Here is a 71,933-nt window from a genome sequence, read left to right as displayed (position 1 = left end):
GTTTTGCAAATTATGTTGTACCCCTCCCAAAAAGTTGCGTGGTTGCTACATCATTTCCCTTGCAATGTTCATGTTTCTCATGTACTGTTTTTCCTCCATCTCCACCACATCGATCATTACCTCTCTCAAGATGAAGCTGCAAGAACCCACAAGACGCCTGTATGCTTCTCTTACAGCTGTGATCCTGCTCGTGTTAGGTGGGTCTTGCTTTATTTTATTATAATGAAACCTATGGGGGCTGCTTATGGGTGCAGAGAGATGGTTGACATATCTGAGACTAAGTAAGAGACCTTCAGAAATGAACAGACTAAAGGGTCTTGCCCTTGCCGCACTACTGAGCAATGTGCCCCTTCCACTTAACACAGAAGTCCTTATCTCCAACTTACACTGATGGGACGTATCCCATCATCTATAATACATGGTTGGGGCTGGTGGGTCAATGTGTGAGACATTATTTGGGCTTCACAAGGTCTTTTATTTGAAAGTGTTGGGCTATGAACTCTGATTTTGGCTGATCTATAATAATTTGAGGTCTATCAATATTTTTAGAATGTAAAATATTGTCCTATCTGGACAATCCCTACCCACATGCCTCATTAGGATTCAAAGACATCATTAAGGGGGAAAGTCTTGGCTTCTTGGCTGCAGACGCTCCCCAACCCTTCTCTGCTCTTGATTAATGGCTCGGTGGTATCCTACTAGTTAAGACATAGTATTATGCAGGAGACCACTGGAGCGGTCCATCAAGAGCAAAAGGGAAGGGTTAGCAGTCAAGGATTCAGGAGGACACTTTATTGGTTTATGTAGTGCCCTAGAGCAGGGAGTACTTTGACATTTGGACGTTTGTGGACATTTGCCTATATCTCTTGAAAGGGTTAACTTATACTGTTTAATACTGTGTTCCTGCATTTTTTATGTTGTGATATACACTCACCTAAAGAATTATTAGGAACACCTGTTCTATTTCTCATTAATGCGATTATCTAGTCAACCAATCACATGGCAGTTGCTTCAATGCATGTAGGGTTGTGGTCCTGGTCAAGACAATCTCCTGAACTCCAAACTGAATGTCAGAATGGGAAAGAAAGTGGGCTACAACAGCAGAAGACCCCACCGGGTACCACTCATCTCCACTACAAATAGGAAAAAGAGGCTACAATTTGCACGAGCTCACCAAAATTGGACTGTTGAAGACTGGAAAAATGTTGCCTGGTCTGATGAGTCTCGATTTCTGCTGAGATATTCAAATGGTAGAGTCCGAATTTGGCGTAAACAGAATGAGAACATGTATCCATCATGCCTTGTTACCACAATCTCCTGAACTCCAACCTGAATGTCAGAATGGGAAAGAAAGGTGATTTAAGCAATGTTGAGAGTGGCATGGTTGTTGGTGCCAGACGGGCCGGTCTGAGTATTTTTACAATCTGCTCAGTTACTGGGATTTTCATGCACAACCATTTCTAGGGTTTACAAAGAATGGTGTGAAAAGGGAAAAACATCCAGTATGTGTCAGTCCTGTGGCCGAAAATGCCTTGTTGATGCTTGAGGTCAGAGGAGAATGGTCCGACTGATTCAAGCTGATAGAAGAGCAACGTTGACTGAAATAACCACTCGTTACAACCGAGGTATGCAGCAAAGCATTTGTGAAGCCACAACACACACAACCTTGAGGTGGATGGGCTACAACAGCAGAAGACCCCACCGGGTACAACTCATCTCCACTACAAATAAGAAAAAGAGGCTACAATTTGCACGAGCTCGCCAAAATTGGACTGTTGAAGACTGGAAAAATGGTTTCTTGAACATGGCAATGAGTTCACTGCACTAAAATGGCCCCACAGTCCCCAGATCTCAACCCAATAGAGCATGTTTGGGATGTGGTGGAACGGGAGCTTCGTGCCCTGGATGTGCATCCCTCAAATCTCCATCAACTGCAAGATGCTATCCTATCAATATGGGCCAACATTTCTAAAGAATGCTATCAGCGCCTTGTGGAATCAATGCCACGTAGAATTAAGGCAGTTCTGAAGGCAAAAGGGGGTCCAACACCGTATTAGTATGGTGTTCCTAATAATTCTTTAGGTGAGTGTATATCCTGTTTCATTATAACTGTATTTACATGGCTCTGTGGAAAGGGTTAATGAATACTGAGAGACTGTTAGGCCTCTTTCACACGGATGAGTTTTCTGCGCGGGTGCAATGCGTGAGGTGAACGCATTGCACCCGCACTGAATTCGGACCCATTCATTTCTATGGGGCTGTGCACATGAGCGGTGATTTTCACGCATCACTTGTGCGTTGCGTGAAAATCGCAGCATGATCTATATTGTGCGTTTTTCACGCAACGCAGGCCCCATAGAAGTGAATAGGGCAAGCAAGTGCGGATGCGGTGCGATTTTCACGCATGGTTGCTAGGAGACGATCGGGATGTGGACCAGATCATTATTATTTTCCCTTATAACATGGTTATAAGGGAAAATAATAGCATTCTGAATACAGACTGCATAGTAAATTAGGAATGGAGGGGTTAGATAAAAAAATAATTAAACTTACCATGGTGACGGACCATGTGATGAGCGCAGTGACGTCACCAAAGGTCCTTTTCCTCCCAGGTCATCAAAGAAGAAGAAAGAAGACAAGCCGGACTGTGCGAACAAGTGGATGAGGTAAGTTTAATAAATGTATTTATTTTTTTAGCCCCTCGATCTCTAATTTACTTAGCATTCTGTATTAATAATGCTATTATTTTCCCTAATAACCATGTTTATTTTCCCACGCACATAGCTCTGCTAGGCTTACTTTATTAGTGCCACAATGTGGGGGTACATATCTTTTATTGATTAACCTTTAATTCAATTTAATTTTTTTATTTTTTTGCAAGGGGGAAAGAAAATCAGAAATAGTTTTTTATCTTTTTAATGATATGTACTGTGCAGTATAAATAACTACCATATTTTTCGCCCTATAAGACACACCTAGGTTTTAGAGGAGGAAAATAAGCAAAAAATATTTTGAGCCAAAAGGTGTGCTTTGGTTGGGTTTTGAACTAATGGTGGTCTGTGGATGGCACTGTTATGGGGGATCTGGGGAGGACACACTGTTATAGGGGATCTGTGGAGGACAAACTGTTATGGGGGATCTGTGGAGGACACACTGTTATGGGGGATCTGTGGAGGACACACTGTTATGGGGGGATCTGTGGAGGACACACTGTTATGGGGGGATCTGTGGAGGACACACTGTTATGGGGGATCTGTGGAGGACACACTGTTATGGGGGATCTGTGGAGGACACACTGTTATGGGGGATCTGTGGAGGACACACTGTTATGGGGGATCTGTGGAGGACACACTGTTATGGGGGATCTGTGGAGGACACACTGTTATGGGGGATCTGTGGAGGACACACTGTTATGGGGGGATCTGTGGAGGACACACTGTTATGGGGGATCTGTGGAGGACACACTGTTATGGGGGATCTGTGGAGGACACACTGTTATGGGGGATCTGTGGAGGACACACTGTTATGGGGGATCTGTGGAGGACACACTGTTATGGGGGATCTGTGGAGGACACACTGTTATGGGGGATCTGTGGAGGACACACTGTTATGGGGGATCTGTGGAGGACACACTGTTATGGGGGATCTGTGGAGGACACTGTTATGGGGGATCTGTGGAGGACACTTATGGGGGATCTGTGGAGGACACTTATGGGGGATCTGTGGAGGACACACTGTTATAGGGGATCTGTGGAGGACACACTGTTATGGGGGATCTGTGGAGGACACACTGTTATGGGGGATCTGTGGAGGACACACTGTTATGGGGGATCTGTGGAGGACACACTGTTATGGTGGATCTGTGGAGGACACACTGTTATGGGGGATCTGTGGATGGCACACTGTTATGGGGGATCTGTGGATGGCACACTGTTATGGGGGATCTGTGGATGGCACACTGTTATGGGGGATCTGTGGTTGGCACACTGTTATGGGGGATCTGTAGATGACACACTGTTATGGGGGATCTGTGGATGACACACTGTTATGGGGGGATCTGTGGAGGACACACTGTTATGGGGGATCTGTGGAGGATACACTGTTATGGGGGATCTGTGGAGGATACACTGTTATGGGGGATCTGTGGAGGATACACTGTTAAACGGGATCTGTGGATGACACTGTTATGGGGGATCTGTGGAGGATACACTGTTATGGGGGATCTGTGGAGGATACACTGTTATACGGGATCTGGGGAGGACACACTGTTATGGGGGATCTGTGGAGGACACACTGTTATGGGGGATCTGTGGAGGACACTGTTATGGGGGATCTGTGGAGGACACACTGTTATGGGGGGGATTTGTGGAGGACACACTGTTATGGGGGATCTGTGGAGGACACTGTTATGGGGGATCTGTGGAGGACACTGTTATGGGGGATCTGTGGAGGACACTGTTATGGGGGATCTGTGGAGGACACACTGTTATGGGGAGATTTGTGGAGGACACACTGTTATGGGGGATCTGCGGATGACACTGTTAGGCCCCTTTCACATGAGCGAGTATTCCGCGCGGGTGCGATGCGTGAGTTGAACGCATTGCACCCGCACTGAATCCTGACCCATTTATTTCTATGGGGCTGTTCACATGAGCGGTGATTTTCACGCATCACTTGTGCGTTGCGTGAAAATCGCAGCATGCTCCTCTTTGTGCGTTGCGGTGCGATAATCCACGCAACGCAGGCCCCATAGAAGTGAATGGGGTTGCGTGAAAATCGCAAGCATCCGCAAGCAAGTGCGGATGCGGTGCGATTTTCACGCATGGATTCTAGTTGACAGTCTATTCACTGTATTATTTTCCCTTATAACATGGCTATAAGGGAAAATAATAGCATTCTGACTACAGAATACATAGTATAATAGTGCTGGAAGGGTTAAAAAAATAAAAAAGTTAACTCACCTTATCCTCTTGTTCGCGTAGTTCGTTCCCGGTCTGTTCTTTGCTAGCTGTGGGCTTGGGCTAAAGGACCTTTGATGACATCAGATCAAATGCTCCATCACCACGGTGATGGACCATGTGATTGGAGCATGTGATCTGACGTCATCAAAGGTCCTTTAGCCCAAGCCCACAGCTAGCAAAGAACAGACCGGGAACGAACTACGCGAACAAGAGGATAAGGTGAGTTAACTTTTTTATTTTTTTAACCCTTCCAGCACTATTATACTATGTATTCTGTAGTCAGAATGCTATTATTTTCCCTTATAACCATGTTATAAGGGAAAATAATACAATCTTCAGAACATCAATCCCAAGCCTGAACTTCTGTGAAGAAGTTCGGGTTTGGGTACCAAACATGCGCGATTTTTCTCACGTGAGTGCAAAACGCATGACAATGTTTTGCACTCGCGCGGAAAAATTGCGCATTTTCCCGCAACGCACCAGGCTCTTATCCGGGCAAAAAACATGACGCCCGTGTGAAAGAGGCCTTATACGGGATCTGTGGATGACACCGTTATGGGGGATCTGTGGATGGCACTGTTATGGGGGGATCTGTGGATGACACTGTTATGGGGGGATCTGTGGATGGCACTGTTATGGGGGGATCTGTGGATGACATATATATAGCATTTTATATATACAGATCCCCCCCCCCATAACAGTGTCCTTGGGTAAAATGGTGAATGACCTCCAATACAGGGGGTGGGGGTCGGCATCTTGTTTCGTAATGGCAGCCGGGCCCGGTGCAGTCACTGTATTCTATTACACCGGGCCCCGCTCACTGTAGCAAAACCCCTGACGAAGCTGACTGGCGAAACCTAGGTCGGGTGCTACACTAGGAACTACCATTTGGTTTCCTGCTTTTATAATTCACTCTCTTGCGAGTATAATAAAAATCCTTGGGAATTTTATCCTCGTGGAACTTCACTATTTTGCGCCAAATTTTCATTTCAGCGGTTTGGATGTCCTCCGGTGCATCGACCCCTGAATTTTATTGTGTGGATGCATTGTGAAGAGCTTGGAAATCCGAGTGGACGTGCCTCCATGTACTGGGCAGCGCGACCACCATTACCTATTCATTTCTGCCAGAAAGCAGACGAATTCCAGTAGGATCCCATAAAAATATTTTAGGATTTACACTTTCTGCTCCGCAAAGGGGTTATTCACACGACTGTATGTATTTTGCAGTCCGCAAAAAATACGGATGACGTCCGTGTGCATTCCGTATTTTGCGGAACGGAACAGCCGGCCCCTAATAGAACAGTCCTATCCTTGTCCGTAATGCGGAGAATAATAGGACAAGACTCAAAATGTTGCGGAACGGAAATACGGACATACGGAATCGGAATGCTCATGGAGTACATTCCGTATTTTTTTGTGGACCCATTAAAATGACGTTCTGCATACGGCCCGCCCCAAAAAAAAAAAAGGAACAGAAACTGAAAAATATATGGTTGTGTGAATGACCCCTAACTCAAATCACTGAGCCGAAACCTCATCCGCCACTGATCGCCCTAACTGACAGACCTTCATGACACTGGCAGAAGAAGAATCGCGCAGTCCAGGGACAGAAAGGTGTGTACGTATAACATGTCTGCTTACCACGGTAGGGACGCCTCTGCCTTTTCTTGACCACGGCTCCTCTTGTGCTGCCACCACCATCTCACGCTGGGGCTGAACTCCGCTATATAATTATTCTTATTATACGATCATTCATTCTTAGGATAAAGTCAGACAACCCCAGTAAATGTGACGGTTTCTCCTGTGTCTGCAGGAGGTGAAGCCAACATCCAGGTCCACAAGAACGTTCTACTGCACGGATCACTCAGGATGTCCTATTCTCCTTCCCAGAAGAACGGAGCAATTAGATCAATTACCTGGAAGTTTGATAAGATCAATGAACAAGTCACCATACTGGACACCACTGAGAAACCATATTATGTATATGCCTCTAAGTTCAGGGATCGGCTACAACCGTCTGAGAACCTACACACATTGACCATCGTGGATCTGACCATCGAAGATGGTGGGATGTACACCATTGATGTTTTAGATGTAAAAGGAGTACGAGAATCTTATTCATTTAATGTCACCGTCTATGGTACGTATATTCACGTTGACTTTATAGTATCCCAGGATCAACCCTATTAAACCAGCCCTATCACCTGGTAGTACTGATCCTGCTGATTTAAATGATACTCGTCTTGTGAAAATCAGCTCTGCCGTTCCTCAGAAATAAAAAGATTAAATTTTTTATGTAAATGAAGGATTCGGTGCACTGAGGGTGTGTCCTAGCCTCTCTGTGCACCTCAGTTCCTAAGTGCTGGCCACGCCCCTCAGGGCACCGAAGCCCTAATTTGCATAAAGAATAAAAGGCTTTTATGCTGGGGAACAGCAGATTTTCACAAGACAGGTATGGGTTCTGATCAGCAGGATCAACCCTACCAGTGGGTTCTCTTTAACTAGGTAGCTCCTGGATTGGGATCATTTAGTAAACTGAAAATGGCTCCATGCAGATGTTATTGAAGAAAGACCTCAAGGACATCCAGATCTTAACTAGAACGGGAACCAGAAAAATGTCTCCATACCGCTACCAAACAATGGTGCAGATGCAGGTGACAGAGGTGAAGAGGTCTGCAGTGACCACCAGGGGGAGCCAACTACATGTGAAATGACATTGCTGCCTGCCACTGAAATGCAGGAAACCAGAAACCATCAGCTGTCCTAAGAGATTGTCCTCTAATCAGCAGTGATGTGACACCGTACTATGTGCTATAATATGTGTGCAGTATGGCAGTACACTTGTAGCAACACTGATTGGATTACAGCTCCATATAGCATCCTCCGACCTATTGCATCTTCCCTTTATTTTACTAACTAGACATTGTATGGATGATCTTTACCACCACTTAAAGGGATTTTTTTAATCTTGGACAAACAAAACCCAAAACATAGCTTTACATTCATACATAACATTACCCTGTACTGATCCTGAGTTACATCCTTTATTATACTCCAGAGCTGCACTCACTATTCTGCTGGTGCAGTCACTGTGTACATACATTACTTATCCTGTACTGATCCTGAGTTACATCCTGTATTATACTCCAGAGCTGCACTCACTATTCTGCTGGTGCAGTCACTGTGTACATACATTACTTATCCTGTACTGATCCTGAGTTACATCCTTTATTATACTCCAGAGCTGTACTCACTATTCTGCTGGTGGAGTCACTGTGTACATACTTTACTTATCCTGTACTGATCCTGAGTTATATCCTGTATTATACTCCAGAGCTGCACTCACTATTCTGCTGGTGCAGTCACTGTGTACATACATTACTTATCCTGTACTGATCCTCAGTTACATCCTGTATTATACTCCAGAGCTGCACTCACTATTCTGCTGGTGCAGTCACTGTGTACATACATTACTTATCCTGTACTGATCCTGAGTTACATCCTGTATTATACTCCAGAGCTGCACTCACTATTCTGCTGGTGCAGTCACTGTGTACATACATTACTTATCCTGTACTGATCCTGAGTTACATCCTTTATTATACTCCAGAGCTGCACTCACTATTCTGCTGGTGGAGTCACTGTGTACATACATTACTTATCCTGTACTGATCCTGAGTTACATCCTGTATTATACTCCAGAGCTGCACTCACTATTCTGCTGGTGCAGTCACTGTGTACATACATTACTTATCCTGTACTGATCCTCAGTTACATCCTGTATTATACTCCAGAGCTGCACTCACTATTCTGCTGGTGCAGTCACTGTGTACATACATTACTTATCCTGTACTGATCCTGAGTTACATCCTGTATTATACTCCAGAGCTGCACTCACTATTCTGCTGGTGCAGTCACTATGTACATACATTACTTATCCTGTACTGATCCTGAGTTACATCCTGCATTATACTCCAGAGCTGCACTCACTATTCTGCTAGTGGAGTCACTTTGTACATAAATTACTTATCCTGTACTGATCCTGAGTTACATCCTGTATTATACTCCAGAGCTGCACTCACTATTCTGCTGGTGCAGTCACTGTGTACATACATTACTTATCCTGTACTGATCCTGAGTTACATCCTGTATTATACTCCAGAGCTGCACTCACTATTCTGCTGGTGGAGTCACGGTGTACATACATTACATTACATATCCTTCTAAGTTCAGGGATCGGCTACAAATGTCTGAGGATCTATGTACATTGACTGCAATTGATCTGACTGTGGAGGACGGTGGTATTTACACCACTGATGTTATAGATGAAAATGAAATGCAAAAGTATATCAATCTATTTACATTGACTTTACAGTATCTCAGGTTATTTAAAGAGCAACTGTCAGAAGGATCAACCTTATAAAACCAGGCATACCGCTTGGTAGGATTGATCCTGATTTAATGTCACCATCTGTGGTGCATCAAACTATTTTAAGTTTATTATGTAATCCTAATTCAGGAATTCAGCAATTGGGGGCATTTAAAGGGCATCTATCAGCAGAAACAACTCTGTTAAACCAGCCACAATGCCTGGTAAGGTTGATTCTGCTGATTAAAATGACATCTGTCTTGTGAAAATCGGTTGTGATGTTCCCGAGAAAAAACGCTTTTGCTCTTCATACAAATGAGGGCTTCCGTGCACAGAGGGGTGGGGCCTGGCTTCTCAGTGCTGGCCACGCCCCTCAGTGCACTGAAGACTTCATTTATATAATATAACAAAAGTCTTTTTTCTCAGGAACGCCACCACCGATGTTCACAAAACAAGTATCATTTTAATCAGCAGGATCAACCCTTTACACAGCCTGATATGTTCTCTCATTACAGAGCCTGTTCCACTTCCAAGTATAAGGACTGTGGTGAAAGAGAACGCCATAGACAGATGCAGTGTTACTCTTCATTGCTCTGTCCCATCAAACCCATTAGATTTCTCCTATAGCTGGCAATGCGGAGATAGGAAATCTGATTGTCAGCAGTATAATAAAGGAAGAACAGTCCAGATATCCCTGAAGAACGACGCCAAGGACATGGAGATCCTGTGCATAGTCCAGAACCCTGTGGACAAGAAGAATGTCTCTTTCCACGTACAAGAAACGTGTATGTTTACAGGTGAGAGATTCTCTTCAGAATGGCTGGATTATTAAGGTTAGGTTAAGCTCACAGATGGGCAATGTATAGAAACACATAGATATAATCCATATAGACGCACATCCAGAGTGTCCATGTATAAGTACCTCCTAGACATACATCGTTCCTAGAAGGTAAAGAGAGATGGCTTCCATGTACAGTATGTAGAATGTGTACTCACCAGACCAGCATATGAGGCAGTTCATACTCCATGAAGAAGTGCCTGCAGTTTGGTGGAGAGAGCAGGAGGTGGCCTGTAACCTGCACAGGAACGGGAGCGCATACACCGAGCCAAACCTGTAGCTGGCATGTGGGATCCTGGGAGGGAAGGCGTAGGTCGCTGGCTCTCCCGATTGTCAGCTCTGCTGTTCAGTGATGTATCAGCACTTAACTACTGTTCTGTTCATACACAAAGTGAGCCTAGTGCTTATAGACTGAGCACATCAGGACACGTAGACCTTGTTGTGAGGGATGAGAATCCATTTTGTATGAGTATTTCTTCCATCTTGTGCATATGTGGAAAATGAATGAGCCAGCTGGCAGGATGTAGGGAGTCTCTGTGTATATAGATGAAATGTTCCTGGCTGCAAGGCCAAGGTAAGCAGCTCCCTCGCTCCCTTATCAGAGTTATGTTCCTTCTGAGTTTACGGATGTACTGCTGAAGAATGTCAACTTTGAGATAAGATGCTGCAGAAACTTTTTCATTATTAGATTTCTGTTAGTATAGTGCGGAAGTATTGCCTTTTATGAATAACGAATCAAATTATTAGTTTCGATTTTCACCCCAATGGTGGTGGGCCAGATTTGGCTATGATTATCTGTAGTGTTATAGAGAATCTGATTCAGCAGTGTGTCTGTGTCAGCTCTCTGAGCGCTCATAAGGACACTTTAATTGGGACCCCGACAATTATAGAAGAAGGGGGTTTTGCTCCAACAACCTCTCCTGCTCCAAATGAAAAATAGTTTTTTCGTCCACGGTTCAGTTGAAAAGTTACAGGGCTGACCCTACTGATTAAAATGATACCCGTCTTGTGAAAATCGGTTGTGGCGTTCCTGAGAAAAATGACATGTTTTCTTTACAGTGAGGTCTTCAATACAGTGAGGGGCGTGGCCAACACTGGATAGCTGAGGAGCGCTAATGAGCTAGGCCCTGCCCCTTAATGCGCTGAAGCCTTCCTTTGTATAAAAAAAGTATTTTTTCTCAGGAACGCCACCACCGATTTTCACAAGAGAGGTATCAGTTTAATCAGCAGGATCATTCCTACCAGGCAGTGTGACTTTTTATGGGGCCGGTGCTCCTGAGTGGGGTAATCTTTAAGCAGGACAGTTTTTGCTTTTTAATGACAACCCATCTCAATGATGTCTCTGTTCTTGTTTACAGACAGGTCATCCACTTTGAGATCGATTTCTCTTTGTTATCTTCTGATCAGCAAGCCAGCGCAATGTGTACTGTTCCTGGTGCCGTTAATTATATATCTTGCTATAATAAGGGAAGAAAAGGTAGGTAAGTAGTGTCCTACCACTTTCTGCATAAGGGGCACTTTGATCTCATCTCGTGACCACTGTGGTGACACTCCATATCACTGTGGTTGGCTTCTATTGGCCACTGCAGTCACATGATAAGTCCTTGATGTGTACGAGACGTCATCATGTCCCCATATATACAGACAGCGAATGGTTGCTTCCGGGACTCTCCATTGATTCCTATGTCAAGAGGGTGTAGCTTATGCTAATTTTCAGAATGGAGCATTACTACTATTTTGTAGGCCCTCCAATATAAAAAAGGAGGTGGGGCTTAACATGTAACGATACTCGAATACTTATTTGCTCCCCTAAAAAAGCTCTTTATATGGGGATAAAGGTACCTACACTGAATTGTGTTTCTTTTTAGTCTCTTGGCATGCTCTTCTTATGGAAGTGATTCTTAAAATGTAAGAAAGGTAGAAATAACTAGGTTCCTCTTGTACTGCCTTACTCTGGTCATGTGACCAGGAGCCTAGCTGTAGTTGGTGTAGTGGTAAAGGACCTCCCCTGAGGGCCGGTGTTTGAATTACAGTTGGAATAATTGGGAGACATTTGGCGATTGGTGTCAGTGGGTACGGCAGAAAGTATGGCCGTGTCTGAATTACAGTTGCTGCCATTGGGACATGTCCTAGAAAGTGCAGTTATGAATATAGAATAAATTGCTAAGTTTTAATTTTTCTTTCTACTTTTTTTTCACAGCTTAACACACTGTGGACATAGAGAAATGACTCTGCAGCCAACATCCCCTACGCCAGTATTACACGACAGCACATAGACATTTATAGAAAATAATGCCTCTACAGGCAACATAGTGTAAATCTTTCATCTGCCTGTCGGGGAAACTACAGCTCCCAGTATGCCCGGACAGCTGCAGGCAACAGCCAGAGAGCCACAAGATGGGATGTAAAAAATAAATTTTTGGGACGAAAAGTGAAAAAAAGAAACGAAAAAAAACAAACAATGCTCTTATACAATGGTTTGTTGGAGAAAAATAAAAAAGAATAAAAAAACATACAAAATTGGCATGGCTCCATCCATAACGACCTGTACTATAAAATTAATACATTAATCTGTCCTGAATGGTGAACACGGTCAAAAAAGCTCCCCTAAAACAATGACCGTCTCCTGCTGCTACAATAGCTGCTTTTTGTTCATCCTCCCTCACAAAAACTAGGAATCGAAAAAATTGTAGGTACGGTACCGATGAGAATACAGGTCAACCTGACCAAAAAAAGTCCTCAGACAACTCCATTGATACAAAAATAAAGAGGTTATGGTGTCTGGAAAGTGGAGGTTGACAAAGCAAAAAACTGCATTCTTATAATGTATCTTTATGGGTTAATTCTTAAAATACATAATCCTAAGGCGGTTCCTAGCAGAAGTCAGAGGAGTCCTTGCCCTCCGTCCACTCCATGTCCTAGTTTCTTGTGTTGAATCCTGGACGTGTCTCTGCATGTGTGCAAAGAAAAGAATACAACATACTGTACATCAGCTCCCAAGGGGTTGAAAGTAGACTGCCCCTGTAATGACCAATCTTGAAGCTCTTGGGCGCTAAATGCAAAATCTGTACCATGGTCTCCACCTATTATGTACCATTTATAAAACTGGTGTCATCCTATGTACCTAAAGTGACACTGTGGGCTCCAGGGTTTCAGTATAGTCTGAGGTTCCTTGAGTCCATCAGAAGAAGTGATCCTACTTTAGGACACCACAGAAGGTCTAATATCCAAGTCGCGTGACCACTACGAATCCTAATATTAATTTTATAGCTGTTTTAATTATTTTTTTAATGTCCAAAAAAATGGGAAATATAATGGTGAAGTTTGAAGAATATGTGATCAGAAGAACTCCAGGGTCATCTTAGGCTTTGGAAAAGTATAAAGAAAAGATTTGCACATCTCATGTTTGGATCCAATGTTCTGATTAAGTTCTCACAAATGTTTCCATCTTCTGTCATTAATGTATCACACCACCGAAATGGGAGCTACATGGTGGCAGAATAACTACAGGCACCATAGAGAGTTTCATGAAGGAAACCATCTCGTCTCATATGTTTGATCTGGGTGTGGTTATAGTGCCCTATGGGTGATGACCTAGTTTTGTTGGGCAATTAACATCAAAACATGTGTCAACATAAAACACTACCATAACACAAGAGTTATGAAACATGTTATATACACATCACTTATTAAAGCAGAAGAGAACCCCTTCAACTGTGTACAGAAAGATCTCAATGGGAAAGTACATGCATTATAAGAAGTAGAGACATCTTGAGAAGATATAACTTCTGTGTAAGACAAAGTATTATATATATATATATATATATATATATATATACACATATACACATACACACACACACACACACACACACACACACATATATATATATATACACACCATCCACACAGTGAGCCAGCTGTGGTCCAGTAGGAGATAACATGCTAGGCAAGTGTCAATTAGATTTGAAGTCTCTCATCTGTCTGACATACCTGACAATACCTGAAATGGTTGCCCTTCTACATCACAGGATCATACATGAAATGGTTACCCTTCGAGACCAGTGATGGCTTCTCATGCAGACCAAGGACCATACCTTATGTTGTTGACGTCTTAACGCAGATGCCATAACTGAGATGGCTACTCTACCACACCAAGAGCCGTACCCAACATGGTTATCCCTCCACATCAGGGAGCTATAACTGAGATGGTTATAGAACCACACTAGGGGTATTACCTGAGATAGTTACATCTTCCTGTCAGGGATCATATCTGAGATGGTGACCTTTCCATACCAGAAGGCATGGCTTATTGAGTTGATCTTCCATCCCAGATTTTTTATTTTTTAATGAAAGCCCGAGGTACATACTTTCTACACCCGTGCATCAAAACCATGCAGTGTGCCAGACAAAAACGTGCACTAGGTCACGGTCCATTACAGGCCCTCTCCATAAGAGAAGGGCCCCCCATAAACCAATTCCAGATGCCATACCTGAGGTGCTTACCCCTCCACACAACAGACCATAGCTGTTATAGATACATCTCCACACCAGAAACAATATCTGAACTTATTAACACCTCTACACCTGGGACCTTATCTGATGGTTATTCCTCCAAACCAGGAGATCATTTTGAGACATTTATTCCTCCACACCAAAAACCTTATCTGAGAGGGTTACCCCTTTAAATCCATGGATAATAACTGAGACGGGGATCATCAGGAACTATCTGTTGATGGTTATCCCTCCACATTAGGATACATAATTGAGATTCTTAAGCCTCCAGGTTTGGTACATGATATATCATATTTACTGATCGGGAATCTGATGGGTACAGTCAGAAAATGTTCTCCAGCTCCTGGCTACATGTGACTAGACCTTGAATTTGATACCCCTGATAAATGATTGGCTGAAGATAATTACTCCAAGACCTGTACACAAAACTAGTTAGTGTATACACACCCATTGATATGTCACACAGAAAATAAGAAGTAATAGGATAGTAGTACATGGTCTAAAGAGCTCCTCTAAAATGTAGAGAGCCTCAGACAGTGCCCGTGCAATCAGAAGCAGGGCAACAAAGAAAGCTGTGGTCTCTGTAATATAATCTTGTAGTATACCCCCAATAACCCTGATTGTATGATTTGTATCTTACCAAAGAATCTGGGGGAAGATGGGGAACCTTTAATTGCCCAATTGGTATGGCATACTTAGGAACTAATACTACACAGGTTAAAAAAATCTATATTTCAAAAATTAAAAAAGGCAAAATCAATAAAAAAAACACACACATTTGTATAAAAATAAACTTTATTAACTATAAGTCCATAGACATAAAAAACTATAAGTCCATAGACATAAAAAAAAATACATATTTGTATCATCCCATCTGTAAAACCCGTACAAAAGCTCTTGGCATCATTTATGATGACTGGAGTATAGCATAAAGGAAGAGTGCAAAAAACAGCTGTAGAATTGCTTTTTTGTGCATTTTTGTCAAAATAGAAGTGTGTATATATATATTACAAATTCATTAAGCACAAAAACATGGCACCAACTAAAATACAACTCAAGATGCAAAATGCATAAAGCCTCATGCAGCTACAGACTGTGAGAATATGAAGAGGAAGAATAAAAATAAAAACAAATGCTCAAAAAGCCAAAATTGGCCTGGTCCTCAAAGGACACACTCCAGCAAAATGCATACACTGTGGAATGACTAGTGTAGGTTCCGAGGGGGCGGAGCATAAGACTGAGATTCTCTCTTTAGTGATCTTCGAATCCATATATTATGCTCCACCCCCTCGGAACTCACACTAGGCATAACAGTGTATATGTTTTGCCTTGAACATTCCTTTAAGAAGCATATTTTCAACTGTAACTGTTCCTGACCCTCCTGGTGTTCTCCTACACCAAGGGGAAAGTGTCTGTTCCTTAAATGGGTGGTAACAATGTCAGAGTCACTCCAGGTAATGCTGCACCCAATGGAAGAGGTGGGATTTTTATATAACCACCTACTACTCAGATGGAGGCAGTTCCTAGAGAACATCATGCTACTTTACCATCGTTTTTACGTGGGTGGGTGCACCACTGCGCTATATATGACTGCTTCACAGTCTTCATCCTTATGTTCAATCCTCTAATGAAAGAAAACCAAAAAAGTAATATATCTTTACAGGAGTTACCGAGCTTCCTGCTATTACCACTACAGGGAGCTAAATGGTTTTGGACTTTGAGGTAGACATTCGCTTCAGTGCCAGCCATCTATAACTTTACAGTCTTCAAAATGTGGTCTGAGGTCTATATTAGACTCGGGGTCTGAGGTCTGGCTTAATTTTGGGGGCTCTACTTTGTGATGCAAGAGCATAGCCTTGGAGGCATGGTATGAGGGGTGTGGCCAATATAAAGGAGCAGCGCATAAAAAAATTAAGCGGTAACTGATTTTTACATCACTTGTCTAAAAATAGGACAACGTTGTCCACAACCGTATCTTACCTGATTAATATAGCTTTTAGGAGCAAAATCGGTGTAATGTATTTCTTCCATTTCTTTTGATTCTATTTAAAAAAAAAAAATAATGTTATATTGTTTGGATGAGAAAAAAAATTACTTTCATTCAAAAACAGCGCCACACCAGTCCACAGGTTTTGTGCGGTATTGCAGCTCAGCCCCTTTCACTTGAATGGAACAGAGCTGGCATGCCAAGAACAAGCCATGGACTGGCGTGGTATATCATACTAGTGCTTTCTTATGTGGCAGAGGGGCCTATAGGCACCGTGGCCTGGGCGTGACTTCTGTCTCTGCTACCTATGGCTACCATTTCAGCGTTTCCTACAAGTTTCTCTCCAGTAGGGAATTATTGAAGCAGGCCAACACAGTGGATGGTTGTGCATGATCGTGAGAGGAAGCAGTCGTCAGCGAGACCTCTCCACTACAGATGCCCCTACAGGGGAAATGTATTAGTAAATATCTGCCATTTAGATGAATGGACGTCTTCGTAAAAAACATAGATGGGTTAGGTCTTCCAAAATGAATTTGCTGGGTGCTACGATGGTGTCCAGTCTACCAGAACATTTACACCATAGCGTAAGGTCTACCAGGAGGAGAAGTGGTTGCACCAACCTGCTGGAGAAGCTATATTCCCTATCCCAGGACTACCTCCACCTCTTTTTGGGTTGAAGAAACCAGCCTCAGATATGGAGGGAGCAGGGTCTGAACAGGAGGTGGAAGAAGCCTGGAAGGTAGGCGTGGTACCAACCAGTTCTGAGGAGTGCTTCCATAACTAGGTGCACTAGATATGTAAGTAGGGTAGACATTCCACGTAGGGTGTAGTGCATGATATTAGCAGTTACACCATATTACCTAATATAGGGCGCCCGTACATGTAGCATTTGAGCTGTGTGTCTGGTAACTGGGACACTACTGGTGCAGTTTATAGCCATCCTATGCAGGCCAGGGTGGCACATTGATTATCCACAAGATAGAGGAGAACAAACTGACCAGTGGGGTCCCCTATCAATCGCAAGAATAGGGTTCTAGTTCCCCCCATCTTAACGAGGTTGCTGATTGAACTTGCGCGCTACCACACTATTTGTTTTCTCTGGGGAAATTTTATGGTGGAAGGGCCGGCCTTAGGGGTGTGCAACCTGTCTGACTGTACAAGGAGCATCAACCTTTCCTGTTGAAGGGGGCACCATAAGGAATTCTAATGAACGGCTGACGTGATGACATCATCAAGGGCCGTGCCAGATTTCGAGCTAGATCTTTAAGCAAGATGGCGGCGGCGCGTCGCGAGCAAATAGATAAGGTAAGTATGACTTTAAAAAAAATATTTTTTTACAATGTGTTATAACTGTCAGATGCCACGATCAGCGGGTTCAATGACGATGGGTGGCGCAATCGCAGTTCCCTGTCGTTGCACCAATTACTTACAAAGAAGTAATCTTTGTGATGAAGTAGTTCGTCACAAAGAGAATTGTTTTGTAAAATTTTGTGAATTTTTTAATACTTCTCTAATACAAAGAATACACAATTTAAAAAGACAATTCATCTAAAAATTACCTTTTCTCCTTTTATTATTTCTTTTAAGAAGAAGAAAATATCCGAGAACCATTCCCAGGATGGGTAAAATCGCTAAGTAGAATAAGTAATAATGACGCCCTTCACCTGTAATGGGTAAAAAAAGATTGAGTACATATTACGAATGCATGCAGTATACTCAATCATGACATAGTATGCAGTAAGCCCATGAGCTCCCTCTAGTGGAGGTGGAAGGCAATCAGAATTTTACCATTTAACGCTATGGTTATGCAGGAGATTTGGATCTCTGCGTCAGGAAAAAAAAGAGCTACCCCTATAAAGATATATTAAGATTTTAAACAACACAGAACACTGGACCTAAAGATAGGAAGGGGTTTAGAGATGGACCTTCACTATAGACGTGTAACTTAAAGGGAACCTGTCACCAGTTTTATGGTGTCCTAACTAAGGGCAAGATAAATAAGTGACTGATTCTCTTAGCAAAATGCTGGGTCACTTTCTTTAATTGACCCAGTCAATCTACCAACATCTTGTATTGAAAAGCTCCAGCTGATAATGATGAGTCCTGAATATTCATGAGCTCCTGACTCTCCCCGCCCACCTGCTGCTGAATGACAGTTATTTTCCATAGGAATCAGCAGCAGGTGGGCAGGGGAGTGGCTATAGCTCTGAATTAAATATACGCTGGACTCACTGACATCACGCTGGACTCAAATCAGCTCATTAGCATGCGGCATCTTTGTGTGTATATTATGAGGTAACCATCTGTCACACCAGTAAGTGAATACATCTAAGGCACTTTTTAGTAGTTAATGATTGTATATAATTAGTTACATTATAATCAAATATCCACGTGACAGGTTCCCTTTAACATGTGTTTTGTCTTAAGGCATGGTCTAATATGATTTTGTCAGGCCAATGGCCATAGTAACTCACTGGCAGGCTAGGGCTGCCAATGGTGGGACAAAGTGAGTGCCTCGAGTCCCACGGTCACTATTTAGAGGTCCCAGCTATACAGCAAGTATTTAAAGGGTATATAAATTAACTCTTTCCTCGCACCTTTGCTTTGGTGAAAATAGAGGTTATTGAAACAGATGCTTGGTACATTAAAGGAGATGGTCTTCTGGTCGGCTGGGTTGCGGACTATACATGTGACTTCCACGTCCTGGTGGTCCAGTGGTAGTGATATCCAGATGGAGCTTGCATTGCTTTTTATATCCTGGTACTCAGAGTCCCGGCGTGTGCACTTCCAAGTATATAAGAAATCTGATGTATTTGATGGGACAGCACAATGGAGAGTCACATTACATTGTTCTGGGTTATCATCCGTCACTTCAGACCATATAGCTGGGAAGGGAACGGGCTCTGTAATTGGAAAATAGGACATTTTCTGTTTGATTTATTAAGCCTCCAATACATAGTGTTAATCACAATTCCCTTGGTTCGTTGTCACCCAAATCCAGTGTCACCCAAACCCATTACCTTGCCGATTTTCGCGTAAAAAAAAGAATTTAGAATATAACGAATTCGAGAATATATGACGAATATTCTACAAAATAGTGACCTCCTGCCGCTCATTACTAGTCATAGTTTGTTGGCTGCAGGTTCTGCATCATTTGCAGTCTGGAGGGTGTATATTTAGTTAGGTAATCACCGGCAGGGCTTACTGAGATCGCAGCCCGCAGCTGTCTGAGCTATCCCAGGTGATATGTATTGTCTTTGGGGAGCAGTCAGCTTATAGTGGTCCAAATGTGCACATCCCACGTGTACAAAACTCAACATAAGGCAAACATGGAGTCTTTCTCCTAAAAATAGTTCAGCCTGGTTACTAAGGGAAGAATTAGGATGTGTGGGAGCGGGCAAACCTTTAAGGGCACTTTTAATGGTATGACTTTAGGCATCTGCTTATTCTGTTATAAATGAATCCAGAAAAAAGGAGATATATCTATTTACCATCTGCACTCAGTTTCCTTAGTATACATAGATGAATGCCATCTAGGCCAGGGGCTTTATCAGCATTTTGTAATTTGCATTTGTAGAACCCCAGACCTGGGGGGAGGGGTGTACTAAGAATTGTATATAGTTGTGCATTATGTAATTTTACTGTTTGTTGGCAGGCACAGGGTGGTTAACCACTCGTCTCTTGGTGGATGTGGGTTGGTTCTGCTCCCTGTCAAGGGAGTTGCTAAGAAGCTACAGAGTGAATAGGGACCTACTTGCAATGCTCCTGTTACCTAAATCTTCAGAGGGAACCATTCCAAAACAGTCCTCAAGTGAAGCTTTGAGAGTCCAGACAGCAGAAGTGCCACTTCTGCATCTACAGACACTGCTGTAAAGTGAGGGACTACAGCCAAACCACCCATCACCAAACAACTACTAGGTCAGCATCACCTAAGTGCTGAATTATCACCAACCAACCTACCTCAATATCCTTGCTGCTGCCAGAGAAGTATTGCACTAAAGCCTGATCTTACTCTATATGTTTTAGGTTCTACATAAAAAGGACTTTGTTACATTTAATTTTAGACACATTCTTCAGAACTATAATTCCACTGCACCGATCCCCAGGAAGCGAGGCCTAAGGGAGTATACCGTGAAACACTTCATCAAGGCCATTACCACTCCTATCCCCTACCATGGCACCTCATGGGATTCCTTAACATTCATTTTCCTACACATTTTCCCCTGCTTCTTGCGACTTACTTTATTTCACTTTAAAAGGGTTAACTTGAATTGACTCATACTGTTATTGCGTAACTGCATATTATATGTTTGTTGTGACATACAGACGTGGACAAAATTGTTGGTACCCTTTGGTCAATGAAAGAAAAAGTCACAATGGTCACAGAAATAACTTTAATCTGACAAAAGTAATAATAAATTAAAATTCTATAAATGTTAACCAATGAAAGTCAGACATTGTTTTTCAACCATGCTTCAACAGAATTATGTAAAAAAATAAACTCATGAAACAGGCATGGACAAAAATGATGGTACCCCTAACTTAATATTTTGTTGCGCAACCTTTTGAGGCAATCACTGCAATCAAACGCTTCCTGTAACTGTCAATGAGACATCTGCACCTCTCAGCAGGTATTTTGGCCCACTCCTCATGAGCAAACTGCTCCAGTTGTGTCCGGTTTGAAGGGTGCCTTTTCCAGACTGCATGTTTCAGCTCCTTCCAAAGATGCTCAATAGGATTGAGGTCAGGGCTCATAGAAGGCCACTTTAGAATAGTCCAATTTTTTCCTCTTAGCCATTCTTGGGTGTTTTTAGCGGTGTGTTTTGGGTCATTGTCCTGTTGCAAGACCCATGACCTGCGACTGAGACCAAGCTTTCTGACACTGGCTAGTACATTTCTCTCTAGAATTCCTTGATAGTCTTGAGATTTCATTGTACCCTGCACAGATTCAAGACACCCTGTGCCAGACGCAGCAAAGCAGCCCCAGAACATAACAGAGCCTCCTCCATGTTTCACAGTAGGGACAGTGTTCTTTTCTTGATATGCTTCATTTTTTCGTCTGTGAACATACAGCTGATGTGCCTTGGCAAAAACTTCGATTTTTGTCTCATCTGTCCACAGGACATTCTCCCAGAAGCTTTGTGGCTTGTCAACATGTAGTTTGGCATATTCCAGTCTTGCTTTTTTATGATTCGTTTTCAACAATGGTGTCCTCCTTGGTCGTCTCCCATGTAGTCCACTTTGGCTCAAACAACGACGGATGGTGCGATCTGACACTGATGTTCCTTGAGCATGAAGTTCACCTTGAATCTCTTTAGAAGTCTTTCTAGGCTCTTTTGTTACCATTCGGATTATCCGTCTCTTAGATTTGTCATCAATTTTCCTCCTGCGGCCACGTCCAGGGAGGTTGGCTACAGTCCCATGGATCTTAAACTTATGAATAATATGTGCAACTGTACTCACAGGAACATCTAGTTGCTTGGAGATGGTCTTATAGCCTTTACCTTTAACATGCTTGTCTATAATTTTCTTTCTGATCTCTTGAGACAGCTCTTTCCTTTGCTTCCTCTGGTCCATGTCGAGTGTGGTACACACCATATCACCAAACAACACAGTGATTACCTGGAGCCATATATATAGGCCCAATGGCTGATTACAAGGTTGTAGACACCTGTGATGCTAATTAGTGGACACACCTTGAATTAACATGTCCCTTTGGTCACATTATGTTCTGTGTTTTCTAGGGGTACCATCATTTTTGTCCATGCCTGTTTCATGAGTTTATTTTTTTACATAATTCTGTTGAAGCATGGTTGAAAAACAATGTCTGACTTTCATTGGTTAACATTTATAGAATTTTAATTTATTATTACTTTTGTCAGATTAAAGTTATTTCTGTGACCATTGTGACTTTTTCTTTCATTGACCAAAGGGTACCAACAATTTTGTCCACGTCTGTATATCCTGTTCATTTGCAGAGCGCTGTGGAAAGGGTTAATGAAGACAAATACTTTTAGGACTTTCTAGCTAATAATGAGAAGCTGGTAATTTTTCACAGATGTAAAGAAGTTTTGGAGAGAAAAAGACTTGTTTACTACGAAAACCAGACAGACTGACCTTTTAAATGCCAGGTGCTGCTATGTTATTACGTCTGAAGACTTGTTTTTGTCTGGAAAAACTGCTGTGTCATTGCCACTGAGTATCATTGAAGCTCTAATGCAAGTCTATGAGAGATGGAAAGCTTAACATTGTATTTGTTTGTGCTGAGCTTCTCCACTCCACCCCTCCCACTAGAAGGTTCTAGTTCAGCTAGAAACTGTATATAGGGGAAGCAGTTAGAGCCCCTAGTGTTCTGCAGTTAGGGTACAGTGCTTAGAAGAGGAGACTCTGCCAGACTATTGAGTGACTAGAGGAGAATGCTGAGACAGGGATACATTGCCACAGACCATGGTACACCAGCCCTGCCACTAAGGAGCCAGCTGGACTACTGAGCTACAGACTGTGGGCCTCCAGCCTTTGGCCAGGGTACCAGCCTTCTGAAGAGAGAGAGAGGGACAGCTAGCTCAGGCCTTTCCTCAGCATGAAAACTCTTCTTATACCAGGGAGGAGACTGGAGAAGCTAGCCCTATGCCTCGCCTGTATTGTTCTGCAACTGAAATCCTCCAGTAAAAAAAGCACACTGGTTACTGCAGACCGTGACTTTCTGGACTCAATTCCCATTGGGGTGCACCACTCCTTACCATCCCTTCCGGAGAGCAGTAAAATGTGGTGACACCTCAATGCTGTCGAGGTGACCCAGCGTAGAGTTGGGGCCAACCCAAACCCTGCCACTGCACATACGACGGCTTCAGTGAATTGTGGGGTGGGGTCTAGTCCCTTTGTGCACCTCTGCTTTCCAGTGCTGGCCACTCCCCTCAGTGCAATTAAGCCCTCATTTGCATAATGAATGAAAGCATTTTTTTCAGGAACACTTGAACCAAGTCTTAGTTTAGAATCAGATACACATCAACCCCGACTGATGTTCGGAGACAGAGATATGTCATCTATGTACCATTACTCTGCTGACACCACCTTGCCAATATTTTTTTATTTATGACCTTTTTTGAAGAGTGATTCTTTGTAGACGTACCATATACAATCAGTTTGTAGGATATCTTGTCTTCTTTCTTGTCTGTATAATGTATAGTTACAGAATATATCCCGGCATCCCCTTTCCTCAGGTCATTAATCCTCAATGTGGCGCCATTGTCCGGTGTCTCCAGTCTATTATGGAACTCGCTATTTTTTATATCCAGGCGATTATTTGTGAAGTGAACAAGAATATAGGTCTGAAAAATCCAGAAGATCTCTTGTATGGACGCTGCATGATTCACAGGAAGTACCAGATCTACAGACTGGTTTGTTATCCCATGTACTGGGAGAAGGACGTTGGGTTGCCCTGGAAATGAAACACAGACAGGGAATTTAATGTATAGAACTTGTCTTGCCAAACAAAGATTCTCCTGTGGGCCAGTTAGAGGTCCAGACTGTTGATCTGTTCACTTTGGTAGGTGCCAGGACTGGTGTGCTAATAGGCTGCCAGTTCCTTACCAGATCAATATATTGCCCAGACACATCATGCAACATTCTCCTTTATAGCCTTCCGTGAAACAGGTTACCTGGTGAACCCACCTCTTAACCTGGGTCCACTCTACCAGTCCATTTTTGGGAAACCCATTGTCCAGCAAATCCCATTTCAGTATGCTGACAATAACATACAATTCCATCCACCACCTGCTCCCTCCATACATCACCTCAGATCTTCCACTGCCCAACCAAACATAATCTCTGGTCCTCAAAAAATCTTCTTTGCAGGAACGTTCGGCTGCAGGTCCCTATACTAAACCCCTGAGATCTCTGCCCATAACTCTTATCTTCCTCTCCTCCATTGCTGCAGCACATAGGAAGACTTTGTAGTACCATATGATGGCCACACACATGGTGCAGATAACTGAAAGTCCAACTGAGGAAGGGATATTAGGAATAGAGAATCTCACTGGTGTTCATGTTCATCACTAATTGTAAGCCATGGGAACCATTGGAGTAGTCTATTTCATTCAGTCTAAATACTAATATATCTCCTTTAAGATAGGAGTGGACCCTACTGCCTACTGTACCCCTTGTGCAGGTTGTATAAGGGAGCAACCCATCTTTTTTTCTCCATGTAATATAAAGCCTCTGACCAGTGTCATAGGTATAGGGGGTGCAGGGCTAGCAGACAGGCTAACTTTCCATCTTCGATGATCCTTAGGAACCCATGACTGTCGTCAGTTCCCTTGATGTCCTTCGTTGGACCACTTTTGCTGGGTGCTAACCATCACATTATAGGAAGATCTAGGACCTGCCATTTTGACCTAGTCCTCTACACATCACAGCTTGTCCCATGTTAATTTTGATCAGATCCTGTTCACTTGTTGCCTGATATATTGTGTTCCTGCACTCTTGCAGGAGTATGTTGGGTCCTGAGCTGTCAGTGAGAGCCGGGGGTTCCCCATGGAGAAAACAGTATTTCTGCTGCCTCTATTGGACCCGACAATCCCATGATTGTGGGTTGTCTACGGGCAATGCAGAAATGCTGGCCTTGCCAGTGACTGGTGACAGGACAGGAGGTGATCTCCTCCATAACAGGCAAAAAAATAAATATATAAAAAATTTAATTAAAAATGTCCCTCAGGAGTCTTTTCTGACCTCTTGGTGGACATATTATCCAGCAAAAATATTCTCAAATAAGCTAAAAATAAAAAGAAAATCAACTAAAATTCTATGTAACAAAATATTTAATTAAAAAAAAAAAAAAAAGTGCATTAAATTACGGTATATAAATTTTGTTTTATATGGTTTACTTATTTTTGTAAATGTTACATGAAGTATATTTTATTTTATTTTTTTACTTTTGTAAATATTGTTACATAATATGTATTTTAGTTTATATTTTTGCTTATTTTTGTAAAAAATTTTGTTGCACGAAATATGTAACAAATTTTTTTTACAAAAATAAGCAAAAATATAAACTAAAATACATATTATGTAACAATATTTACAAAAGTAAAAAAAATAAATAAAATACACTTCATGTAACATTTACAAAAATAAGTAAACCATATAAAACAAAATTTATATACCGTAATTTAATTACAAAAGTAAGAAACTTATATAAAAATCAAAACACAAGTAAATGTCAAAAAGTCGTCAAACTCCCATGCCAACCCGAACCATACGACCGGCACAAAATAGGGAACCCATCTTCATCCTTTATTTTGGCATAATGTGTACGTTTAAAGATAAAAGCACAATAATATTTATAGAAGTAAAAATGAAAAAAAATTAAAATAATAATGTTTAGTTAGACTATTAATAAATGCTGCACACATAATTTTGGTAGCCCAACAAATAAAAGACTTGACGTAGTTTACATGTAGATTTGTCTTGTATTTTAGGGTGGAATCGGAAAGGAAACCTGCAGCATAAATTGATATAAATTGATGTACTGGGTCTACTCAGCACCATAGGCTCACCGTGGACTATCTGCTGCGGAGGTGGCAGTGTTATATATGAAGAAAAGTTGAAGTTAATAAAAAAGTTATTTCAAGCATTTGGTGTGTTCTATAAACCTACTGCTTCCATAGAAAGGCGCTAGAGGAATAAAAGCAGAGTAACAAACAGTCTGGTTGGACTAAAAAGAGATCTAAAAATTCTTCTAATGCCATAGAGCAAAAGGCACTGCCACACTGCTCACCTTCTGAGATGACACATTTTCCTGCAAGAAGAACAGACAGGGTTTGTACGATACCTCCCAGCATGGCTCTAGGATCAGGTTCCAATCCAAGGGTTTCTGAGAGATCAGTTGTAGGAATCCCAAGAACAAACCCTCCAGAATATTTTGATGTTAACCGTCAGAACGAGGAGATGAAAAGCAAAAATACAATTCTAATACCAGAAACAGAAAACGCCCAAAAGGAGGAGACGCTGCTGAGAACATGGAGAGGCTGTGCTAGAGATCTATCTAAACAGTGGCATCAACAATAGTATTCTATAAAATAAATAATAGTTGTAGTACCCTGCAGTCACCACCAGGGGGAGACAGATTTACAGCTTTCTGACCAGTGGGAGTAATATCGCTTGCACATGGGATTGACATAATTCAAATAATAAGGTCTATTCCTCAGTACTGAGCTTTAAAGGGGTTATCTTCATCAGTGTCGGATGGGGGAACTTAGGGCCCACCAGTGTAACTGATTCTGGGGGCCCACCTTAGGGCTCCTGCGCAGAAATTGGGAGGCAGTGTGTGCTTTTGGGTGTGTTTTTAAAATCAGTAGGATAGGCAGTCGAGTAGAGGAAAACGAAAGTACACTAGCAGAGCTAAATCAATACAAAATGTAGCGAGCCAGAGCGCACACTAGTTGTTTCTTGCTACACAGTTACAGGCTAGAGCTGCGCTAAAGCCCGCCCATCAGTGCCGGCGACGTCACCAGGCTTCTTGCCAGCCCCATGGAGAGCCTGGTTTGCCATCGGAACTCCGGAAAATGCCTTTGCCCTGCGCGATTTAGCGCAGGGCAAAGGAGAGCATCGGAGCATGAACTGCTCCGATGCTCATGTCAGGGGGGCTGCCTGGGTGAAAATGGGGGAATGTTCAGGTTCAGCTCTCTCATCCTTCACTGCCAGCAGCTGGGAAGTTTAGAAGATACTGTGGGGCCTCCTGTACAATTTACACCAGTAAGAGGCTTCATCACTGTGCGATACTACCACCTAGTGGTTACAATAATTGTCCCTCCTGAGAAACAAGATGAATAATTACTCCTCAATCTTATCACTGGGGGCCTACCGAGCAATCCCCCACCTCCCCGATGTGCCAGTCCGAGCCTGGTCTTCATATGCCTATCATGGTGATGGGCCAGGTGGTTTTTGGATATGGGAGCTCTGGAGCAAGCCTGCTCTCCAGAGGAACATATTTTTGATCAGCATGTTCTTCAGGGGCAGAGCTGGGCTCTAGTGGGATTAGCAGGAATCAGCTTGGCCTGCCCACATTGTCTCATATGCGATTTGATTTATTTTTTATATATTTAACCTTTTGTTTTAGAAAGAACTTAGGACTAGGCAACCTCCATCTCTTGACCAGTTTGGTCCCAGAGGCCAGATCCCTTCAAATCATATCTTTATGGCATATCCAGTAAATGTGGGAAAAATTGTGGAAGATCAATTTAAACATTTGGAAGAAGACAATGTCTCAATCCCCTTGAGCTGGGGAGAAAAGAATATTTTAACCTGCAGGTTCTGCGGGGGTGGAGCTTAGCTCCAGTGCAAGCAGCAGAATTCTGCTTAACCTTAATTGTCTCATATGCGAGTTGATTTTTCATGATTCTCATGTTTTGTTTTGGAAAGAACCTAGGACTTCGGTCTCTTGACTACTTTGATCTCAGATGCCAGATCCCTTTAAAGTCTATCTTTATGGAACATTCAGTAAATTTGGGAAATTTGTGGAAAAACCTTTTAAACATTTGAAAGAAAACAATGTCTCAACCCCTAGTTCCTTTTTAGCTACTGATTTTATTTAGTATAAAAAGGTCTAAAAAGTCCCTGCAGAAAAAATATTTCAGGAAGAAGATAATACAATGTGGTCCTTCATCATGTTTCCATGATGTGGTCTCATGTGATTGTCCATCAGATAAAATTATGACTCCATCACATGATGTTTTAAATAAACCCGAGTTTCCTTGTTCTCAATTTTTCAAGATGATAACATAACACTTAACCACATAGAACATTATAACGGCTTTTATTAAGTTTTCACCCAACAGTCGCCAAATCAGACTTTTGAGTGAGTGGTAGATACCTTGTGGAGCTAGAGTGGCACACCAGTGGTGAAGAAGCCGCATACCAAACAAAGACTTAGTTCCTAGAGTCCATTATTTCATTAGTGCTGACTAACCTGAAGTGCAGGGTCTAAGATCCTCCCATTCTTCACCCTTAACCAATGCAAGCAGTTGGACATCTAGTTCACAAGGGTAGTCCCCATTAGAAGGTCACACTGCAGGTAGCAAATAGCAAGCTTGGTTAGGGATGTGGTCTAACAGTTCTAGGTCGATAACAGGCAGTTAGTAAATGAAATCAGTAAAAGGGTTAGGAGTCAGGACAAAGAGAATCTAGGAAACACATCAAAGGGACTGATAACCAGGGAAGGAACCTATGGAACAGACCTTTTTAAAGGTCTGTGGACAATGACATCAGACGCAATGGTCAGGTCTCAATCATGTGGCAGGAGCTGCCTTAAGTACAGTTTAAATGGGGTTTTCAGATTTTTTTTGAATACTTCCCCTAGTATTGCTCTACCTACTTGCTCCATGCCACTCCATTCAGGCTCAATGTCTCCCAAGCGGTCTTCACTAGACTTCCAGTCCCTGCATGGGCATTTCCTGCATGGATGGGGTCATGGTGCGTAAGTAATAGTAAGTATAGCACTGTTTACAGGTCCCACGGGGGCAAATGCAAACAGAAATCCTGGAAAGCCCATTTACATTGGCAAGTGGACATAGCACCAGACATGTGGTAGACCCCCACAGTCATAACAGATTGCATCTGCTTGCAGTCTCTGATAAACACAAAAAAGGTTCAGATATTCCAGTTTTCACACCAGCCACTAGAGGGCACGGAATAAGCTGACTTTTCCGGTTTTCTGCAGCTAACTTGTAAGCTTTGCTGTGTAGACTGGGACAGATCCAACTGAGGAGGGACAAATTCATGACAGCTATAGAAGCCTATGCGAGGCAAGATAGCAGCACTATATACCCAGCTATGGAAATGTATACAACTCACCCATCATTACGTGGTCTCAAGGGGAGGGTCTGTACTCCATCACTTTTTGGAGACTGTAATAACCCTTAAAACTTCTCTGGCAGTTGACTCCCATTATTTGCAGCTGCCATAAAGTGCACACTTCTATACTGTGAACACAGACAATATAGGAAGGAAGTGAGATTCTCCAACATGGCCATCTCCAGAAAAGTCACTAGATGGAACCTGGCTATCCAAGGAGATAAACAGATCCACTTACTAAAAACCATCTCCTGGAGGCTAATGAGATAATTGAGTGCACATCAGCTACGTACCATCTGGGGCTCATTATTTCAGGATATCACACAGATTTTAGTTGTCATAGTGCCGAAGCATTAAATCTGCTACAGGAAGAGGGGGAGGGGGAGTCCAGACCGGTCATGCCATGTAGAGAAGAAAAGCAGGAAATTGCTACCCCCACTTTGTGGTTACAAGAAAGCAGTCATAACAGTACTGTGCGGTGGGCAGAATGTTTTATGGAGAGGATATACCCACGTGGCACGGCGGCATGACAAGCTGAGCTCATTGATGCCTATGAGCTGATAAACCTGGCTGGAGATAGTTAGCTAAATCTGATTTCCGACAAATTTGGACACCACATGGACCTTCTCGGTTAATAGTAAGACGGGGGCTGCATGGTGTTATATTGAGAGACTTGGCACTGCACTGCCAGAAGGAATCCTCATGTTGAATTCAATAGGTTATACGAGATTAGAATAACTTGGCCGTGTTCTACCAGAAATGGTGGTGCTCTTGTCCATACCTTTGTGCCTTGTTACCTGCAGAACCGGACGCAGTCCATGGACAAGGTTGGCACTGTTTCTGGTACAATGCAGCTCAATCTCATACAACCCTTTAATATATGCAGTTACTATAAGTATGTGTGACCCACCAACCCCTCAAAAGTTTGGTCTTGTGTAAGACCTCAGCTATACCCCACCTCCCCTACCAGGAAATTATTACACCATCATGCCTATTGATTTATTAGAGAATTGTGTAATACCTCATTTCCCCTGCAGAGGCACTGTTAGGAAAGTGCACACTTATTGCCAGGTTCTTCCACAGATTGCAACGTGAGAGGACTCTTGTAATAAAATATTACTTTTTCAAAATCAAAGTGGTTATTTCTTGGGGTCAGGTATGTGGGGTAGTGGTCTTCAATCCTGTGCCAGTCAAGAGAATTGCTTTATCAGTAACGAGTGAGGTTGTGCTGACACTGGAAGTTCTTGGCCTTGGTAGAAAGTCTTTACCATAGGCTTCTGATAATGGAAGCCTTTATTCTGTGGACTGTCTCCGGCCATGGCAAATTATGGCTCAGAGTGGATTTAATGGTATTTTGCTTAAAGGGAACTTTTTTCCTAGTTTGGGGCCACCAAACCATCAGCATCCCTTTAAGGAGTTAGGGATTAGGCCTCATGCACATGACAGTATCCGGCAGACCACAAAATACGGTCATGTGCACAGGGCCTTAGGGTCTCAAACCTGTCCTTAGCAAACCACCTAGAAAAATAGTAAATGGAAACCGAACCTACCCGGAGAAGAGTCCAGGACTCCTCGACAGCAGCATTGGGAGCATTTGCACTGCACTGGTGAAGTCTAGGATGATACATCTCACTTTATTGTGCAATATACCTTGCGTGCGCGGTGAAAGGAGGTATAACGTCCTCACCTTCAGTGTAGCACCTGAAGCCAATGGAGAAGAGTCCTGGACTCTTCCCCTAGTACATTCAATTTTCATTTACTATTCTTCAGTGGAGGATGGATAGGCTTGATTTGGCCATGTTTGGGACCCTAAATCCCAGTTGCATAATGGCATACTGGTGACCCCAAATCAGTTGACAGGTCCCTTTAAAGAAACACTTCAGGCTGGATCTCTATGCTGTGTTATGGTTAATGCTCTGTTCCCTCAGGCCCTGCACTAGGCATAATACTTTGTATTAGCCCTGTCTGGAGTGCTCCTTTAATTGAGGGATGGAATCATTTCTGATCATTAGGGTAAAATGGTTTGGTAGATTCCCAGGAAACTTCAGCCATCGATTGTGCTGAGGGTAATTTCCTTTGCTTGAGGCTTCAGTCTTGTATAATGGATGCACATTGATCACTGCTGGACATCTCAGAGCACCTAGCAGAGCTCTTAATGGATGCATTATTGAGGAGCAGTGACGCATCTCGGCCTCGGTTTCCAGGAACAGACGTCAATGGACAAGAGGAGGCCTGGACTGCTTATCTTTCCGTATCTGGCAGTGCATGAAATTCCATACACAGAGCAGGGTCTGGCACTAATGCTGGAGCGAGAAGCTCTGCAAGTCTCTGCAAGATAAATACGTACAAAAGCGGCAGACATAGCAGCTGCAGTGGGGCCCAAAATCTAAAAGTGCCCTAATTAACAAAGGCGATACAGATGTGTTCTTGTGGCATCACTGCATTTATCTGTGCTGTGACATCACTGTGTGTATTATCCCCATGCTGTGACATCACTGTGTGTATTATCCCTGTGCTGTGACATCACTGTGTGTATTATCCCTGTACTGTGACATCACTGTGTGTATGATCCCCGTGCTGTGACATCACTGTGTGTATGATCCCCGTGCTGTGACATCACTGTGTGTATGATCCCCGTGCTGTGACATCACTGTGTGTATTGTCCCCGTGCTGTGACATCACTGTGTGTATTGTCCCCGTGCTGTGACATCACTGTGTGTATTGTCCCCGTGCTGTGACATCACTGTGTTATTATCCCCGTACTGTGACATTACTGTGTGTATTATCCTGTACTGTGACATCACTGTGTTTATTATCCCTGTGCTGTGACATCACTGTGTGCATTGTCCCCGTGCTGTGACATCACTGTGTGCATTGTCCCCGTGCTGTGACATCACTGTGTGCATTGTCCCCGTGCTGTGACATCACTGTGTGCATTGTCCCCGTGCTGTGACATCACTGTGTGTATTGTCCCCGTGCTGTGACATCACCGTCAGCGTCACAGGAGTAGTGATATCACTATGTTCATTATTATTGTACTGTGACATGACAATGTGCATTACTTAAGTGAAGAGCAGAGTCCAAAATAATCGTAAGCTTTTCATCTTACTGTTAAAGATGATAAAGCTACCTAGAGTGGGGGCCCAATTCCTGGCTTTGCTATGGAACCCCATGGTTGGGCTATTTTTACAGCTGTATTATGCTGTCCGTTTTTGAGATCTGGCACAAGTTGTAAAAACCGCAGCACAACGCTTCAGTTTCATCCCCATTCACTGTCAACGGGGACAAATCTGAAGAATTGGAAAGGAGCGCTCCAGAATGCATTTCGTTCCAGTTTGTGGCATTCTCATGCCGGACAGAAAACCGTTGCAAGCAGCATGGCACCAAACACCATGCAAGTCCATGGTGCTGGGTCTGTTTTTTATTTAAATCTCTTGTTTTTTATCTCCCTCAGTGCAGGTCATTTGTAAAGCAGTGAAGGATACTTCTATTGGTGGCTGTAGATCTGGGGTTACAACTACTACCTTTAGTTGCGATCATCTACCACCAGTATTGTCATGGTAGATGGGGATAAGAGGAACACCAAGTATACAAACAGCAACAGGTAAACAGACTAGGCCCCAAAGCTAGGGAGGAGGGAATGGTAACCTCCTAACAATCTCTGAGCCTCTCCCTGACTGCTGACAGTATGAGCAAGTCCTGATAGTGAACGAACTCATACGCTGGAACCTAAGCCCTGCTGACACTGTCGCAAACCCTAACTTAGGGAGCGGGGAAAGAGACAGCCGATACCTTCCACCACGAAGGGACCAGCGTCTCCCTGAGACCTAGAAGCAACACACGCACGAAGGAGAAAACAGGAGGACTTAACTTGAGACGAGCGGGAAGTAGAGGATCCACAAACAACCAGTATAGAACTCCAGAAGGAAAATATCAACCACAAAGTCAGCAGTAAGAGGCGGACATAAATAGAGCCTCTTAAACAGCTAACGAGCAGAACCTGTGGAGAGGTGGAATGCTGCCCACAACATCAAACAGAAAGGAAAACACAGAAAGACCTGTCAGATAGACTCATGTGCTGCAAGTCTATCCGATCTTCTCAGATCCCTCACAGGGCAGGCAGTGACAAGTATACCCCCAAACTGGTACTTCTGCTAAGAGGTTTTATCTGGGGAAAACAGACAACCACCACCATCAGTGATGACCATCACAATCCAGTCCTGCTGTTCCTAATTACTCCTTAGGAAGACCACCCAGAATGCAGGAACCTGTCCCGGTCCCAATATGGATTAATCAGGAGATGTCCTTTTACAAGAAACCTTCCTACATGTCGTTTAGTCTGGAGGCATCTGACCTATGGGGTGGTCAGCCCTGATGTGCTGCTTTTTATATCTGAGATAACCCCTCCCTAAAACTGTAGGCCAATCAGCCTTGTCCATGTCAGAGTGAGTCAGAGAAGGTCGGCTAGTTCCTCATCCAACAGATTGGAGGACTGACAAAAGGGGTGGGGAGCAGGACAACCAGTTAGGGCTGGTGATCCTGCTACTATCCTCCCTGCACTTACAGCATCACATTGCCATTCACAGCAGACTGCAGTATTGGGAAAAGGAGGATTGTATGGTATGGTTATGGCTATGGTTTGTTGAAGAACATACACTCTGTGGGACACTGACCACTGTGTTAGGACACCCACAGAACACATCGCCCAAGTGCTGCGTAATCTTATTTCGCAACCTGAAAAAAAATAGTAGAAAAAAATAAATAAATAAAAAATCAGCAGTTATGTAGGTACTGGCGTGATAGATTCTAGTGGTTTTATGGGATGTGAAATAAGTGTGAAGTGTTAATATTTCCACTATGTTCTTGGAGGTCCTCACCAGGTGCCAGACACCTTTTTAAGCGCAGGCTGGAGGAGACAGGTATTTCATTTACTAAAAAGAACAACAACAAAAAAAGTTGAATACAAGGTGACATAAAAAGTTGCAAAAGTAAAATAAATAAATTTTTTATTAAATAAAAATATAAAAAGTTAAAATTTTCAAAAGCAATAACTAAATTCGTTTAAATGAATTTTTGGGCAAAAAAAAAAAAAAAAGAAGGGCAACTATAAAGGGATACGGAGGTTGCAGATGCACCCGGGCGCTGACCTCATAGCGAAGGACGATTTGGAACCTCATTTTCATAGGCGAGGGTCCCAACTCAATAAATACCCTAGATAGAAATACCCTTATAATTTACCCCTGGCTGGTGGCAGAAAATACTGTACGGTGAACATTAGAAATGACATAAGCAGTACATACCACACTAATACCTCTCAGGCAATGATGTGCAAGTGCATCTACAGGTGAATATAGGGTTAAGATCACATAGCAATGGGGGGGGGGGGGAAGTGCAACGGACTGGAGAAATAGACAAGCCCGAATACAGTCCCAGGGGGCAGGTAACCTGATACACATTTCACACACTGTTTGCTGTATTTAGCTTAGGGATTAGGACAATTTCCTTTTTTTGCGTTTTTTCCCCCCTCCATGCCTTACAAGACTCATCATTTTGTTTTTCACTTTTCTGTCCACACCGCCTTACAAGGGCTTATTTTTTGCAGGACAAGGTTTTAAAAAGGTACCACAAGCTAATTCTGGGGGTTGGTACAACTACAGACATACCAAAATTTATATAGTTTTTATTTTAGCACTTTGAAAAAACAAAAATTTGCAGCGCCATATTCTGACACCCATAACTTTTTTTATATATATCCATCTACAGAACTGTGTGAGGGCTTGTTTTTGTGGCATGAGCTATAGTTTTTAAATGGTACCATTTTGGGGTACGTATGAGTTTTTTATCACTTTTGTACAATTTTTTCCTGAGGGACAAAAGGTGAAGAAAAAAGTATTGAATTTTCTTTTTTGACTGTGAAAAAACATAATTTTTATATGTTAAAGGAAATTTTCGGATGCTATTCTATTTCTTTCACTGTAATTTTTAGTCCCCTAAAAGGTCTTGAACTTGCGATCATCTGATCACTTGTACCATAGACTGCGAAAGAATGTTATTATAGTCTATGGGATTTTTGCTGGCTTCCTTCAGCACAATTCTGGAAGATAGCCTAGTATGTCAGCTCTGGAAGCCTTCACAAGCCCCCAGGCCAGCACAGTGATGGATTGGAGCTCTACGATTTTGCTGCTGGGGCTTTGATCAGTGCAGAGGGAGCCCATTCCCTCAGTCTAACCCCATAGATGCCACAGTCCCTACTGATAGCGGCATCTGGGGAGTTAAATGACCGGGATTCTCTGATCAGTCATTGCAGCTGGATGCCGGCATCCATCTTCTAGTACAGGGATCAGCAACCTTTGGGACTCCAGCTGCTGCAAAACTACAACTCCCAGCATGCGATCATGCTCAACTGTTCTCACATAGAAGTGAATGGAGCGTTTTGGGAGTTGTCGTTGAACACCGGGAGTGCCGGAGGTTGCTGACCCCTGTTCTAGTGTCTAGCTGTCTGTCTTGTGGCCATCTATCCTCTCACATAAATTGACCATTATCTATGCCCATAAACTCCAAAGTTCTTCACCAGCCCCAAGTCCACATACTTTATAATGCGTGTGAAGTCATACCATCTTTCCGTGAACACCCCGAGTGTTGTAAAAAATAGCGGGTGACAGAATTCATGATAAGTGACTGGCAAAAAATACATTTCTTGCCAACTGATGAGCAAAGTGTTGTGAGGTAATGCAGGATCCATGATGAAGGATGTATAACTAAGACAAAAAGGAAATAAAGACACGATCCTCAAGGATCCACTTTGGTATATAGCTAAATAAAATGAAGCTACAGGTCATGATCTTAAAAGGAGTTGTCCACTTTGGGTATTCTCCCTTTGTTAGAAGTGCCCTCAAAAATAAGCTAATCACATTTAGTCTTGCTGCTGAAATCCCCTGTGATCACCCCCTTATTCTGTGGTGGAACTTGGCAGCAAGTGTTCAATTTTCCTACAGCACCACCACAGGGGAAATTAGGTATTACACAGTGTCCACTGAAATCAAGGATCTCTATATGTAATGCATAGCCATGCTGGGTCCTCCAGCCACCGTCCACTGTAGATAACACATGAGGATCCCTCGATGGGGCACCCAATCTTAACTTCCAGAGATCAGACAGCACCATAAAAAAGATGCCACCACCATGTTTCATGACCGATTCTACTGTGCGACGCTACTGACTTCCTAGTCTTCTGATCTTCTCCACTTTCTGGTAGATAGTTAAGATGGTTGCACATGGGTGTTGCTATCCTTAAAATGAAAAAAAAGTTATACACGATCCATGGGGTGCTCCAGTAAGCATGTGGGAATAATATACGGCCCCTGGGGCTTACACAAGGCAGCTCCAGCCTGGATATTGCAGCTTTGGCATGGAGAGGTGACCAATTTGTTCACATTAGCTGAACTTCTCCATAGTGGACGATGCTACGTCGTCACTTTCCGCGCTCCTGCATATTTTAACCATCACGTATAGCTTGGTGGTGGATGTTGTAGAGTGGTGTACAATGTCTCAGCTTTGGTCCTTTTTGGGGAAGGCATTCCAATGTAGTGATCATTTTCCATCTGGACTCTCTAGAAAATAGTGACAAGTTTAATAGAAAATTGTATAATTGTATGATCAGAGAGGGGCATATAAAAAAACGATTATATGTAATGGGCAGTTTTGATCAGATCCACATTTCATGCTTAGAGGACAACAGGTGACCATACACATTAATGGCCGACAGCTCTCTCCCCCGATTCCCCAATACACATGCCAGCTGCTGCCGGTGGCTTAGCACTCAGAGAACAAATAGATCAGAAGTGTTGAAATCCTACTGCCTGTTCCTTATCTGCCGTCTCCGTAGAATTGGAAGGTCCACATAGGTCTTAGATCGGGCATCCTCAAACTGCGGCCCTCTAGCTGTTGCAAAAATACAACTCCCAGCATGCCCGAACAGCCTACAGCAGGGCATTGTGGTAGTTGTAGTTTTACAACAGCTGGAGGGCCGCAGTTTGAGGATGCCTGCTTTAGATGGTCACTGGTCCCACCAAAATCAGAGATCTCTGCCTACATGTATCTTAGATGTTTGGTCAGCTTTAGGTGGTCATGAGAGCACTGTGGGCGACTTAACCTAGAGCCACGATACACTGTGATGTGCCCTGCACCTATATTAGCTGGACATGATCAGTAAATTATTTTAGTCTCTAGGTGTCATCATTGTAACTGACAGCAAACAGATTTTGAAAATGGTAAAACTTTGTAAAACAAAGAATGTCAGAGAACTCCGTAGTAGAGTATCTCAACTGTCTCCTGATTGAAGATGTTGGGATAATGAAGAATTGGGCATGTTAAACTGGTAAAGGGGACCCAATAGCAAAAAAATTTGAAAAAATGAAGCCAACTAATGTTGCCATCACAACCCACCATCCACAGAAAGGTCAGTCTAGATCCTTTAGTACTTTCCTTACCTTTATCCCATATGTTTTGGGGAGAGAAGAATTGTATGACCCTCTGACCATCTACATGTCACAACTAAAGTTATTTAACTAAATCTATCAAATAAGTATAGACTTGGCTTCTAAAACAGAGTGAACTTCCTTGGGAATGAAGCATGCTGGAGTGCAACGGGCTCCACCATTTCCTCCATGGCCTCAGGAGATCACAAAGTCTTCCATCATATTCATATTGACATCATATGTAGCCACACACCTGATGAAGGGTTTTCTCATACCCGAAACTTAATGTTTTCTTTGCACTCAAATTAAAGCAGTTGTGCATTACTGATAACCTATCCTCAGGATACCTCATCACAATATGATGGGTGGCTGTCCGACTTCCGGCACCCTCACTGATCAGCTGTTTGAAGAGACTGTAGGGCTCCTGGCCTCTTCCTAGACCAGTGACGTCATGGTCAAATCGATCATATGGCCCAGGTGCAGTAAAATCCACTTCAAGTGAAGGGGGCCGAGACGCAATACCAAGCACAGACACTATCTAATGGACGGCACAGTGCTTGGTAAGCTTCGAGGAGACCATGGCGTTGGACACCCACCGATCACATACTTATACTCTATCCTGAGGATAGGTCATCAGCATGAAACTGTCATATAACCCTTAAATCGCCTCAAGACTCACTGGAGAGCTGATCCATGCTATTCTTAGAAACCCATCATGCCTGATCCTTCTTTCTTCCCCCTCAATGTCTGCTGCTGCAGGATTACCTAGAGACACTCATACACATTAGATTGTTGGCCGATCTCGATGTCTGGCCTAGTTTCATCTAGTGTGTACGGTTAGTTTAACTTGTTAGGTGCTATTGCTATGACTGTAGCTCGTGGGAGCTCTTCGCCACTTTATATAGTCCATAGAGACGAAGTATGGAGCTTCTTTAAGGGGATCCTATAGTATCTGCATACTTGGTCTACTCTTTCTGTTTGGCACTCTTGTTAGGATGTTATTCAGATCAGACTGTACTGCCAACTAAGAATAGCTCAAGGTTCTGGCAGGAGATTTTCTATTGTTCCATCCCTTATGTTCTTAAACAACTAGCAGGACTATTTCTATTCTAGGAAATAACATGGCCTGCAAGTGTTGTTGACTTGAATTTAGAGGTCTGGGTGATGATTTACAGTTCTGATCCGGTCTACAGCAGGCTTTGGTATGGTATACAGTTCCAGCTATAGAGCTGTCACAACGCTGACCTGGGTACTGTGACCTCCTACTTTTTTTTACATTTTGTGTTAAAAACAGACTCCGAAGCATTTTCCTATTCTGCCCTTGTAAACGAACGCAAATAACTGATCTGCTCTTCTCAAGTTCAAAAATGGACATCTGAGCTTCTAGCTCATTTACAGGATTGAGACTAACATTTCAAAGAAATGCCTTGATGTTCTGTCAATGGTTCTCAGATGTTCTTTAATTAAGATGGTGTTTACAGTATTAATTGGGTGTATCATGGCCAACCCTAGATGATGAGAAAAGTTAGCACCAAGCAAGAAAGTAGTTATAGTGATATAGTGAGTGCATTGCATCTAGGCCCTGGTTCCTCATGGTCCCATAGGCATTAGAATTAGGTTACTATGTATTATAAATAGCATCTGGTAGGTGAGATCCTGTTACAGGTTTGCATTATGACCCAGGAGCTTCAGGTTACACTTCTGGGACCAAGGGATGGTTTATAGAAATAAGCATACTTGTCAACTTCGTGCATGTGAAACCCAAGGCCATTTTCTTGGTCATAACTGTGGCCTTTTTCACAAGTTGTACTGCATTTTGCAGGCGACGCCCCATTTTAACCGATGTGGTGGAACCCCTTAAATGTGTGTTTAGACTCTGTGGTTGACTGATAACATAGCATCCTTCGCCATGGGCAAGAAAACAGCCTACTAGATGTTTTGAGAGGGTTGGCAAGTACAGTAATGATGACCTAAAGCACAAATACATTGAATCCTCTCCTAAAAAAAAACACCTCTTTGAGAAGACCACCCTTTTATACAAACCAGATTTGTAGCTTTAAAATATACTATGGGTGGTCATCTCAAAGAGGCCCCACTGGGTGAGGTTGGTTTGACAAGGAGTAGATAATTCCAGGCTGAGGTAGGCCTATACTATGGCAACAATAGTGGTCGTAACTTTCAGCCGGCAGTCTGAACTTCTCTTTGACACCGTGGTCCCCCCCCCCTCAAATCAACATTAGAAGGTTTGAAGATCAGCCAGATTACTTATCATAGATGTACTAACCAGGAGCAACTACACTGTCTTTCAAGGTGATTTTTCAAGTATGTTCATGTCCAAAATTCCAGTGTGTAAACCCCCTCCATACATCTGGAAACAAGAGCCAAACAACCCATGATTTAAAACAATGCAGCCATTAAGCTGGTATGATGCTCATTATCCGCCAATTATATCCATATCCTGATATGAGGAAGTCTGTCTAATAAGAAACGCTCTGTATTAGAATATGGGGGGTGGAGCTCATTGACACTTGTCTACAGTTCTCGTAGCTAGGGGGTTGGGGGTGTTTAAGATCTATATACATTTCCAAAGATGACATCAACCAGAGCTTTGAAAAGGGCTTTTTTGTCCTGGTCGAAGCTGAATGAATAGGGAAAGGAACAAAGACGAAGATCTCATGACACAAAGTTGATTGAAGTCCATCACATAGACAGTTCAAATTACAGCCCAAAACCCGAGGCTGCACTACTGGGATATTAGATGGCATGGCATGTCTTCTTCTCATGAAGACCCTGTATTCAATCACCACCCACATCATTATATACATCCTAGGTGGCAGATATCGTGGACAGTGATGTGGAGGGTGAGTATAATACACAATGATTCCTCGACAACTCCTAAAAGAAATTTAACGCAGACATAGAATTTGTCAGTAGTGCAACTGGGGTGGGAAGGGGGCTATTGATGCACCATTGCCTTGACTTATGTTAGGAGAACAAAGAACCAAGGGAGGGTGATGGGGTCAGATCCTCCAGAACTTTTGAGAATGGCTCCGCCTGATTACATGACAAGCAGTACTGGGGAGGAAGCTGCACAGACATTACTGGAGGTAATGGGTGAGGTGTAACCAACTGAACACCATGAACAGAAAGTATAGATTAGCCCTTTGACTACCCTAGACCACCATGGATGCTGGCATCACCCTAACCCCTTCCATGAACCAGAACATCATGGATACTAATAAAAACCATTACAATAACTTAGGTTTTCAGATAGACTGGCATTAAAGGTTAAATCCCATCTCCCATCCCAACATTTAATCTGTGGGACATCACGAGAATGTATTGGCCAGGAAAGTACATGTCAATGGGGAGGTGGCAAGCAGCACTTTGTATAATTTCTATGTGGATGTTGCCAAGTACCTTCAATGTACTAGACCAGCATACTAGCAAGACCCCTTCACTATCCTAGACCACTAGACTACCATTAACTCTTATCCACCCAGGAAAAAATATAGTCACCACTAAGCCACCGGACTACCAGTGGTGCAGAGACCACCAGCTGTTTACAGAGTGCTTCAATGCTCATGACCTAATGGCTGGAGATGCCGGAGAAGAAACACCTTCTTCCGCTAGGAGTGTGCTCATAACTGCAGAAGTGGGGCCCAACATCAAGTCCAAAGGAGCCTTCCTCAAGGTCCCTGAGGTAATTTTATTATTGTCGTCTGGTAAACAGAGTCTGGGAGTAAATTGCTGTCAGTTGAAAAAACCTAAAATGCCTAGTCCTAGCGTCACACAGCTGAGGAGCTGTTACACTGTAAGGCCTCTTGCACACGACCGTATAGCTTTTTCAGTATTTTGCGGTCCGCAAAAAACGGACCTGCAAAAAAATACAGATGACGTCTGTGGGCATTCAGTTTTTTGCGGAACGGAACAGCTGTACCCTGATAGAACATGTCCTATTATTGTCCGCATAAAGGACAAGGATAATACTGTTCTATCTTTAAACAGAACGGAAAAAACGGAAATCCGGAAACGGAAGGCATACGGAGTACCTTCAATTTTTTTTTGCGGATCCATTGAAATGAATGGGTCTGTATACGGAACGCAAAAAAGTTAGTGTGCAAGAGGCCTAACACAGAGGGACTACAAAAAGTGCCTCTCTGGAGGACACAGAATATCCTTGTATTAACTGAACAGTCTATTGTTTTTACTGAGACCTGTAATACCCAATTCCTCCACAGGTGACACTGTAGGGAAAGTGAACACTTTTAAGGTTCCCCCACAGAGAAGGGAACAGCCTTCACATGACAGCTGTTCTTTTTTATTTTTTCAAAGCTAGTCACATGTTACTGCTCCAAATCCTTGCCATTGTCAAAATCTCTGCTTGCCTTTGGTAAATTGAAACATTCTTCATTTACATCCAGAGGCTGAAACACCTGCATGGGTTATCTTCCGATACAGTATTATGAGCCCTGAACCCATCTTAGCAGCACGTCACCTGGACTGGCTTGCCGTTTCAGAATGTGATCTCTCACCTGATTGTCTTCCCGTTGACGTGTTGTCACCTCGATGTAGTGCATTTCTGTATTTCTACTTTCTGTGGGTTCTGCTTTAAGAAAAAAAACAAAAAAAATACTTTTAGGGTTATGGTAGGAGCATCATTAAAAACTTTAAGGAAAAGAGCTTTAGACTAGTTTTGGAGGTCTTTATGAAGCACACCATAGGGACCCTCAGCAGTTCTTCTGAACTGAACATAGATCACTGTAGTACCCTGTGGTTATCCATTTTAGGTTCAGTAGGACCTCGGGGGCGAGGTGGTCTTTGTGCCCGATTTGCATATGGCAAACATTGTATTCAATGTACCCATTTAGTAAGTCAGGGTTCTCTCCAAGATGTAATTGGATACATTATCACAGTAATGGCAGGGTTGACTACCTAGGTCACTGGCCTGTGGCTAGATACCCTGTATTGTTGGGTATGTCTAAGTCAGCATGGACTGAACCAAGGACAAGAAAAATAAACAAACAAACAAACTAGAATCGGGAAGAGAAATGCAGAAACTAAACAACATGGTACAAAGCATACACCATATGGAAGAAACAGTGCAAAATACTTTAACACCCCTCTTGGACAATCCACTTACTCAGGTATAATGGCCAGGTTGGCATTCACCTTTAAACCCTCCCTCTCAGCCGATGTTGATCCATGGTCTTATCTACTGGGCAACGCTCACCTGCTTTTCAGCTTAGCTTCACTTGCGCACAGCAACATCATACTGGAGTCTGAGGCACAGTTTTTTTTTAATCCACCTTCTAGACTATCAAATGCTCAGGCACCTCCTCCGTCTGTCACCTATGTTTTATTTTGCAGCTCTGGTTGTTCTCTTTGGCTCCTATGTAGAAGCACAAGCTCACTGGGAAGATATAGTCAACCCAACCACCAGTGAGAAAATCGAAGATTATTAGGTACTAGCTGCCCAAAGACTGGCAATCGAGCCTCAATTAAGTAGAAGGACCTTGCAGAATTGTATTGTTACTAGAGTCCCAGGAGAGTGAAAAAAAATAATAATCAGCAACGGCCCTTAATTTACGAGAATTGGTAAGACGCATCAGATGATGAGCAAATTCCATCAGGCAGGAGAACCACTATAATTAACGACATGCAGCTAGAGCACTGGTTAGATGTCCTGCAGAAGTGAAATCACAAGCTTAAAGCAGGCCATACACTGGAGATTTAGGACGGCCAATGGTAGATATCTGACAAAAAGCTGAAGTGTTGGATTTTTTTTGTTTTTTGGTGGGTCACCCCTCTGCAAGCATCAGCACCGTGCTTACAGCAGTGAGGAAATCTGCCCTGCCCTACCCTCCGACCTAGAAATGCCTTCTCGGCTCTTCTCATTGGGTTGCCAGAAGGTGGAGGATGATTTATCCCTAGTTCTGGCCTCTGGGCATCAACTGATGATAGTATTCCCCTTAGCAGATATTCTATTGTGATTGGCTTTACCTCGACTATGAGCTCTCGTTTCTGTCCTCCGTTTTTCCTCTGACTACCTGTGTTACCCTTGGATTTCCACCTGATTCCTGAGGTCCCATATGGCATTTACCTTGGCATGTCCTGTCTACACGATTTCTACATCGGTTACCTCTGTTGACTTCTGCTTGGATCTGATCTCGCTTCTGCTATGCCTCCATCCCCACCCGAAATTTCTCAGTCATAATTGTGGTTGGCAAGTTTAGTATACCAGCTTTCCATGACAACTCATGACAGAAATTTAACTCTGACATGGAATTTGTCAGTAGCGCTGCCAAGGAAGCAAATCTGATCCCATTGCCTATACTCCTGTTGGGAGAACCAAGTGTGGGAGTGTGATCCTCCGGATCTTTTACTTATTGACCAGATAGTATTTTTGAGAATCTCTCAACCTGATTAGCCCTTTCAATAGCCTAGACCATCAGGGATGCTGGCATCATCCACTTCATTACCCCAACCCCTTCCATGAACATCAAGGATTCTGATGAAAGCCCTTACATTAACCTAGATCGTCAGAGCCTGACATTAAAGGGGCATTCCTATTTTCATCTATTATCTGGGACATCAAGACCAGCATATATACTAGCATAAACCCCTTCACTATCCTGGACCACTAGACTACCATTAACTCTTAGTAATCCAGAAAACGGCCGTCCAAGATCCCGAATGTGCTACCAGCTTTAGGCCAGAGATCAGAAAAGACCAAGTATAAGGACACCAAGTAGTAGAAGCAGGAGCTACAAACGTATGCGCCACCATACAGATCTCTCTGGTTCAGATCCTAGGAAAAAAACATTACGGGTGATTACATACAGAATCTGTCTACAAAAATATTCTTTCAGGGCAGAAATTTGAGATGAAAAATTTCCCTTAAAATGGAATTGTCTAGTTTCATACACCCTTCTGAGTTAAAAGAAGGGTTTCCTTTTTAGGACCCTCAGTCAGAAAGGTTACAAAGGACACCTCTCTCTGGAGGACCTGTCCTGCATTACACAGACAACCCACTGACTTGAATGGACATTGTGTAACTCTTCATGTCTCCTGTGGTGGCGCTGCAGGGAAATTGAACACTTACTGCCAGTTTTCACCACAGTAGATGTAGAGGTCCCTTTAGGGGGACACCAAGATAATTTCATTGTAACTAGTAGGGATTGTCTGAAGGCGCAAAAGCTGAAGCAAGAGCTAACTCAGCACCTTCTATACCTATGTCCCTGCCCGCCACCTTGATATTAGAAATCACATAGCGAGGTATGGTATGAACATATAATGATAAACATCTCCCAGGTGCAGGTTTTGGGGTTGTCCAGGACACCAACTATTGGTGGTCATCTTCAGGATAGCTTATCAGTATCACATTGGAAGGGGTAATACTCCTGGTATCCCTGCAGATCACCTGTTTGACCGCTGTGGCCTCTTCATTGGGTACAGCCCAGCGCCGCCCATTTTATAGTGGCTGTGCCTGGTATTACAGTGTAGTCCCATTCACGTGAATGGGATTCAGCTGCATAAAAACCCCTTTACTGACTAAATACTTTTACTGTAGGGATTGTACACTGTTGGGATGGGCTTAGTAAATGTGGTTGTACTTACCTTTCTTATTTCCACACTTCATCTTTATACACATCACTGAAATAATCGGCACCATTGCCGTCACGATTACAACTACTATGATTATGAGAGTAAAATGACTCCTGGGGGCCAAGGTTTTATCTGGAAACAGAGATTTGCATTCTGAATAGAAGAGTATATTCTAATAGACGCTAATGCAATGTAGTAAAAGAGTCAAAAACAATACTGTTAAGAGTTCCCTTAGAAAATAGCAGAATTGTGAGTGCAGCACTGGATTTATGTACTTTGTACCCCCAAATCAGTACAGGATAAGTAATGTATGTGCACAGTGACTGCACCAGCAGAATAGTGAGTGCAGCTCTGGAGTATGATACAGGATGTAACTCAGGATCAGTAATGTATGTACACAGTGACTGCACCAGCAGAATAGTGAGTGCAGCTCTGGAGTATAATACAGGATGTAACTCAGGATCAGTACAGGATAAGTAATGTATGTGCACAGTGACTGCACCAGCAGAATAGTGAGTGCAGCTCTGGAGTATAATACGGGATGTATCTCAGGATCAGTACAGGATAAGTAATGTATGTACACAGTGACTGCACCAGCAGAATAGTGAGTGCAGCTCTGGAGTATAATACAGGATGTAACTGGGGATCAGTACAGGATAAGTAATGTATGTACACAGTGACTGCACCAGCAGAATAGTGAGTGCAGCTCTGGAGTATAATACAGGATGTAACTGGGGATCAGTACAGGATAAGTAATGTATGTACACAGTGACTGCACCAGCAGAATAGTGAGTGCAGCTCTGGAGTATAATACAGGATGTAACTCAGGATCAGTACAGGATAAGTAATATATGTACACAGTGACTGCACCAGCAGAATAGTGAGTGCAGCTCTGGAGTATAATACGGGATGTATCTCAGGATCAGTACAGGATAAGTAATGTATGTACACAGTGACTGCACCAGCAGAATAGTGAGTGCAGCTCTGGAGTATGATACAGGATGTAACTCAGGATCAGTAATGTATGTACACAGTGACTGCACCAGCAGAATAGTGAGTGCAGCTCTGGAGTATAATACAGGATGTAACTCAGGATCAGTACAGGATAAGTAATGTATGTGCACAGTGACTGCACCAGCAGAATAGTGAGTGCAGCTCTGGAGTATAATACGGGATGTATCTCAGGATCAGTACAGGATAAGTAATGTATGTACACAGTGACTGCACCAGCAGAATAGTGAGTGCAGCTCTGGAGTATAATACGGGATGTATCTCAGGATCAGTACAGGATAAGTAATGTATGTACACAGTGACTGCACCAGCAGAATAGTGAGTGCAGCTCTGGAGTATAATACAGGATGTAACTGGGGATCAGTACAGGATAAGTAATGTATGTACACAGTGACTGCACCAGCAGAATAGTGAGTGCAGCTCTGGAGTATAATACAGGATGTAACTGGGGATCAGTACAGGATAAGTAATGTATGTACACAGTGACTGCACCAGCAGAATAGTGAGTGCAGCTCTGGAGTATAATACAGGATGTAACTCAGGATCAGTACAGGATAAGTAATATATGTACACAGTGACTGCACCAGCAGAATAGTGAGTGCAGCTCTGGAGTATGATACAGGATGTAACTCAGGATCAGTAATGTATGTACACAGTGACTGCACCAGCAGAATAGTGAGTGCAGCTCTGGAGTATAATACAGGATGTAACTCAGGATCAGTACAGGATAAGTAATGTATGTGCACAGTGACTGCACCAGCAGAATAGTGAGTGCAGCTCTGGAGTATAATACGGGATGTATCTCAGGATCAGTACAGGATAAGTAATGTATGTACACAGTGACTGCACCAGCAGAATAGTGAGTGCAGCTCTGGAGTATAATACAGGATGTAACTGGGGATCAGTACAGGATAAGTAATGTATGTACACAGTGACTGCACCAGCAGAATAGTGAGTGCAGCTCTGGAGTATAATACAGGATGTAACTCAGGATCAGTACAGGATAAGTAATGTATGTACACAGTGACTGCACCAGCAGAATAGTGAGTGCAGCTCTGGACCAGCTGTTCCTGAGCTGCGATTACCTGTGGGTGTGGTCGCCTGTGGCTGTGTGTAGCTGCTGCTGCTGCTGCTGCTCCTGAGCGTTTGGAGGAAAATCTATCCACCTGAGGCCGGCTCTCTCCTCCCCAGGGGGAGAGTGGGTTCTCAGGCATGAGCGAGGGAAGCAAGCCCCAGGCTCCTGTTCCCAGCGGCAGGCCTTCAGGGGACAGGAGAAGCCAGCGTTTGGCCTGCATGGAGGACTCAGGGGTAAGAAGATCTGGCAGGAGTCGCAGTAATGTGGCTTCTGTCTCCCCTGAGTCTGAGGGTAGTAGGAAGAGCCGCAAGGCTGGATCCGCTAAGGAGGACCCGAATGCCAGCATGGGTGAGAGTGGCCCTTCCGGGGCCCAGCAAAAGCCGAGTGTTCACGGAGGTGAAGCAGATCTTGAGGAGGAAGGCTGGGGCGTACTGAGGGCCCGGGAGTCCATTTCCACCTACGGATCCCGGGTCATGAGCCACCTCCGTGAGTACGAAGACGCGACTAAGACCCTGAGGAGGCTCCGGGAGGAGCTGCGCGGCTTGAGGTCTTGTGTTGGAGTGGCCCCAAAGAGGAAGAAGCAGGGGCTGGAGAGCCAAATAAAGCAGCTACAAGCTGACATTGGCGAGATTGAGCAAAGGCGGACTGTACTCCGAGATAAAAGCGGCCCGTTTAAGGAAAAACTCCTAAACGAGGAACGTTTTCGGAAGATGGCGGAGGAGAAGGGGCAGATGGGGCAGCAGCCTGACAGCCAGGTGGAGAAGGAACCAGTCGTGCAGGAGGAGGATGATGATGATGATGACCAGCAAGATCCACCTGGCAGCCTGCAGGAGCAGATTCCGTACAGTGGGCCCCCTGCACGCCAAATAGCAAGGTCACCCAGCTGCGGCTCGGGGGATGAGTATGAGACCTGCGGCCCCGGAGGGGCCCTAGTGGAGGAGATCCAGCTCCTGGAGTCCCCAGTGCGTTTCCAGGACTTATGCTTTGGTGATGAGTTGCCACCGGAGACGCCTGGGGAAGGAAAGAAAAAGGCTAAGAAGACCAAGCTCCAGGAGCAGGTAAGATATGTATACACCCCCCTCCCTGGGACCCCCGGGTCGACCGCAGGGCCGGCTCACTGTATTAGCCCCTCTTCTCAGCCCAGCCCGTGTCCTGCAGTGGACTCGGTGCAGGAGAGAGGGGAGAGCGAGGTATCCGATATGGTGGTGAGCTCCGTCTCTGTTTGCAGTAACGGGGATGGAGCTGGTGCGACACCGGCTGAAAAGCCGGACAGGAAGGTTACTGCGGAGGATGAGAGAAAAATCTCTGGCGCTGGAGTTTGCTCCCTGATGGGAGGAGGGGGTGGCTCCACGCCACAGATGGCTGCAGGAGCTCCGATGGCTCCAACCGCTGATGACGCTGTTCCCTCGGGCCAGCAGAGGCATGAAGGAGCTGTCGGAGCTATGACGGTTACGCCTCCCAATGAAGGTCAAGAACTGAGGCCAAAGCCTTTGTTTTGTATTGGCGCTGCTGGTCCAGATGAGCGGCGCCATGAAAGAACAGATCAGCAGCGTTTGGATCAGCGGCGCCCGGTAATGGATCAGCGGCGTCCAAAAGTTGTAAATGGTAGTACTGAGGAAGCGGAGGGCAATGATAAAAGTGGGGTTGGGGCTGTGGTCTGTCTTTTGGGGGCAGCTCCGACCCCAGGGCCCAGTGATGCTGAGGTACCAATAATTACACCAAAACACACCGGTTCAGCCAGTATGAGTGAGGGAGCAGGTGGGGGGCAGAAAATTATTTTTAATAAAAATATGTCTGGGGGTTTGGATGGTGGAGTGAATGGTGTTAGGAGGGAAGGAAGGGAGGTCGCAGAATCTGTTGTAAGTAAGGCTGGTTTGGGGATGGAAGATATGGAAGTGGGTGGTGGAGGGTCTTTGGTAAGCGGGGAGGGTGTGGAACCTGGTCCGGTTGCCCCCTCGGCTGTGGCAGCCCCTGTGCGCAGTTTTGCTACTGTCACGGCCGGGGTGAGTAGGGGACCCTCCTTGTCCTCTGGCTCTGGGGACGGCGTTTTGCAGCGGCGTCTTCTGGAGGCTCTAAAGAGAGGGGAGAGCACAATCAATGTAGAGGGGAGGGAGGTTGATCTATCCTTTTGGATAGATAGGCATGGCCTCTCAGCCTTCCGAGAGCAAAGAAGCGGGGAGACCACGTGGTCCCTCCCGACAGCTGGGCAGGGTGCTCTCCGTAGGAATGTGGTCCGTCTGAGGTGGAGGGGCAGTGATACATGTCCTTCAAGATCAGAAGTTGTTGAGCTCCTTCTAAAGATGGGCTTCAAGGCGACAGACATCTACGCCTTGATACATCCCTATGGGACCCCTGAGTTCGATGTCAGCTTTGTTCGGCCGGAGGGACTTGAGCTCTTCTGGTCGAACTATGAGATGGCAAAGGACGAGCCCAGCTGGCGAGATGTTGCCGTCCAGGCAGTGTCTCGTCAGAACAATGTGAAGAGGGTGACCGTTCTAACCCGTAACGAGTCACTCTCGTGTATTGACATCATGACGTGGCTCGGCCGATATGGGGAGGTGGTGGAGGTTCCCAAGAAGAACAGGGATGAACATGGCATCTGGTCTGGGGCCTGGACGTTCATGGTAAAACTTAGGCTTTTAGGAAACACAGTTACTCACATACCATCTGCCACCTTCCTTGGAAGGGATCGCATCCAGATTTTCTACCAGGGTCAGCCGAAGCTCTGTCACAGATGCGGCAGCCCCACACACTTCAGTGCTAACTGCACTGTACAGAAGTGCGCGCTGTGTGGGGAGATTGGCCACCTCGCTGCATCATGTGCAGAGATTAGGGGTCACCTGTGTGGTGACTTAGGTCACCCATTCAGTCGCTGCCCTCATTCCTTTGCCAATGCGGTCAATGCCCCGGCGGGAGGAAGCCGTGAGGCCAATTCTACTGGGGCAGGGGCTGGCAGAAGTGAAGGAACAGAGGGGCCAGGGAAGAAAAGTAAGCAAAAGACGCCTGCCCAACTGAGGCGTCAGGAAAATCGCCGAAGGGAGAGGGAGATGGGTGAATCCCGGGAACCTCAGGCAACTGGGGAAGCTGGGATGACCCCTGATCTCACCCCTGAGACTGCTGCTACTGCTGAGGCCCAAAGGGACAGTGAGCTGGATGAGGAAATTAGGAGGATCCAGGAAGAGGAAGGTGCCATCTCCTCATTATCCCCCCATGACGGGGGAAGTGGGGGATGGCAAAAGCAGGGTAATAAACGTACAGGGAAAAAGGGAGATTTAAGATCTTCTCCCACCCGCCAGATGCCAAAGGAAGGTACAACCAACCCCCCTCTGATTAGTCTCTCAAACCGGTTCCAAGCCATTGGTGACACCTCCCCCTCCTCAGGGGAGGGAGCCGGTGGGGAGGTTTCGGGAGTCGCGGTGACACCTGGGCCTGCGGGGGACGCCGAGCCTCCTTCTACTGGGGAAAACGTGTCCTCAGGGGTGGGGGCTGGCTTGGAGTCAGAGCACAAGGGCAGAGGTGAAATGGACACATCTGTTTGTTTGAAGAGGGGTAAGCCATCATCTGATGAAAAAGTTGGTGGGGGCAGTGGGAAAAGAAAGCCATCTAATTCAATCACCCATGATGGCGGCACTCACTCCGTTGACGCTGGCGTCCATTAATGTCGCCAGCATTAAGTCAGATACGGCTAGATTTGCGGCCTTTGATTTTTTCAGCCGGGTTGAAGCTGACATTTTGTTTTTGCAGGAGACCAGGCTGCCAGATTTGGCATCTGTATTTAAAGCTAAAAGGGAGTGGCGACGTGGATCCTCCTACTGGTCTCTTGCGGCCGAGCCGTATAGCGGGGTGGCAGTCCTTTTTACTGCACCGGTAGAATGCCGACGGGTTATTGAATTAGAAATGGGGAGGTGCCTGATCCTGGATGTCCTCATGAGGGGACAAGAACTTCGTCTAATTAACATCTATGGTCCCCAGTCCAAGTGGGACCGTAAGTGTCTCTTCATGAGGATCAAGCCCTATCTTTTTACAAGTCGGCAGGTGGTCTTTGGAGGGGACTTCAATACTGTCACGAGGCCCCAGGATAGGGGAGGTTCCAGGGACAAGCTGACTTACGACAGCATTGTGCTTAATAAAATAGCTAGTGAGGCTCGTCTGGTGGATGTCCACATCCGGCACACCCCAGGCCACCCGGGGTTCACCTATCATAGGGCTAGTTGTAGGTCTAGAATAGACAGGTTTTATTTAAAGGAGGAAGCCGTCTCTTCAGCCGTGTCCGCTGTGGAGGTGGAGTTCTCCGACCACTGTATGATTTTGTTTTCTCTGAATGTTGCAGAGACCCCCCGAATGGGAAGGGGCTACTGGAGGCTCAATTCGTCTCTCTTGGAAGAAGCGGAGATAAGACAGTCCTTTGAGGATTTCGTTCAGAGCCAGGTACCATTGCTGGATCTCTGCGGCAGTAAGTCTGAGTGGTGGGAGATCTTCAAGGAAAGGGTGGGGAGATTCTTCCGCCAGCTCTCGAGCCTTAGGAGTCTGAGTAAGTATCGCCTGTATCAGGGCCTGAGGAGGAAACTCGAACGTCTTGTCTCGACTGGGGGTAGCCGTGAGGAGATCTCCAGAGTGAAGTCTTTGCTTATGAGGTGTCAGTACGATAGGCACGCATCTTTGGTTTTTGAGAGGGATTACGGGAAATACCGCTCGCCCGACCCTTACAAAAACTGCAGGATGTCAGTGAGTAGTAAGATTGTGTCAGGACTGATTGATAGTACGGGTTCTCTGAGAAGGTCCAGATCAGGGATCCTGGAGGTTGTCAGATCCTTTTACTCACATCTCATGGCAAGGAGGGATCTTGATCGTGATAAGATATCGGCTTTCCTGACTGAAACTGTCCCTGAACCAGGGGTAGACCCCTCTCTTGACGGTTTGACGGAAATGATCAGTGAAGAGGAAGTCAGTCTGGTGATTGAGGGGCTTGCTCCCAAAAAATCACCTGGTCCGGATGGCTTAACATCTGAGTTTTACAAGACCTTTAAGGACACCTTAGTTCCCCTCTTGACTGAGGTATTAAATGAGTGTCTCTCCTCGGGTACTCTACCAAAGTCAATGAGGAGGTCGGCCCTGATCATCCTGTCAAAGGGTAAAGATCCTTTCCACATTGAGAATTGGCGTCCCATAGCGCTCCTCGGTGTGGACAGAAAGATTTTGGCAAAGGTGCTATTTAATCGGCTGGTGAAGTTTGCACCCCAGCTCCTTTCTGGGGCCCAGCATTGCTCTGTTCCCGGCCACAGTACTTTTAGTGCTGTGCTCAGTGTCCGGGAGGCCGTGGAGCAGGGCAGGGCAGGTCACTGGAAGGGGTACATGCTGTCCTTGGATCAGGCAAAAGCATTTGATCGTGTTAATCACGAGTACCTCTGGTCTGTCCTTCTGAGATATGGCCTGCCCGGGGGGTTTGTTGATTGGCTTAAGACCTTGTATGCAGGGGCAGAGAGTTTCCCGCTTGTGAATGGTTGGATTGGGCGTCCTTTTGGGGTGGGATCTGGGGTTCGCCAGGGTTGTCCTCTGAGCCCGCTTTTGTACGTGTTCGCGATCGATCCCTTCCTTAGAGGGGTTGATCGTGGGCCGTTGGCGGGCATCGGGATGGACCGGGCGGCTCCGGAGACTACACTGAGGGTGGTGGCGTATGCTGATGACGTAACTATCTTTGTGTCTTCGAGAGGGGAAGCAGAGTGGGTACTGTCTGAGGTAGAGCGCTACTCAGAGTCATCTGGGTCCAAGATCAACCGAGATAAGTGTGAGAGTCTCTGGCTGGGAGGTGGAGATCCTGGTTTTGATCTCCCGGACACCCTCCCAGAGCCCCAGGAATCTACAAAAGTCCTCGGCATTGAATTTGGCCAGGGGGATTACCCCCATCAAAACTGGGATAGCAGGCTTAAGATTGCCGCTCAGAAGGTGGACCAGTGGAAGGGTTGGTCTTTAACCCTCAGGGAAAGGGTGAACATTATCAAAACCTACCTGATCCCTTTGCTGTTATATCTGGGCAGTGTGTGCGTCTTGCCGGAACCTTTCTGGACTCGGGTCTACAGTCTGTTCTTCCAGATGTTATGGGGAAACAGACTGAACCTTGTCAATAGGGAGGTTACTTACCGTACGAGGAGACTAGGAGGGTTGGGTATGGTCAACCCTGTGGTGTTCCTGGTGAACACCTTTATTAAGATTAATCTCTCGAACCTCTGGCAAGAGAGGGCTCCTCTGTGGGTAGCCTCCTGTCGGGGATGGTTTCGGCCTTTCTTCCAGGAATGGGAGACAGGGGGGCAAGTGAAGGATCTCCGCACACCACATGGGCATCTCCCGGCTTATGCTGCCCTGGTTCTGAAGGTATTACGTCGGTGGGGTCTGGGGATGTGGGAAATCAGGACTCAGTCAAGGAGACTCCTTGACCAGAGGGTTCTGTTGACCCACTTCCAGAAACCTCTGGCCCTCAGGGACTGCCCAGGTCGGGATCTGAGGGTTGGGTTACGGCTTTTAAATTCCAATAGGATCCCCTTGAAGTTCTTTGACTTGACTTGACTTGGCGCTGCTTCCATGGGAAACTGTGTGTGAGGGACAATCTGAAGTGTAGGAGCTCTGAGGACAGGGGGTGTCCCCGTGAGGAGTGCGGTGGTGTGCTGGAAAGCATGGACCACTTCCTGCTTCATTGTCCCTTTAACACAGAGGTTTACACCAGGGTGGGGACCTCCATTGGCTGGCCTAGGCTGGTCACTCTCTCCTATGCGGAATGGGCCTATGGAGCATTCAGACACCTGGGTGGTAGGGACCTTTGCACTTTATTCCTAGTCAGCTCAGTGGTCAGGTACTACACGTGGCATGCACGGTGTTTAGTTTCGACGCAACGCAAAATCCTCCCCGAGGATGAGGTGGTTAGGAACATTCTCGGAGACCTGGTGAAGGTGCGCTCTCTGGAGTACGAGAGGTTGGGGGCGGGTAGAGCCTCTCTCCTCTGGAGGGGTTTTGCCTTTAGGGTACCCTAGCCTGTTGTCTCCCCTCCCGGTGGTGGGCTGAAGCTGACACTGTAGATTTTTGTTTTGTTTTGGTGGCTGTATGAGGACATAGGGCTTGCAGGCGCCAAACTTGGGCTTTAATGGGTTGTGTGTGGCTGAAAAGCCTCACGGTGGGTGGTGAGGTTAAGGTCTACTATGTAATGTACTATGTAATGTAGTTTATATGTCTTTATGTCTATATATATATTTGTATATTTGTATAGGTTGAGTTGTCGGGTGTAGTGTTAGGTTGGGTGGTGGGTAAATGGGGGGAGGGTTCCATGGAACATTGGGGACTTTGGGACATATAAGAAAATCCTGGGCTGGTTCATGGACGTCTATTATCATGTACTGGGGGCATGGGATGCGGGACCAGCTCAGGGACCCAAAAAAAAAATAAATAAATATATATATATATATATATATATATATAATATAAAAAAAAATAAAAAATTGTGTGTTGCATTGGGGTGGTGGTGGGTGGGCTTTTTGTAAGTTTAACTTCTGTATTTGTTAAGTGTAGGTAGGTGCAACCGGATCAGGAAGGTTAGTACATGTACATAGATATTGTAAATATTGTACATAGCTGGTGTTCTGTGGCGAGTGGGCTGGACCGGTGCTGTCTGCGCCGCGCTGAGGAGCATCATGTCCTGTATGGTTGGTTTGGTCTCTGTTTTATATATTTATTTATCTGTTTGTTTTAAAATTTTAATAAAAAGAAATACAGGATGTAACTGAGGATCAGTACAGGATAAGTAATGTATGTACACAGTGACTCCACCAGCAGAATAGTGAGTGCAGCTCTGGAGTATAATACAGGATGTAACTCAGGATCAGTACAGGATAAGTAATGTATGTACACAGTGACTCCACCAGCAGAATAGTGAGTGCAGCTCTGGAGTATAATACAGGATGTAACTCAGGATCAGTACAGGATAAGTAATGTATGTACACAGTGACTCCACCAGCAGAATAGTGAGCGCAGCTCTGGAGTATAATACAGGATGTAACTGGGGATCAGTACAGGATAAGTAATGTATGTACACAGTGACTCCACCAGCAGAATAGTGAGTGCAGCTCTGGAGTATAATACAGGATGTAACTCGGAACTGGTAGAGGATAATTATAGCAATATATTGGCAGAGTTACAGTTTATATGTATTATATTCTATCTGTAAACTGTAAAATGGTGGCCAGCTGAGCAGAGACATTATGGGGTTGCTAATTGTGACATATAGAAGATGTTTTATAGCTGTACCATCACTGGAGCTCTGGATGCTGGGTCTCCAATGGGGAGAATGGGTCCAGTCCGTTATTTTAATGCCTCCTCTGCCAATATCAACGACAAGGAGGAGTCTCCAGATGCAACCACCTTCTTCCATACCTCCCAACCCATGACCTTATCCTAATAATCCAGCCATTCTGAAGAGAATCTCACCTGTAAACGTACACATTTTTTGTACGTGGAAAGAGACATTCTTCTTGTCCACAGGGTTCTGGACTATGCACAGGATCTCCATGTCCTTGGAGTCGTTCTTCAGGGATATCTGGACTGTTCTTCCATTATTATACTGCTGACAATCAGATTTCCTATCTCCGCATTGCCAGCTATAGGAGAAATCTGATGTGTTTGATGGGACAGAGCAATGAAGAGTAACATTGCATGTGTCTTTGGTGTTCTCCTTCACCTCAGTCCTTATACTTGGAAGGGGAACGGGCTCTGTAATGAGAGAACATATCATCAGGCACTGTAGACATTTGTCTATGGCAGCAGTGGGAAGCTGAAGGCCCTGGGGATGCATATGGCCTCAAATGTTCTCCTTGTGACCCCTTATTCCATGTGGGCAAACACTCCAGAGACCTGTAAGGGTTGACAAAGCACCTAACCTATGACAGTATATATGGTTTGCTACCCTAAAATCACCAGTCTATAGACCAGCAGTGGTCAACCTAGAACATTGTAGGGCCTACAGATGTCCTTGACTATAACCAAGTGCCACACAATACATGCAATGTCTTGCTTTCTCCAGTTTGAAGATCAGAGGTAGCAGGACATGGCAGTCTCTCTGAATAGTAGAAACGGACCTATATGAGGGAGTGGGGGGGGGGGGCATTTTTGGGATGTGATATCATCAGTATTCTTAAAGGAGCTTACCCATTATACTCTGGGTCTCTGTACCAGTACTAAGTTCATGTGTCTCACAAGGAGGGACATGTGTGGCAATCCTTCAATATAGAGAAATAGGATATGGAAACAAGGGAGCACACTGACATGACGATAATCAGACGCACTGTGGCCAAACCGGACTTCCATGGGATCATTCATATTTACAATCCAACAGCAACTTGCCAGACTAAACTGGATGACCAGGGAGTCAATTTTTAAAAATTTCTTAAAAATGGACTCCCTGGTTTTGGAGGAAAATTGTAAAGGATTGGTGAAATTTAGCTGATCATTCCATACACTTGGTTTCAGCTGATCACATTTTCACTAAATAGAAGAAGTCTGTCATCACCCATAGCATATGGTCGTTAGCTGCAATGTTTCAAATGATTGTCAGCCAAAATGTCCTAAAACACCAATTACAGACAATATCTACATTATGGGTATGGGCACCTTTAGCTCTTCCCTCATCTCCCCTATATTATTATTCAGAGAGCCCTTTCATGTCCAGTCAACTCTCAATTTCAAACTTAAGTAGGATACAGGTCATTGAATGTGGTCGTTAATCGAAGTCAAGGCTATCTGAGGACCTCCTAATGTTCTAGGTTGATCATCACTGGTGATTCTGATGACAGCTCCCCGACCATACACAATCCTCATGTCAAGAATTTTCTGGTTTGGAAACCCCTACTTAGACATGTTGAGAGATAGTGGGGTCTAGCATGAATGGTAAAACACCAAAATGATGTGAGATAGTTGAGATGGTTCATGGGCTCCTTGTTGTGTTTGCAGGCCTGGGGGTTATCATCTACCATGACCAGATGGTAGTTTTTTTGTTTTGTTTTTTTAGAGTCAGATCATATTTCACAATAAATGAACCACTAGTATTCAAACAAACATAATGGAGATCATTTGACGTTAGCGTGCACTGTAGACGGGTCTAACATCTGGCATATCTCGTCAGTCAACAGAAGAGAGCGACGATGGCTTATGGTGGCAGTTACTGATTAGCCTGTAGGCCCAGCCATCTGGCGCACAGTATAGCCTGCTAGCCTGACATCACAAGGCTTCTTCTCACTTAATTCAGAAAACACAGACTGACGCCTATACTTTGCTCTCAGTGTCAAGAGGGCTGCTGCAAGTTATTACAATTTGTGCTGCTAATACTAGGAGGTCTCCATAACGCGCCTTCGTCTTAACTGCAGCTTCTTTATCTAGGGTCGAGATTGGGACTGGTACATTCTTGGGAAGTACTGGTGTCCAGTAGCTGCCTATGATGCCATAAACAGTATAAATAAGTACAGTATTGAACCGTGAAGTCATTAGTCAGGGTTATATTGTAGTATGTGGCCTCCACCAACCTCAGTCTACTTCAAATGTCCCACCAGGCAGCCATATTGCCCTTTTATAAAGCCCTGGTCAATGTTAACCATACCATAGACACATATGTTCTATCTAATAGTAATGGTTGTTACATGGGCACTCTAACTAGTTTCCTGAATGGCACTCTTATGAGGGCACTATGTTGCCCTGCTTTTGACACAATGGTCCTATTATTTGGACAGTATAAGGAACTATTAATTGGGTAGTATTAGGACAGTACAGCAAAACAAAGTTTCCACCTTTCCAAACATACCCCATTGATCTTGATCTGGCCTTGTTCAATGAGAAGGATCAGAGTCACCTACCAGTATACAAAAAGGAACCTTTGGTGGTCCCAAGTGGCCACAAAAGGACAGAAGACTGCTAGACCGTTTCATTTGGAGGTGACATTATAAACAATTACTTACCCCTAGGGGAAAGAAGTGATGGTCTAGGACTGTCCAGTATGTATGGTGCAGGGACTCTAGGACGATTTCCTGTAGTGGACCCAAGGTACCCTGGTCTGACACTGAATATGCATCGTAGATAGGGGCATGACATCCGTGTCTGCTCCATTAGGGCACAGCTACTGCATGGTCTAATAAGAGCAGCTCTGCTTTTTCTGTGTGGCTCCTGAGTTTAAGCAATTTTCAGACAAGGCTTGATTTTTTTTGGTTAGAAGGGTTCCCAAAGGATAAATTGGGTGTCCCAATCCCGACCGATCAGCTGTCATCTGTGTGCAAAACCAGTGCTCAATTCCACAGAAGGTCCACCTCAGGAGAAATGAAGCATTGCGCCATCCACACTAAAACCAATCCGCTGCCCATGTGTTGTGCAACATGAAAATATCATCTACCTAAGGAGACATCTCTCATTTGAAGGTAAGGTTTTCAACAATATACAGGTCCTTCTAAAAAAATTAGCATATTGTGATAAAGTTCATTATTTTCTGTAATGTACTGATAAACATTAGACTTTCATATATTTTAGATTCATTACACACAACTGAAGTAGCTCAAGCCTTTTATTGTTTTAATATTGATGATTTTGGCATACAGCTCATGAAAACCCAAATTTCCTATCTAAAAAAATTAGCATATCATGAAAAGGTTCTCTAAACGAGCTATTAACCTAATCATCTGAATCAACTAATTAACTCTAAACACCTGCAAAAGATTCCTGAGGCTTTTAAAAACTCCCAGCCTGGTTCATTACTCAAAACCGCAATCATGGGTAAGACTGCCGACCTGACTGCTGTCCAGAAGGCCATCATTGACACCCTCAAGCAAGAGGGTAAGACACAGAAAGAAATATCTGAACGAATAGGCTGTTCCCAGAGGGCTGCATCAAGGCACCTCAGTGGGAAGTCTGTGGGAAGGAAAAAGTATGGCAGAAAACGCTGCACAACAAGAAGAGGTGACCGGACCCTGAGGAAGATTGTGGAGAAGGACCGATTCCAGACCTTGGGGGACCTGCGGAAGCAGTGGACTGAGTCTGGAGGAGGAACATCCAGAGCCACCGTGTACAGGCATGTGCAGGAAATGGGCTACAGGTGCCGCATTCCCCAGAAACAGCGGCAGAAGTGCCTGACCTGGGCTACAGAGGAGCAGCACTGGACTGTTGCATGTCATTCGGAAATCAAGGTGCCAGAGTCTGGAGGAAGACTGGGGAGAGGGAAATGCCAAAATGCCTGAAGTCCAGTGTCAAGTACCCACAGTCAGCGATGGTCTGGGGTGCCATGTCAGCTGCTGGTGTTGGTCCACTGTGTTTTATCAAAGGCAGGGTCAATGCAGCTAGCTATCAGGAGATTTTGGAGCACTTCATGCTTCCATCTGCTGAAAAGCTTTATGGAGATGAAGATTTCATTTTTCAGCACGACCTGGCACCTGCTCACAGTGCCAACACCACTGGTAAATGGTTTACTGACCATGGTATTACTGGGCTCAATTGGCCTGCCAACTCTCCTGACCTGAACCCCATAGAGAATCTGTGGGATATTGGGAAGAGAAAGTTGAGAGACGCAAGACCCAACACTCTGGATGAGCTTAAGGCCGCTATCGAAGCATCCTGGGCCTCCATAACACCTCAGCAGTGCCACAGGCTGATTGCCTCCATGCCACGCCGCATTGAAGCATCCTGGGCCTCCATAACACCTCAGCAGTGCCACAGGCTGATGGCCTCCATGCCACGCCGCATTGAAGCAGTCATTTCTGCAAAAGTATTGAGTACATAACTGAACATAATTATTTGAAGGTTGACTTTTTTTGTATTAAAAACACTTTTCTTTTATTGGTCGGATGAAATATGCTAATTTTTTTAGATAGGAAATTTGGGTTTTCATGAGCTGTATGCCAAAATCATCAATATTAAAACAATAAAAGGCTTGAACTACTTCAGTTGTGTGTAATGAATCTAAAATATATGAAAGTCTAATGTTTATCAGTACATTACAGAAAATAATGAACTTTATCACAATATGCAATTTTTTTTAGAAGGACCTGTATATAATTCCAGCAGCTATATAACATTGTATGGTTATTGACCCTTTATGGTTAGTGGACCTTCTAGTAAGCTCAAGGATCCCAAGACTCATACTGTGACTACCTACCGTACACGGTGACATTAAATGAATAAGATTCTCGTACTCCATTTAAATCTACAACATCAATGGTGTACATCCCACCATCTTCCATAGTCAGATCCACGATGGTCAATGTGTGTAGGTTCTCAGACGGTTGTAGCCGATCCCTGAACTTAGAGGCATATACATAATGTGGTTTCTCAGTAGTGTCCAGTATGGTGACTTGTTCATTGATCTTATCGAACTTCCAGATAATTGATTTACTTGCTCCGATCTTCTGGGAAGGAGAATAAGACATCCTGAGTGATCCGTGCAGTAGAACGTTCTTGTGGACCTGGATGTTGGCTTCACCTCCTGCAGACACAACAAAGATTATATCAGTAATAATGTTATATACCAATAGACTAAGTCCCACCCATGCTGTGTCTAAGCCAGCCCCCGAACTGTCTAGAACCACCCCAGCATATCGGCTTATGCCCTGCCTCTGCTGTCCCATTCACAGAACAATCTTGAAAACCAATGTCAGGAGGTACAAGAAGAGAGAGTCCCTATGTCACGCTCTTCACTCTCCGACCCGACACTTTATTCAATTATTGATTAAGCTTGGAGTATTACTTTAAATATCACTTCTCCTTTGTGGCTCCATTGCCTAATTCTGGAGACTTCTCGCCTACTGCCTTCCACACAGTGAAAAAAATATAGAGAAGAGGTCACCACTAGTAAGAGGAAGACAGCTGGGAAAGTGTCTCCTCTGCGAGAGGTACACGCGCACTACGCATCCTATATGATTGGCATGTGTGCAGTATGTCGAAATATGTGACAAATGTCTAGTATGAGAAGCATGTATCTCACATGTATCTTGTATGCATCCTATGTGAGTGGCATGTACATGAGTGCAGTTCTTGCCCTGCGTGTGCATGGCACATATGCGGCATGTGTACGTGTATGAGCGCCACATGTTCAGCATGTGTCCAGAGCACAAGGGTTTTGCAGCCGTCTCACACACAAGCCCTTTGCAGTCAGTGCAGTCTCTACTGCAAATGTAACTCCTGAGATCCCTCAGCCGTCACTCCCCTATGCTTTACATCTCAGCTCTGCTTCTTCCGTTTGGCTCCTGGATATAGACACAAGCCCGTACACCATGCTCAATGACCTGATCAGTGGACGTCTCACTGCGATCAACCCCAGCAATAAGGCTATATTCTGTAAGGGCAAGCCGCCAGCAAGTGTTTATTTTCCATGTAGCGCCACCTCAGGAGAAATGACGTATTACACGCATTTCTACATGAATTCTGTCATTTTATGGTTATTGACATATGGAGAAGTAGTTTACATCCCTCCTGAATCAGCCAGAAATGGAGAAGTATAGCAGTCCAGAGCTTCTTCACACAGAGTCCACAATATGAATATGGGAAGTGCGGGATTATAGGTTCAAATCAAGGGGTTTTCCAGGATAGAATATGGATGGACATACATCTTTGACCTGTGGGACCCCCACCCATCCACGGTGCTCCAACCCCATTGCTGCAATAACCGACAGCCCTGTACAAAGCAGTTCAAGTTCATGGCACAGAGCTGCAGTACAGGACACCGCCTCATGGTGAGAGTGGCGCTGAGCAGCGAAGGGGCCACAGGAAAAAAATTGCTAAATTTTAAGAAGCCGTGAAAAAGCATGAGTGGTTTCTAGGACATAGGAAATAGAAAATAGCTCAATTCTGGTCAGGACTAATGTAAAAAAACCACACACAGGAAACAGTCACAAATGAAAAAAAATCTGCGATCGTGTAGCATCTGAGCGCGTCCTCCTACTGAAAGGGACTGAGATTAGAAAAAAAATAAATAAAATATGGCTGCCCTTTAAAAAAAAACAGCGCCACTCCTGTCCAGGGGGTTGAGCTTGGCATTGCAGAAGCAAGATTATTATTGGCAGCGAATGGCAGCATTGTTTAGGAAATATACGGTAGTATTATCTGGATGGCAGTATTATTTAGGCATTGTGCAAGTATTGTTTAGAAAATATACCGCAGAGTGATGAATATATTATACCTTCGTATTATTTGGATACTGAGCAGAAGTATTATTTAGGAAATATATGACAGCGTTAAGTGGGCACTATACGGAAGTAGTTTTTAAATACTGGATGGAAGTATTATTTAGGCATTGTACAAGGTCATTATGGTATTTTGGCACTGAATGGCAGCACTATTTAGGAAATATGCGCCAGTGTTATTTGGGCACTATCTGAATGAGGTATTATTTAGGCATTGTACCAAGTTATAATGGCACTAAATGATTATAAATATTTTGAAAAAATAAAAAAAGAGCACACAGAGCCTGCACTGGGCGAGGGCTGCACCAGGTGGCTTAGCCAAGCCGAAATATTTGCACATGGCGCTTCCCTCCCTGTTTTGAATAGGCAAACAGTGACAGATGGAGAACAGTCTGCAGACAGCGTATTTGCCTACAGGGCAAACTGTAAACCTAAAAAAGTAGTTAAACACTACCCCCCCCCCCCCCCCTCTATCTAATACACGTGTTGTCTAACACACGGGATTAGATCCGGCTTCCTCAACCATATACGGTCCAGTGCAGCAGCCTCCAGCAGCCTCCTTGGGGGGAGATGGTCCAAAAGTCCTCCCGACTCTGACTACAGAAAGAGGGTTGCACGGTCATCGCTGGGCCCCCCCCCGCCCCCCCCCCCCCCCCCAAACTTCAGGCTTTACAAAGCCTTTCTCCCTCCAAGTCATACACAGAGGGTTGTTTTATCCGTCCTTGATCTCAGCAGTAGGCCTCACCTGCGATCACCTCCAGCAAAAGACAATTCATGTAGTAAAGAACTAGCTGACTGCCTCAATGAATACTTCTGCTCAGTTTTTACAAAGGAAAATGAAGGAGAAGGACCTCAGTTAGGAAAGAAGAATAAGAAATCTTTTGATGCCTGTGTCTTTACAGAGGAAGAGGTTCTAAGTCAGCTGTCTAAACTTACTACAAATAAGTCACAGGGGCCTGATGGGATACACCCAAAGCTATTAAAAGAGCTCAGCGGTGAACTAGCAAAACCATTAACAGATTTATTTACCCAATCACTGGCAACAGGAGTCGTCCCAGAAGATTGGAAATTAGCAAATGTTGTGCCCATTCACAAGAAAGGTAGTCGGGAGGAATCGGGCAACTATAGGCCAGTAAGCCTGCATCAATAGTGGGGAAATTAATGGAAACCATACTTAAGGAGAGGATTGTGGAACATCTAAAGTCCCATGGATTGAAAGATGAAAAACAGCAGGGAGATCATGCCAAACTAATCTTATTGATTGGGTGACTACAATAATAGATGGAGGAGGTGCAGTAGACATCGCTTATCTAGACTTTAGTAAGGCTTTTGATACTGTCCCACATAGAAGGCTTATCAATAAAGTGCAGTCTTTGGGCTTGGACTCCCATATTGTTGAATGGATTAGGCAGTGGCTGAGGGACAGACAACAGAGGGTTGTAGTCAGTGGAGTATATTCAGACCAAGGTCTTGTTACCAGTGGGGAACCTCAGGGATCTGTTCTGGGACCCATATTGTTTAATATCTTTATCAGCGAAATTGCAGAAGGCCTCGATGGTAAGGTGTGTCTTTTTGCTGATGACACAAAGACTTGTAACAGGGTTGATGTTCCTGGAGGGATACACCAAATGGAAAAGGATTTAGGAAGTGGAATGGTCAAAAATCTGGCAACTAAAATTTAATGTTGATAAGTGCAAGATAATGCACCTGGGGCGTAAAAACCCAAGAGCAGAATATACAATCAGTGATACAGTCCTAACCTCAGTATCTGAGGAAAGGGATTTAGGGGTCATTATTTCAGAAGACTTAAAGGTAGGCAGACAGTGTCATAGAGCAGCAGGAAATGCTAGCGGAATGCTGGGGTGTATAGGGAGAGGCATTACCAGTAGACAGAGGGGGGCACTCATGCCGCTCTACAGAGCACTAGTGAGACCTCATTTGGAGTATTGTGCTCAGTACTGGAGACCATATCTCCAGAAGGATACTGATACTTTGGAGAGAGTTCAGAGAAGAGCTACTAAACTGGTACATGGATTGCAGGATAAAACTTACCAGGAAAGATTAAAGGACCTTAACATGTAGAGCTTGGAAGAAAGACGAGACGGAGGGGAGATGAGAGGAACTGCTAAATACATAAAGGGAATCAACAAGGTAAAAGAGGAGAGAAGATTTAAAAGAAGAAAAACTGCTACAAGAGTATATAGTTTTAAATTAGAGGGGCAAAGGTTTAGAAGTATTACTTTACGGAGAGAGTAGTGGATGCATGGAATAGCCTTCCTGCAGAAGTGGTAGCTGCAAATACAGTGGAGGAGATTAAGCATGCATGGGATAGGCATAAGGCCATCCTTCATATAAGATAGGCACAGGGATCTCAACTCTCCCAGAGGTTCAGGGAGTCTCCCGCTATTAGATAGTGAAACAATATCTCCCGGAAAGGTTTATCTCAGTCAGATAGCAGAGCGATAAGAGAAGTGACAGGACAGAGTTTAGATTACAGGTTGAATTAACCCTTTAGGGTCAAATTGGCTTCTCAAGGAGATATATATGTTAAAGGCATCCCTTCTGTCTCATTCAGTAGCTATATAACTATTGAGAGAGATGCATTTTTTTTAAATACATTTACACATTTAACCCTCCATTTTAATTATATTATTTACCCCAGTGTTAAATTCACACCCCCTGGATGCTTTAATCATATATATATATATATATATATATATATATATATATATATATATATATATAAGAAAAAAAAAAAAGGAAACCTCCCTGAAATGAGTTTTTGCAGGTTGGGATGTCTGTAGGCATAAGGCCATCCTTCATATAACATAGGGCCAGGGGCTATCCATAGTATTCAGTATATTGGGCAGACTAGATGGGCCAAATGGTTCTTATCTGCCGACACATTCTATGTTTCTATGTAGTGGAAGGGTGTGGACTGGCAGATCCCACTACCAAACCTATCCCCCAGTCCACATGAAATCCAGCCCAGAACAACATGTAGACAAAACTGTCTGAGCAAACTACACTTTGCTGAAACCACTGTAGCTTTCTGGATTTCGGCTCTCTCACCCAGCTGAGGTCTCTGGGTGGGATATACACGCCTCCCAGCACTTCTACTGTACACATCACCACAAGGGATAACAGCCGCCTTCTCCTAATATTCCCCGCTTGTTCAGTGTCTGCAGAGCTTCCTCTGGTAATTTTCAGCCTGAAAGGAAAATTCACAGCAGTTGCAGCAGCCCCTCTTCCACAGTCGTAACCGGAGCCCCCGACCCACCCACTCACCATTACATACTTCTCAATCCCCTCCCCCCAAAAGCGGTCTTCACCTGGGGAACATGCCCAAGTACAAATACAAGCCATTATCAGCACAACGCTTCCTGCCATCTCTTAGGTGGAAGCTTTTGATTGTCAGCTCTTCCTTTCTTGCCCTGCCCTCGGCCATTGTCCTCATTTGCTTATACTGAGTGATTTTCTGCCGTTTCCACAGTCTAGGCGTTCTTCCGTTCCTCTCATGTGTTTCCTCCAATTGTTTCACGGGTGCCGACCCTCTTGGCGGGACTATATATAGGTGACATTTACAGGGTATTCCCCATAACCACAAACCTGGTTATTCATGTTAAAGAACCCAAAAGTGGCATTCTGGTGAAGAAAAGCCCTGTTCCTCTACCATTTTAGGTGACTGACTCAATAGGGAGGTGGTCTTCCCAGCCAGAGCAGGACATCCATTCATTACCTCGACAGCTCATTGATTTTTATGGTCATCGTGTAATGCTTTACGTCTCCTGCGGGGGGCGCCTTTGTTCTTGACGCACCTAAGATCCACTCATTTCTGTGGCCATCTGCTCCATGGTTACTGTCATTGACAGGACCAGGTAGTGGAAAAGCAGAAAGGGATGGGCTGGCCACAGAAATGAGTGGAGATTGAGTGCAACAGTGACACCGCCGTTGCACTGAAGGCCTACTTTGCATATTAGGAAAAAAAAAGTATCATAACCTGAGAACTGGGCCTCCGATTAAAATGCTGCTTTTTTTTTTTTTTTTTTTTTTTATCAGGAGAATCACAGCTATGTGTATATCTAAAGAGCTGAATAGAGAGGTCCCTAGTGACAGAAATTAGCAGAAAGACGACAAAATACTAAAAATATTAAAGTTTTGGCTGCACTACATCTACAATATTTTTTTGGGTGGGTGCTTATTAACTTCCTTTTAGTTATAATACCAAAGTTCTCTTAACTGGCATCCAACTGGAAAGGACATGGGGGAGGAGCATTGCTAACTGCTGCTTTCAGCCAATCAGCAAATATCGGTAAGCTTTAAGTTGTTACCAGAACAGTTACCGCCCACTATTCCTTTCCAGCTGGATGCCAGACAGTATACATCCTCTAGGAACAGTTTCTCTTCACAAAGCCCCGCCCTCAAGTCCTTTCCAGCTGGATGCCAGACAGTATACATCACTTCATGCTGTAATCAGTCATGGCTATATGGCCTTACGTTTTCTCCTCATTTATCACACCGATTAAGGCGTTCCTGATACCTCTCCATCAGACACACAGACTGCGTACTAATGGACTGACAGATCTGACTTCACCTTGCTTGGAAAATATTAGTCTTCTTCACGGTGTCTGACATCGGTGATAAACCTGCCGTTTTTGCAGAAGGGCTCCGACCACAGTCACTCCCCCACTTCTATCATTTCTTCTAGAATACGGAGCAAAAGAGACCAAAAGAAAGGGTTTGTAAGATGGAAACTTATCCTCATGAGATCAGGAGAAGCGACTGATCGGTGGGGGATGTCCGGGTTTCTTCTGGGGCGTCTACTCTTATGACTATGTTGTGCCATTCCTCTGTTATTCCCACTAGAAGCTATGAATGAATTGCCAGCAATTTGCAATGAAGGCCCGGTTGGGATTTGTGTCCCTGCACAGTCTGATGCTATTCAAATCAATGCGGTCAGTGTCGGACTGTGCTGGGACCCCCCCACCATGAGTAAATGCAGAAGCAGGGCCTCCTGGAGCGCCGTGTATGCGAGACTAGAGAAGCCGTGAAATTGAGGCCAAGACGCAAATCTTTCACTTTAAATAGTGCTACACTGTAATACCAGACACGGCCTATGGGTGAGAGTGGCGCTATATTTGGGATAAAATCTGTTTTCTCGTTTCTTCAGTATATGAATGGCGCGGGCACAGGGGTAACCTACAGTTGGAGATAATTACCTAAAGATCAATGTCTCGTGCAGATAACATTGTTAGAAACACACCATATAGCAGGCAGGTGCACACGTAAGCTGCAGGTGCGGTGGACATATATAATTAACTCTTTCTGAAGCAGAAATACTTCAGCACTGGCAGGTCGGGGGGCTGCCCACATAAATATAAGGGTATGGTGGTAATAAGCTGTAGTACGCCACTGTGATGGTGCAGGAGCTGTGCCCGTAATGGTGGAGATCACTGGGAATCCAGTCATTTAACCACCCATAGTAGTAGCTGGACAGAGGGATGGTCTCCCATTGGCACCCCTGTGACATGATCACCAGGAGCCGATGGGTTGCCCGATTTCTCCATGTGACTTAATACTTATTATAATTTTTTTGCTATGTATTTCACACATTTTTTATTATATATTTTTACTAGTATGCATTTCATACATTCATTATATTTCATACATTTTTTTATTCCTATATTTTTTACTATTATATTTTATACATTAATTTTTTTATTATGTATTTCATACAATTTTTTTACTATTATGCATTTCATAAATTTTTTTATTAAATATTTTGTACTATATTTCATACATTTTTTATTCATTATATATCACTTTTTGTCATTTCATACATTTTTATTATTTACTTCATACATGGATAACCAATTTTAGTTCATACATTTCTTTTTTATATATTATATATACACTATTATTTGCTATAATTCATTTATGCCATACACGTGACTATCAGGCCCTGCTGTAGGCAACACATCTGATACACCGCCACGTAAAAACCTTGCACACGATCGCATAATCAAGTCTACAAGGCCACCTGAACGTGGGTGCGAGTGAAAGCACATAAGATCCACACACATTTTTGTGCGTTTCGGCACCATAATTTGTAATTGCGGATTAGGTTTTGCCTCAGATCTCACCCTTCCATTGAAAAGTAATTGATGCTCCGGATTTGGAAATGTGTAATCTCATACATTTTGCTGGTACCGTACTAGGTAGCGTTTTTTCCCCGACTTATTCCGCAAGGTTAAAAAGGGCTAATAAAAAAAAAAAAAAAAAAAAAAAAAATAATATATATATTATATATATATTATATATATATATATATATATATATATATATATATAATAAAAAATATATAATATTCAGAATTTTTTTTTTCCCACTTTTTCCCATAACATATATACATTTTAGGATCATTAGTAACAACCCGAACTATAAAAATATCACACAGTGAACACCATAAAAAAAAAAAAAAGCCAAAATTGTGGGGTTTTTTTCCCCAAACTTTCTCTTCTCTCATTCCCCCCCCCCCCCAAAAAAAAAAAAAAAAAAAAAATGCTGCCGACAGTCCTCATACACAGGCCGGTACTGCGCTAATCGGGCGACTAGTCATAAATTCTTGGAGTCGTTTTTATTAGTCTTTTAAGACAGGGTTCGATTTTTTTTCCACAACCGTTACGAGCGAAACGCAAGACAAATCGCCGTGTATCTCCAGCCTAAACCCGGCCATCGGCCTGCCTGAGAGATGTGGTCAGGAATGGCCTCAGGTCTCGGCCTGCCTCAGGGGATACTGGGAAAGACACCTCCAAATGCGGCAGACGAATGGCACTTTCTAAAAGAAAACCAGCCTGTGTTGCCCATAGTAACCAATCACAGCGCAGCTTTCATTTTTCCTAAGCCCTCTTAGAAATGAAAGCTGCGCCAGGATTGGTTTCTATGGGCAACCAAGACAGGTTTCATTTTAGGGCAGGTTAACATGCCGGATTTTGAGACGGCAGAAATGGCTGCATTTTCTGCTGTGTTCTCTCATTCTGGATGGTGCCGTCCCACTCCGAGGTGTTCATCTGGTAACCTCGCCAAAAATGGACGTGTACAAGAAGTATGGCGCAGCCCCCCTTTGCAAAAAATTTCAGCGTAGTATTTTGCACCGAATCCGCACTGAAAACCATGTAGAAAAACAATATGTGAACCTTCCCTAACACAAACTGGTGTAAAGGAAAATTGGCTTAGTTGCCCATAACAACCATCCAACCAATCAGATTCCACCTTTTATTTTTCAGAGCTCCTTTGGAATATGAAAGCTGGAATCCGATTGGTTGCTATAGGCAACTGAGCCAGTGTTTCTTTACGCCAGTTTTGATACCGTTAATGTCCCCCATCGTGTTCAGAGATCTCCAAAATAGCCTCACGGCCGGGTCCTCATCCCACCATAGAACAGCTGTGGGATGAGGTAGAAATTCCCACCACAAATCTGCAATAATATCATAAAAAAGGGGAATTCTGAGCTTAGTAAGATCCCGAAAACCCCCTTTAAAAAGGACAAGCACGCAAGCCTGGACTACCCTTTGAAGTGACCAGGAGACGCCCTTGTTCTGGACGATGCCATTTATGGTACCTTCAGCGTATAGCACAGCCACACCTCGAGCCGTAGATACTCTGCATACAGTTATATTGTGCCCGTGTCGAAAACTAATATACGTTATATTTTCTGATTTTGTTTTCGTTTTAATAAAAGGGATAAAAAGAAATTACTAATAAAAGAAAAAACAAAAACAAAAAAAAATCTCTAGTACATAGAACTCCAAAGACTGGAGGTCCAACCCAGATTCTTTGGAACAATCCGCTATAAATTACAAAGATTCCATAAAAATATACCAAAACATTTCCCCCCCCTTCCCCCTCGAAGAAATTCTCAGTGCACAGACACACTATTAACCCTCAACAGACAAGAGCATTTGAGTTTAGACATTTATTCACCCTTTGCCGATGTCTGGGGTAAGTTTTTCTGTCTCGGAGGTCTCCATCTATGGAGTTACTACCACTACTACTACTACTACTACAGACCGTAATGCAGACCCTTAATGTGGGGCCCCTTGGAGTGAGCCACCACCTCAGTACATAGATCTATAGAAGGAATGCTCTGTAAAAACTTACCTAAAGGAGACAGAACCAGAGAAACAAGACCAAGAAGTATCTCCAGCTTCATGATGACGATGGCAGCTGGACAAATAACCTGGGAAAAAGAAGAGGTCAGAGAGGAGCCTCACTCCATAGAACAGCTGCAACTGATCTACAGACAAAGCGAGGATCAGCCCTTTACTACTACTACTCCTCCCCTCCTCCTCCCTTCCTCTTCTACAGCTGTGATAGATTCAGAAAACTGAAGACCCTCACAGCAGGCCCACAACATAAATCTAGACGCCAAAGCGAACCACCTGAAGAAATGAAGACCCTCAGACCACGGAAATAAATATAGATCCTCCTAAACCAGACCTCAGGTCGACCCTTATACAGATCTCAGACCAGACCCTCTTTAGGCCTCTTTCACACAAACGTTCTTTTTTTCAGTTTACGGGCTGTTTTTTGCGTTCCGTATACGGAACCATTCATTTCAATGTTTCTGCAAAAAAAAAATGGAATGCGTTTTGCGATCTGCAAAAAAGGGAAAAAAAGGAAAAATGGAACAGCAAAACGGAAGGGAACCGGAAACACTACTGAAACAATAAACGGAAAAACGGATCAGTTAAAAAAACGGCCCACAAAACACTGAAAACGCCCTACGGTCGTGTGAAAGAGCCCTATTAGAGAATGGACGTAGATTTTACATTACTGGAGGTCATACAGGAGGAGATACTACTTTTTCCTACTCAGAGGCAGCCGTTGGGGCTCATTTATCAAGCTCGCCTGTTTTTGGCAATAAAATTAGAAGAGTATTTTTAATTTGTGTTTCTGTTGCAGAGTATTTATTAAAAGTCGCTCAGCCGTTGATGAATTAGACTCGGCGGATTGTCATCAGTCTGACCTCTGGTGGTCGTTTTTCAGTATGACA

General features: G+C 44.1%; 3 protein-coding genes across 9 annotated transcripts; 1 reads left to right on the top strand and 2 right to left on the bottom strand.

Moving 5' to 3' along the window:
* Window positions 1–125: 125 nt before the first annotated feature.
* LOC122922145 (SLAM family member 9-like) lies at window positions 126–12,632 on the top strand. Of its 3 annotated transcripts, XM_044272643.1 has the most exons (6): window positions 155–197; window positions 2,613–2,666; window positions 6,775–7,101; window positions 9,846–10,127; window positions 11,527–11,645; window positions 12,369–12,632. In XM_044272643.1, exons 3-6 carry the CDS (start codon window positions 6,831–6,833, stop codon window positions 12,387–12,389), a joined length of 693 nt encoding a protein of 230 aa, XP_044128578.1. In that variant the 5' UTR covers window positions 155–197; window positions 2,613–2,666; window positions 6,775–6,830; the 3' UTR covers window positions 12,390–12,632. The 3 variants fall into 3 exon arrangements, with proteins under 3 accessions (XP_044128576.1, XP_044128577.1, XP_044128578.1); XM_044272641.1 differs by lacking the exon at window positions 2,613–2,666 and having other exon boundaries at window positions 126–197; XM_044272642.1 differs by lacking the exon at window positions 2,613–2,666 and having other exon boundaries at window positions 126–197; window positions 11,527–11,649.
* A 2,828-nt stretch (window positions 12,633–15,460) lies between these two features.
* LOC122922144 (SLAM family member 5-like) lies at window positions 15,461–27,167 on the bottom strand. Its single transcript, XM_044272640.1, has 6 exons — window positions 26,446–27,167; window positions 23,800–24,108; window positions 19,268–19,573; window positions 18,230–18,334; window positions 16,664–16,725; window positions 15,461–16,307 (listed from the first exon to the last, which is right to left on the bottom strand). Exons 1-6 carry the CDS (start codon window positions 26,507–26,509, stop codon window positions 16,239–16,241), a joined length of 915 nt encoding a protein of 304 aa, XP_044128575.1. The 5' UTR covers window positions 26,510–27,167; the 3' UTR covers window positions 15,461–16,238.
* A 7,341-nt stretch (window positions 27,168–34,508) lies between these two features.
* Window positions 34,509–71,188, bottom strand: LOC122922143 (CD48 antigen-like). Of its 5 annotated transcripts, none has more exons than XM_044272634.1 (6): window positions 71,039–71,188; window positions 60,856–61,182; window positions 56,160–56,441; window positions 45,617–45,736; window positions 42,532–42,605; window positions 34,509–37,129 (listed from the first exon to the last, which is right to left on the bottom strand). In XM_044272634.1, the coding sequence occupies exons 1-6, from the start codon at window positions 71,088–71,090 to the stop codon at window positions 37,022–37,024; spliced, it is 963 nt and encodes a 320-aa protein (XP_044128569.1). In that variant the 5' UTR covers window positions 71,091–71,188; the 3' UTR covers window positions 34,509–37,021. The 5 variants fall into 5 exon arrangements, with proteins under 5 accessions (XP_044128569.1, XP_044128570.1, XP_044128571.1 ...); XM_044272635.1 differs by having other exon boundaries at window positions 42,532–42,602; XM_044272636.1 differs by lacking the exon at window positions 45,617–45,736.
* Window positions 71,189–71,933: the final 745 nt, after the last annotated feature.

Source organism: Bufo gargarizans, chromosome 11, assembly GCF_014858855.1.
Source record: "Bufo gargarizans isolate SCDJY-AF-19 chromosome 11, ASM1485885v1, whole genome shotgun sequence".
Classification (NCBI taxonomy): domain Eukaryota; kingdom Metazoa; phylum Chordata; class Amphibia; order Anura; family Bufonidae; genus Bufo; species Bufo gargarizans.
The sequence above is the reverse complement of the archived record's forward strand: the minus strand, read 5'-3'. Positions and strand labels throughout refer to the sequence as shown.

What these genes read in the sequence shown, in the direction of transcription:
- LOC122922145 (XM_044272641.1), top strand. Translation starts at nt 131, where the DNA reads ATGAAGCTGCAAGAACCCACAAGACGCCTGTATGCTTCTCTTACAGCT. An exon ending in ATTTAATGTCACCGTCTATG is followed by an intron (nt 7,102 to 9,845) that starts GTACGTATATTC and finishes CTCTCATTACAG; the next exon opens with AGCCTGTTCCACTTCCAAGT. An exon ending in CTATAATAAGGGAAGAAAAG is followed by an intron (nt 11,646 to 12,368) that starts GTAGGTAAGTAG and finishes TTTTTTTCACAG; the next exon opens with CTTAACACACTGTGGACATA.
- LOC122922144 (XM_044272640.1), bottom strand. Translation starts at nt 26,509, where the DNA reads ATGCTGGGAGGTATCGTACAAACCCTGTCTGTTCTTCTTGCAGGAAAA. An exon ending in AAAATGTGTCATCTCAGAAG is followed by an intron (nt 24,109 to 26,445) that starts GTGAGCAGTGTG and finishes TTTCATTTCCAG; the next exon opens with GGCAACCCAACGTCCTTCTC. An exon ending in CTACAAACTGATTGTATATG is followed by an intron (nt 19,574 to 23,799) that starts GTACGTCTACAA and finishes TTCCAATTACAG; the next exon opens with AGCCCGTTCCCTTCCCAGCT.
- LOC122922143 (XM_044272634.1), bottom strand. Translation starts at nt 71,090, where the DNA reads ATGAAGCTGGAGATACTTCTTGGTCTTGTTTCTCTGGTTCTGTCTCCT. An exon ending in AAAAATGTGTACGTTTACAG is followed by an intron (nt 45,737 to 56,159) that starts GTGAGATTCTCT and finishes CTCTGTTTCCAG; the next exon opens with ATAAAACCTTGGCCCCCAGG. An exon ending in GAAGTGTGGAAATAAGAAAG is followed by an intron (nt 42,606 to 45,616) that starts GTAAGTACAACC and finishes TTTTTCTTAAAG; the next exon opens with CAGAACCCACAGAAAGTAGA.